General features: G+C 32.4%; 1 long non-coding RNA gene across 2 annotated transcripts; it reads right to left on the bottom strand.

Annotated features, from left to right (window-relative positions):
* Nucleotides 1–40,339: 40,339 nt before the first annotated feature.
* LOC129221527 (uncharacterized) lies at nt 40,340–61,088 on the bottom strand. 2 transcript variants are annotated; one of them, XR_008580524.1, is made up of 5 exons: nt 60,987–61,088; nt 57,525–57,732; nt 44,546–44,645; nt 44,193–44,208; nt 40,340–40,447 (listed from the first exon to the last, which is right to left on the bottom strand). It is a non-coding gene; the product is annotated as an uncharacterized LOC129221527 (long non-coding RNA). The 2 variants fall into 2 exon arrangements; XR_008580523.1 differs by having other exon boundaries at nt 44,546–44,642.
* Nucleotides 61,089–63,803: the final 2,715 nt, after the last annotated feature.

Below are 63,803 nucleotides of genomic sequence, written 5' to 3'. Positions count from 1 at the left end.
GTCGCTCAAATAGGAACAAAAGATGTGATTTATGAGATAAGTTCGAGGACCAGCACCACATACTAAAAGCAGTGTTATTCACAAGTCCTTCAAGTGCTTGAGGCCATGCTGTAGCTGAATCGATATTGAAGCACATAAGGAAATATACTGAAGATCAAACATCGATAGACTCAAGAAAGGGAATGGAATATAACATTAGACTAAATATATGCTTTTATATCAGTTTTATATGAACGGAATTATTTTAACTGTTTAACTTGTGGTCCAGGACTATGGAAAATAACGTTTTCCAGAATAGAATGCCAAAGGGCCGAGTTCGTGAAATAATGATATTTTTACACTTATGATATTTTACACGAAATCGACACTGGTTGATAGTATTTTGCTACTTGAGGACAATCAATGCGTGGGTTTTATGTAAAACTGCTACCAGAAAATCCGTAGGCAGCGGTTCGTTGAAGACTTGGTTTGAAGAATTGTGAGAAAAGTTTGCTCTCTCGGGACAAAGAAAGAAGTTCCCAAAGAATGTGTATCACAAAATATGAAAACGACGGTTAACCACAACTTGAACATAAATGTATTCGATACCACAGTTGCCGCAAATCATGGTTGTTACCTTGCTGAGACAACGTATCCCAGTTGGTGCTTTCTGAAAGCTATTTTTCGCAGTGCATTTCATCATTACAGCTTTAAGTACACACATACACGATGCCATTTCACTTTCCGCAATTATCGTCAATGCAATAAATTTAACACTTTCCTCTTGATTCAAATATTGCCCGATGAAGGAGAAATGAAATAATCAATTTCAACATATCCATTTCGTCGTGGTCCAACTGCACAGATTTCAGCTTCATAGCAGAAGTCCTGCTTAGTACTCGTTACTTTGAGACTGGGACTTCACCTGGTCGTCAAGCAAATTGAGGATTTTGTAAGGATTTTGTCAAAGTAGAGAAACGTAACTCCGCTTAAAGTTTGTGGATTGATATCTTTTATTTTGAATTAAAGTGAATTACATGCAATTTAAAATTATAACTAAAAAATTTTAGATTTTAGAAACAACTGTTGCAAAATGTTAAGAGTCAGAAGTCCAGAATTTTATTTTAAAACATCTCATAGATGGCAATCCGACGAATAATCACGAAAAAAAACCGTAAACATATGTCCTCGAAAGTTTTGTTCTTGTGACATAGTGCCCTTTACCTCCCAGTTAGAAAAATATTCATGGATGTAGAGTGAATAACTAAGTTTTAAAAACAAGGTTTCAATTGACTAAAGTATGGTTTTCTATGGCATTAGTGACAACTATGACAGTAATCCATGTGATATAAATGTTTTTGGTTTTCGCACGATGGAAGGTAAACACGGACGTAGCAATGTTTTTATCGTCTTCAGTATAGCAATGTTTACCTTCCACTTTTCGAGCATGGCTTTGACAGTGGACTATATCTGTTACTTACAGGTTAAATAAGACAGATCAGTTACCGTGGCTGCTTTCGGTTCCGTTTCTGATTCTACAGCCATGGAAGAAATGCAGATTAGATTGGTATTTTACAGCATTTGACTCCAGATTCCGACCCCTTTTTTTTTATCCAAGGTCAGTCTGACTATGCAGCCCTGGTTTTTACTGTGACATTATGATTTTTGCGATGATATATTTTCATTTTACTTCTGAAATTTTAATTAATTAGTTTTATTTTTGCTATGGAAAATAAAAAGAAATTCGGAGTACATCATTTTCTAACAGATAGAAAAAGCTGTGCAATTGATTTTATTGCAGAAAAGCAAATTATCTATTATAGAGGACATTTTGTTATTTATTTATTTTTTAATATGTTTATTCATTAATTTATTCTTCAATGTCGGCCACTGTGGAAAAATAAAAGCCTAGAGGGTTTTGTTTTTTTCCAAGTTTTAAGGGACCATACAGAACAAAAGATTGGAACTTATCGCCCTTGCTGAAGAATGACAGGTTGTTAAGGTAAAAAACCATAAGGTATTCATATTTTTCATTGCTATTCAAAAACTCATGCAAATGTAATGTCGTGATACACAAAAACACACTGCAAAACCTCGAACAATTTGAAAAACCACTCTATGCACACACATAATTTTAAACACTTGTTAACAGCTATATTTCCCCCCCCCCCCAAAAAAAGGTGTTATTGACGGAGAGTGTAAATTGGTGTAAGTCACAAAACGCTGCGTTTCATATCTCGGTGAATATTAGTTGTACTAATTTCAAACTTTTTGTGTTGGTATTGTTTTTTAATGGAGAATAATTTCCTAAATATGAATGGGGGACCTGAGGTCCGTATATAAAATTAACTTTTGTATTTTTTGACTCATTTTTATTTTTATTTCATATTTTCAATATCTTAACCCTGTATCTGATTTTGAACATTTTTGCAATTAGAAGTATGCATCTAGGACTAACGGCTGCGAAAATAGAGGCCTTGCAGATTAAAACAGAACACCCTGTACATACATTTATTTTTAGAATGTTTTGCATCCCATACGTCTTGGTCATTCTTTTCATTTTAATGAGCTAAAATAGTTAATTTTACTAACTGTTTCTAGTTTTATTGTTACTGTGAATTTAAAAATTAAAAAAAAATTGCATTTAACTGTAAAATAAAGTATATTTTCATTTAGTGTCTGCTGTGATTTTACGGTACATTGATCTTAAACGCACGTAGTTGATATCTCAAAAGAAATCGCCAGGGATTTAAAGCCACACGCCACCGATTAAACGCTTTATAAGAACCGAAAGGAAATGACTAATGATCTTAAAAGGCGATTTCTTTGATAGCAATCACTTTCATGTAATAAATGTGCCAATGGCATGTAAGACTTGCCTATTGTGTGTGGCTCACACCAAACATTTTTAAACTAGCGTTAAGGAAAATTTATTTTTTAAATGTAAAACTTATTATTTCTCACTAATAAAAGCTTTTTAAGCTGTAGAGTAAACCAAGTAGTGAATGAACATGTTTACGCGTAATTTTATCTTCAATAGTTGCAAATCTAATAGAAATGATCATATAGCACCGGACAGCAAAAACACTTTAATTAATGTAATATAATTATTTTAAAAGAATGGGGGAAATTTTACGATTCTACGATAATTTTTTAAAGCGGTAAAAGTTAAAAAAAAAAAAAGTACCAGGCAAGTGTTTGACTCTCCCCCTCCCAACCAGCAGACAATGACAGCATTTTTTATTGCTTCTTTACAATGTATAGCGGTAAGTTAGTATTGCCAGGTCATCTAAGAAAACATTTTCTTAAAACTTATTTAACTTATTTTAATTAAGAGCTCTTCAATCACTGGGGCGTGTTGATCAACTAGTTGGTTTACTCTAATTAGAATGTACGTAATTAAAAGACAAAATTAAAAATTAAAATTTTTGGATTTTTGATGCAAGTACATTTTGTTAACGCAAATGAAATCCAAGATCCTCAAATAGATATTGATTGCTATTTCATTCCAAACATAGCTAAGATAGATAAAATTTTAAAAGCAACAGCAGAAAAGTGCAAATCAATAGCTCCTATTTATTCTTGCATTCGCCTTGAAAATATAGGTGGGGTCAGTTTCTTTTTTTTTTTTTTTTTTTTTGATACTTTTTCGTTCAAAACACCCCTATGGGCTGTAGCTTTTATTCACCTGTCAGACTTGATGAATAACTAATTTGCAAGTAGAGGACGGCAAAGTTTTGTGTTTTTGAAGCCTTCCTTTCGTACGGAGAAGAACATCAAACATGCAAAAAGTATGTGCGGGTCTCTTGCTTATTTATGCTGTAGAATTTGAAAAACGCGAACCTCCATTGCAGTTAGTAATTGCAGTTGGATTTAGGTTAATGACATAGTTAAGCTGGTGGATCTTTTGCCTCCCTTTTTTAGCCCATTAGCTGTTAGCGTCTATACATCCTGTAAAGCTCTCATATTAGTTACGACGTTTAGTCATTGTTAAAATTGTATTGCAAAAGCACCGATTGGTTTTTAGTAGCGGAATGTGGGGCAAAGTGAAAAGTTAAGGTAACTCACCTTTCTCAAAATGAACAAATCGAAAATTTGTTTTGAAAATTATAGTTCACCGAAAAGAACATCGATTTTTACACTGAAACTTGCATCGAAATATTATTTCTTATTTTTGGCAGTAAATTTCTACCTTCAATGAAGAGTGGAAATTTTTACGTTTTTTCCCATGGGGCGAAGTTAAAAATAAAATATTTTTCAAATGAAATGTTCTCGATTTGTTTTTTTTTTTAATATAAATTAAATAGATGAGTAAATAAAATAATGAATGTATAAATGAGTAAATAACGAAACAATAAATGGATAAATAAGAAAGTTAATTAATTAGTATTATAACAAAAATAAATGAGGGAACAAAATAGCGAATGAATAAATAAATAAGTGAATAAATGAATGAAGGAATATAAATGAATAAATTAATAAATGAATACGAAATTGATTTAATAGATGACTGAATAAGTAAACGAAATGAACTATTTCACTGTGCACTTTGCACAAGATAATTTTACAAAACATTTAAAATTAAAATTAACTTAATATTAAATATGTAAATACAGAACCGAATATTAATAGGTCCACATTAATATTCAAAGTGTTAGTAAAATTTTTATCATTTGAAAATAAATTTCGACTTTAACAAAGTATTACAACATGAGGTTTTTTTTTTTTTTTTTTTTTTTTTTTTTTTTTTTTGAGATGGAGTATAGTTAGCAAATAGAAATTAAGACATTTTCATCACGGAACTGAAAACTGCACTCCCCCGTTCTTCAGAATTGACCGCTCATCCTACTTTCGCGGTCATCTTCCGGTTAGCCTCTCTGCGGGGAAAAACAGTGCCGAGCAAAACCTGCCTTCGAAAAAGAAAGAAAACCTGCACTTGCAAAAAGTGTGTGATGTCTGTTTTCGCCAGATTAACCTACATTCTTCCTCTGCATCTCGATCTTTGTAACCATAACTTCCCAAAACCTGCCATTCGAGATCGTAAGCAAATAAGGCGAAAGGAAAAGAAAAAAAGTAAAACGAAAATGCCCCCTAAAAGGGTGAACAATCTAAAATGCCTCGCAGTGCAGATGTTTTGCGCTGAAATCGTAAATCACAAACAGATCTGATTGACAGGTTGATTCCCTTCGAATTCATCTTCATTGGAATCTTTAATCGCTCATTTATATCTCGCAAGGGAGCCACTTTAACTATCCAGTCCATCTGTTGGCCAACATTCGAATTCAATTGGAAGTGGAATCGAAGTACAGTTACGTTTCCGGGACTTGCTGTTGATGTATGGAGCAATTTCCTTATTTTGTGAGAGGAAGAATGAAATTGGTGATAGATTTGCTGCAATTGCTTTTCAAAATACCTATTTATGTGGATTTATTTAAAAGATGACATAATAAGAGCTAAATCACAGCGATTTAAATGAAATCGGTAAAATACTATCAGCTATCGTTAGCTTATTTTTAAGGGCCAAAATCATTCCACTGAACCTACTGACCAACTAATCTGGGAGGTATGCTGGAGTAAACATAAATCCATCATTTTATTTTCAGTTAATTAGCTTTGATAATGTTTGAATAGCAGTTCTTATCCTGATAAATAAATTTTAGCTCCCAGTCCAGATTAATAGAAGTAACCTCGACGTTAATGAGAGGACTTGATCTGTTGGCTAACACTTGAGTTCCATAAGTAATTTCTTTATTTATAAGTGAAAAAAATGAAATGAGTGATAATTTAGCAGCAATTGCTTTTCAAAATACCCAGTTGTATTGATTTATTTCCAAGATTACAATCCACTTTTTAATTTTTAAGAGCCAAATTCATTCGTAAAATCTGATGGTTGACTGTTACGGGGATGCTGGAGTAAAATTTGCCCCTCATTTTGCATGACTAGTGACAACCATGAATTGTCATTAATCATTTATGTAATGAGCAGCTTCTATGCATCGAAACTCGGGACAGTTCTTGGCAACTATCATTTTGTCAACATAAAAGCAAGTTAAATAACTAGTTCAGTCTGATTTCATGCCAATGTCTATTCTAAATTAAACAATATGGAGGGATAAACAAAAGAATTGTGTCATTTTCATTTGCATACAGACAAGATTAATAGAGGAAAAAGTTTCTTTTAGCAATCTGTTTACTACAACTTAATAATTAGTTCAAAACTGCTGGATTGGTTGATATATTATAACGTTTTTACTATTGATTGATCATGTTCTATAAAGTGACTCTAATTTATAGTTCAAGGAAAGAAGCATTAATACTCTGCAACCAAAAATATGTGTCTGCATAAAATTGTCAAATTAAATCAATAAAAGTTATAAATTGTTGTTTCTACTGCAAAAGCTGTTTTCTAATGAATGAACAGAACAATTACTTTTCCTCTAAACTACAATATGCGAGTGCAATAATTACATATAATGACATGGTATATAAATAATTTTACTGCTAGATGACTGAATTTATGTGTAATTAGGCAAATCAGTAGTGATGCAGAAGCTATAGTTGTCTGCATTTTGGATTTCAAAAAATGCCTTATCGTTTTCGAGTAAAAGTGAAATAAATATATCAACCAAAAACTGATTGCTTGGTATTCTACTTAAGTTATTTAGTATGTGATTAACCCAGATATTTACTTGAGAGTTCAGTTTTGTCAGAGTTCTTCAGACATCTATTTTCGAAGAGAATCTAACGTCCAGTTTACAAAGTTTGAAAATTGACTGACGAAGTTCAAAGGGCGGAATTTCCTCGCTGTTATAAATCATCTCGGTTCGTTGCTCTTGAAAGGACTCATTGACCAATTTAAATATATTAGTCTCGAAGAAGATCCAGAAAAGATAGATGAAATTTTCGTTCAAATTTTCTTTGTTTGAGTGATTTGTTTGCAAACCTCAGGACTTCGCGAAAGTGACCTTATAAGCGGGGTGACCTTATAACCGATTCAAATGTTTTTGTAAATAAATAAACACGTGCAGTTGTATATTATTTGGGATATTTATTGCGTACACAAAAATGTCTGTTAAGTAGATTATAATGTTTTACATATTTATTTTAATCAATTAAAGTTAGTGTAATTACGAGAAGCTATAGAATTTTGTTGCTAAGGGCAGTGCGTGCTGTTATGCATGTTACTAGGATGTATACTGTCGTGGGAAGGTAAAGCGCAGTATCTGCAGAAATGAGTTTTTGAGATGTTTATTAAAAACTCGTTTTGGATTCCATACTAACAAATTTGACGTTTTTTTCTTTGTGTTTTATTTGCAGCGGACACCAAATAAGCAAGCTTGTACAATGAAACTAAAGTGACAAAAATGCAAGAAAGTGAAAAATAAACTGCTGTCACCGATGATTTTTTTTTTTTTTTAGTTAAAAAAAAACTGTTTATCAAATAACAGTAAAATTCTCCTCAATAATGTTAACACTCATCAATGTTATATACAGTGGTGACCAAAACTATAAGGACAAAAGAAAAATCCCTAAAGTCGGGACTGCGTTTGGTTGGAAAGTTATGCAAATTTTAAGACTGGAAACTAATGGTAAAAGAAACATTTTCAACTCATTTTATTGGAAATACATAAGAATTTCGTATTCAAAGAATGAATTTTGAATTTAGATAGCCCTGTAATATGGACAAAATTATAAGCACACTTAGATTTGTGTGTTCTAAAAAGAAAAATTTGCTTATTTTTTGTTCTGGACACTGCACTGTATAACGACATAAATGTTTAGTAAGCGATTGATGACGTCACGTTCTATTTTTACAGTCATGCCGCTAGGTACTAAACTTAAAGAATTTGAGAAAAGTAAAGTGGTTGATTGAAAAACTTCACGACGTTCGTCAAATAACAACAAATCTGAATAGACAGATATTGGTCGCATAGAGTTTTCTCAAAAATCTTGGCAAATAATGGCCACAAAGATGAACAGGTAGGAAATCTTCTGTTTCTGTACGTGTGAAACAGATGATAATAAGAGACGAACTTGCTCCAAACAACAAACATCATGAAATATTAGATGGCAGTTCAAGTAACGATACAGTGCTTGACTTGTTCAACATGCTTTACAAAAAGAGAAAAAGGTTTATAATGTGAAATTAATGTCATGAACGGCTCTTTAAATAATTCATACGAGACCAAGCGTTTAGCCTACCAAAAATGTGTTTTCATGGATAAAACGTGGCATAATGTAATAGTTTCGGATGAGAAAATGTTTAATTAGGATGGACTTGATGGTTTTTGCTGCTTCTGGTACAATCTCTGTGAAGGAAAAAACATATCTGAAAGGGTGCGTTCGGAGGTGGCTCAGTAATAGTCTGAGGCAGTTTCGCAACGGATGAAAACTATACCAATATTTTTCTTGCAAGACAGAATGAATTCAGAGAATTTTGCTGATGTTCTGAGCAATATTTTTATAAACAAAAACACCATTAATTACGAGTTTAAGCAGTTCGTTCCAGCAGGATAATGCCTAATTATGTGTTTCTCAAACCTCAAAATGAATGCTTTGTGCTGATTTCGTGAAATTACTGCGCTGTCCAGACAATGGAATTGATCTAAGTTTAATGGAAACTTTTTGAGAGATTTTGGCAGATGAAGTATGAAAAAAAAATAGTATTCAATATCTAACCAAGCAAGAACTCATTTCCTCCATCGAAAAAGCCAGGATAAAAATTTCCAAAAACTTTTTCAACTTCCATGAAAGCAAGACTGATAAAAGTGACTAAAAAAATTAGATATTATTGATTACTAGGGGTTTTCATGGCAAAAAACTTGTTGTCCTTATAGTTTTGTCCAGTTTTAACAATGACATTTTTTTATTAATCACGGTAAATCATTTATATTTTGTATTTTCAAATGGTCTGCTACCCACAATAATTTCTAGCATAAGAAAGGCATTTTGTGTAAAAATTTGACTCCATTATTTCAGAAATATCTTGTTTACTGTGCACAATGAACACTCTGTGTGTCCTTATAATTGACCACCACAGTATTTTCATGACATTCTAAAGGTCAAGTTCCAGGCGTGGTCGCTCACTCCAACTATCGAGTGCGTCTATATTTTCCTTGATGAGTGGCTGAAGTTGAAAAAGCTCTCTCCTACGTTAGATGGAGAAATTATTTCTCTCGTATAAAAGATTATAAAACGGTTAATTCTCGGAATAGGATCAGTGCGACCCTGAAATTAACCCAGGTGCTCTTTTATTTCACGATGAAGTCTTGAAACTTCAGAGACAATCAATTGCTCCGCCAAGACTACACCACACCGTCAAGTGTCTCGGAAGATAGATGACATGAGATTTCTTTTCTGAGTTATCACTGTTCACACACAAAGCTTTAAATCATGTTTTAATATCTACACTTTAATACCTATACATAGTATAAAATGAAGTCTCCAAAAAGCGTCTGTGTGTTTGAACTCGCAAAATTCGAGAACTACCCGGCGGATTTTGCTGAAAATTTCACAGTTTGTTCCTCTAAGTCCTGACAAGGGTTGCAGACCAGTTCGAAAACAATTCGATGAATAGTTCTTTTTTTTATTCCAATTCAGGCCCAATTTTCACATAAATTCCCGATTATGGGGGTGAAAAATTACTCGCAAAGAGTAATATTATGTATCGTTGGAAAGGGAAGAATTTTCTGCATTCTACGCAATTTGTTCCAATGCTCTAACTTAATTGCGGCGGGAGTTTTTTACGTTTTTAGCTCGAATTTCTTTAGGCTTAGCTGAAATTTAGGCACTACTTTCTTCATTAAATCTATCAATAAAAAGTGAAGGAATTGTCCCACAGTTTTCTTTTTGACAGCATTGGAAAGAACTGTTTTTTTTTTTTTTTTCACTCCAGATCTAACTCGACCTAAGGTCGAAAGTTCAACCCTCTATCTCCATTAGAAAAAAAGTTACAAGCGAATTAAATGAAGTTCAAAAATCTGTTCTCTATTCAAGTTTTTAACCATTTTATTTTGCGTTTCCACGGTAACGCTTTTTGAATCCATTGTTTATTTCCATCTTTCTCATTATCAATTCTTAAGCTTATTTTATTTTGTGTTTCCATGGTTACGCCTTTTAAATCAATCTTTCTCAAATTGTTTTATTTTTTTAAAAGTACTTTAGTATCTGTCTTCATTGTTTGGGAGAAAATTTTGCATGATGGTTTTTTTTCTTTCATTTACTCCTTGTACTTCATTTGACGCAATGGTTTTTTTTTTCAAGGTAGACCGGGCAAAGCCGGACAACGCAGCTAGTATACACATATAGGAAATCTAACCTGTCAGCATTGTGAAGGCTACGCAGATCCTAATCACAGCTTTACGACACTGCCAGGTTAGGGTCACCCCAACTACAGCTTAAGTACAACGAATCAAACTTGAAAACTGCGATATTGAATTTAACTTTAAAGCTTCATTTGGATTAATAAAATTATATAACATTATTTCTTGAAAATTAAAACAAACTAATATCACTAATGTTTATGATGCACAACAATAAAACAAAAAATAAAATAAACTTCTGCTCAAACAGCTTTCTAATTTAATTATTATTTTCTATGTAATTCCAAGTATTAACATAAAACTTTCATGTTCAAAAACTCACTCAAGCAATCGTGTCCTCTTCGAGGAAGTTCCTGTATTTTCAAAAATAACGCATATAAATTAGTGTTTTAAAAGTATCCTTATTTCTGTTTTATGTTAATTACTGCTGAACGTACATATGGGACTAGATATTATGTCATTTCTTTGTTTGCTGAATTTGGCAGTTAGCAAAAAAAAAAATCTGTGCAGGGGAAAGACACACGACTCAGAAGAGAAATCTGTTAATGATCGGAAAATATTTTCACTTTATGTTCCTACTTTTTTCAAAAACAACTATCAAGAGCAGAAAACCGTTTCTCCTGTTTTGTGTGTACTAGTGCATTTCTTTTCTTTTTCATGGCCTTTTATTTCGTTTCTTATTATGAAGTTTGTTCGCTACATTTTATAATTCCTAACATAACAGAAAAATCTTTATATTTTATTTAAAGCCAGGTACATTCAAATCCAGATCTAAATCCAAGTTCCTATACGAAATTAAACCAGTCAAGATTCGCTTCAACTATTGAATCATTTTGTGCCACTGGGCACTTCAACAAGGAAAATTTCCAATACCATGCAGATTTATCACAAATTACGAAATCAGTGAGCTCCACGCATTTTTATTTACTTATTTATTTATTTTAAATCTGAAGCTGTTTCAAAAGTGCTGAAGTTGAAGTTCAGTCCCATAAATCTGAGTAGTGACAATTTTTCCAACAACAGTTATGGAAAAAAAATCACTTTAATTCAACTTATATGTTACCGTTAAAGTATGAAATCCGTTATTTCATGGAATAACTGGTGATGTCCGTTTAAGTGTAAAACTCTCTTGTATTTCATGGTTTAGCTAGTTATTTCATAGAATAACGATCTGCAGCCCGTTAAAGTGTAAAATAATCTTTATCATGTATCTTGCACGGAAAATACATTTACCTTTCACCCCTGTGTTACCCCAAAAATATTCGTGTAAAATCCAGTGTGTCAACAAAAAATGTTTTTGCTTTAGAAATAAAGTTATTTGTAATTCCAAGTGTCATTTTAATAATCCTTGTTGTAACAAATGATTTTATGGTACGTTTCCATAAATATTATTAATACGCTGCATAAATTATATAAATTGCTTCTTTTTCATTTTAATTGTCTATCATTAGTTTATTTATAGAATACCAAGTTATTTCCTTTTAGATAAATCGTTTATTTTGCACTTAAACTGTCTCTTATTAGTTAAAATATAGAATACGTAGTTATTTCATGGAATAACTAGGTATTCTATAAAATAACTGCATTATATACTTTAACGGTAACATATAGTATAATAGATGAAGATGAATGACATTTAAGCAAAAACTACTTACATAAGATGGCTGCAGTCCTGGTTATCGAAGCTGTTTCTAATAATTAGTTCACTGTGAATATATTCACAAAATGTGATCATTAATGTAAAAAAATAAAAGTTTGAAAATTTTCACTCTCTTCCTTAATTTGCAATTGCTTTAACATTTCCCATCTAAATTCTTTCCCCTTGTAGGTCGTTTCCTCTCCTACCGTGAAACATTTGAGTTTGCTTTAAACAAAACCACTTTCCCTTAATGACACTCCTTTGTTTTTCAAGCATCAATTAGTTTCGGTAGCATGTGAAAAGTAAACAATAGAATCCAGATTCCTTCCTTCTAATGTAAACTAAAACCGGTAGTATGCAAACTAAAACCAGTAGATTTAATGATAACTGAAATGCATAAATATTAATGAACATTTCTCAAATTGCTATTACATAAAATTTACACGATAGGTACAACGCTTCATCGGTATTAGTCATTTTAAGTGTGTTAAATCCATGAATTTTGCCAAGTGTGTTTTCATTTAAAACTGGTTTTACTTTTGAATTGAAAAAAAAAAATTCTTTTTAATCCAGAAACACGCGTTCCTAGGTTACAAGGAACCCTTTTTTCAATGCTAAGTATGTAATCTTATGGATATCCTACTAAAGTTGTCTTTATAGTTATAAGCTCTCATCTTTTCGCATTGAAAAGGGGCTGTTTGCTTCATTTGTCTATTTTTTTTTTTTTTTCGAATATGTGCATCAAAAATGTTTTTCGTTTCACATTAACTTTTTAGCACAAAGTTATTTATTTATTTCTTACCATTATTGCAACTCGTTAGAAATGTAGTTATTGTTTTAGTCGATACAGCCCTGATACTAGTCATGATATTCCCGATAGTTACAGGGACATCCGTCACATTGGTCAGAGTTACAAAATAACAGCATAGAGAAGTCTAGTAGGAGTCACACTGAGACACATTTAAGACATGCTTGATTTGATTTCACTGAAATATCACTACAACAATTAATGAGACATCGCTGCAAATTTTTCTTGATCAGTCATTTTTTTACACTAGTCAATCAATCCTAATGTAGCATAGTTTTGATGTCTTTAACAGTTACAGGGACATCAGTCACAATAGTCAGAGTTACAAAGTAGCAGAATAGTGACGTCTCGCAGGAGTCACGCAGTGACACATTTGCGACATGTTTCATGTCATTTCACTGAGACATCGCTTCAACAACTAATGTGTGACTGGTCACTTTGTTACATTATTCAATACAATAGTGTTTACATAGTTGTGATGTCCTTGATAGTTACAAGGACATCAGTCACAATGGTCAGAATTGCAAAGTAACAGAATAGGTACGCCTCACAGGAGTCGCGCTGTGACTTCATGCTTCATATGATTTCACTGAGACATCGCTGAAACAATTAATGTGTGACCAGTCACTTAGTTACATTATGTAACAAAACCAGCACTTGGTGTTTTCGCCAAGGACTGACATTCGATAGTTGCTGCAAGTTGCTGAGGACGCTGCAGTGACGTTGTTTGACTGTCATGCGGTGAGGAACTTAAAGTGACAGAAAAACAATTTTAGTCACAGTGCTATTTGGGGAAACATAAGATTTCATTCATCATCGTTTCACTTTCTTTTTTCCAAAATATTCCAGTAAATTGATAACATTTTGAAAAGTTTGTTACAGAAGATACTTTCATTTTTGTCATTGAGTCTTACATTGATTATACATCCTTATTCAAACATCTACAGGGTGTTTATAAATCTTGCACTGATAAAGAAAATTCATTAAAAAAAACTATTTAAGTTTTATAAGTTTTTTTAATCCATATTCATATCAATTTTTCCCCATTAGCACCATATTCGCTAATGGTGTGTATGTGGCATTAAAATTGCGAGCGTCTATGAAAGAAAATGAAAAATTTGAGTTAAGGAACAAGATAAAAAAAGAATTATGTTTAAAACTGAGGTAGACTGTTTATTTGTTGTTTTTTTTTTTTTTTCAATTATTTTTTTAGCTACTGCAAGATTTTTAAACACTATGCGTGCCTTTTGATCACTTACAAAGTTTTAAGGATGCATCATAAATTTTTAAAAAACTGAAATATTTATCTACTGCTTAAAGCAGCCGCACTGCCCAACCAAGCATATGGAGTTGTTGTGTTTTCTTTGTCTTCTCAATTGTTCCGCATTGTTTTCTACCGAAAAATCAAGGAATCTGCATGCACGAAAACATTTCTAATTTCTCATTGATGACACATCACAATCTTTGAATTTTGCGTTTATTCTCATACTTTGGAGATCTTCTGTGATCGTTTTTTGTTCGCTTCTCTTCTTGCTATGTCAAGGATTAATTTTTTCCATTCTTATTGTTACTAGAATATTATTAATACTAGTATTGAAGAAGATACTTTTTGCTAGAAAGTTAATTTTTTTAATTTGTACTTCATAATTTATTTTGTTGGAGCACACAATTTTAAGTGCACTTTTTCAACTCAAGTGTTTCTATAAACATATTATTATGCTAATTTTTGTGTTTTTTCCACATAAATTCTAAAGAAAGTGTGACAATTTCTTTCAATTAGTTGTACCTACTTTGGAGGAAGAAACTTTACCTTTGAAAATTTTAATCCAATGTTTGAAGAAATTATCGAATTTCGAATGAACTTTGATATCCTAGAAATATGTTAATTGCATTCCAAATATCGAATATCGAGTAGCGCCCGAGAAAACATTTGTACAGCGCAAAAAAGACTAAAAAATATTTTTTTTAATAATAAAAACGCGAAAAATAAAACTAGCCTGTCTACCAAAAGCCGGTTTAAAGAAATTCAATTGTAATGCTAAAGTGAATTAATACTTCTAAATAGACAATGAAGTAATAATGCCATGAAACATATTAAAAACATTGGAAATTGCATATGGCCTTAAAAATGTCTTTTAATTTACCTAAGTTATTTTTATAACTCTAAAAAAATGTGTACTCTCAAAATAGGAAAACAAACTATTTCTTTTTATACGCTCTAAATATTGTACTTTAAAACAACAGTGAAAGAATCATAAAATATCAGTCTTGCCAAACGTGATCATTAAGTCTCTTACTCTTTTCTGGCTTTGTACCTAATTTTCACGCCGGAGTTCAAAAATTTTAAACGCTTTAATAGATTATTGTCTCATGCTACATAAGTATTGTACACATAGTTTCACACTAAATCCCGTTACAACGAACTTCAAGGGATCACAAATTTTGCTCGGTCTAACGGGAATTTCATTGTTGTTTAATTCCAGCAATGAAATGAAAATTAAATCGGAAATGAAAAATATATTTCATGGAAACACATCTTTAGTTGCATTGGTATTTATTGTAAGGATATGTCACTGTATTTTTATTATACAGTGAAATCCCGTTTTAACGAAAAATAATAGGTACAATAAAATATCCCTTTCAACGCAATGCGTTTTAGTCTCGATTTAATTTCCATTACATTATTGGAATTTAATTCGAACGACATTCCCGTTACAACGAGCAACCTTGGAATATTCAAATGCAACCAAAAGGAGAGTCGCACAACTAGATCCCACTCAGATTCTACGTACGAAATTTCAACATTATACGGCATACCATTTTTGAGTTATGCGAGATACGTATATACGCACATTCATACAGATATCACGGGAAAACTCGAAATTAACTCGGAGATTGTCAAAGTGGATTTACCGTTCGTCCATGCGTTCTTAGGTACATTGTACACTTGCAGTCGGAATCAGAACACCACTCAACATTCATTTGGGTATGAGAAAATGGTAATTTAGGTCGATATTTCAGTAAAAACATTTACCAATTACAATATCCCCTTACTATGTAATAGAAAGTAACACTGGTTACAGAATTTAGGTTAAAATGATTACTATAACTCAATGCAAGGACGCTAGATCATATTGGTTGTGTTGCGCTGAAAAGTTGACCGCTTCATGAACAGATTTCTGGCATACATTAAATTTTTCACAGAATAAGAACTAACTAGAACGAGCAGCATATATCACATTCCTTGTTGAATTGTTCTCATGCTGTCACTTCTCATTTGGTAACGTCATAAGAAAAGAATGTATTTTGCGTTCAGCATCGCATGATCGCCCAGTTTTATATGCCAGTGGAACCTTTATCCCCGAAAGAAGACTATTTCATAGAACAAAGGAAAAATATCTTGCGTGCAAACGATCTGATCAAATTTTGGGAATCCCTTGCAACCTTGAATGGATTCTCCTGAAAGCTACTGTCCCTTCAATTGTAGTCGCCAAATGAGATTGATAAGATTCCCCTCAGCTTTGATTTCCGTCTGCCCTAATCGGTCCACCTTCCTTTCAAGATGGACGTTCAACCCTACATAACTTGTTTGATTGTCTTTGCTTACTAAAATGTGCTAAGACAATGCCATAATCTAAGGTCATGCAGATAATGAAAATGACTCTTTCTTTCTTGAAGAAGATTTATTGCTTACTTTTCATAAATTGACTGTTGAAATATTCTTTGTGCCCAAAGTGCAGGTAGGGGCATGAGTCGAGCACAGGAGTTGTAAAAAATGTATCATGGGGGGAAACTAATTCAGTAGGCCGAAAGTTTAGTGGTTTTCGTGAGTTTTTTCAACATGAAAGAAATAATCAGAATTTGCATAAACTTGAAGGATATTTTATTTATTTTTTGAAATACACCTTGATTTTTTTTCAAGTCAGTTCCATCAGATATAGTGGAGTTAGAAGCTGATGTCCACACACATGGGCGGTCGCCATCAAAGCTTGTTGCTGAATTACATTACCGAAGCCAATTTTTGTCTGTAATCATTGTAGTTTTTCTTTCTCTTAAACAACATATTTCCTAAAAATATAAACCTAATTGAGATCAAAAAAGTTGAAAATTTCCTCTTTTTGAGTTGTTTGATTACAATGTCATGTTTTCTACCTTTTTTTCACGTTTCTTGCATTAAAAAAATATTTTATTAATAAAATTATCCCAGAGTTAGATTCATATAAAGTATAATTGAATAATGAATATTTGCACAAATTTTCAGAAAAATTGGTCGCTAACTCATTGAGCTAGAATACACAACAGTTAAAAAAAATTGTTTCGAGAAAAACACATTTGAAAAAAACCGCTGTGTGAACGTTCTCAAATCTCCACAGCCACTTTAGTGCTCATAGCATCGAAACTAATCGGAACTTTTCACTGAAATTTTATTAACTCAATTTCACTAAAGAAATTATTCATAATAATAAATTTGCCAACATTTTATGACAAAAATAAAAAAGAAAGTCAATTTTTTGACCAGTCTAACTGGTTTCTTCCCTTAACTGAGTTTTATTATTTTTGGAGTTTATTATCATATTACCCATGGGGGCTTTTAAGTTAATCAAAATTAATATAGGGTTTGAAAACGTGAGGTAACAAGAGCTCTGACGGGTGTCTGAATCAAAAATCACACTGAAGATTACGCAGATGTTTAGAGCTCTGAAACAGTACCGATGGATGGAGTCGGGTGTTCACCAGCAGGACAAAACGTCAGCTAGAAGATGGTTACGTTGCTGGAATAATGTCCGTGATAACATTTTTGATTGGGAGGTATTGGGCTACCCTCCTTATAGTCCCGACCTCTCACCAAATGATATCCATCGCTTTGGGCCATTAAAGAAACATTTGGAGGTCTGGCATGGAAGAAATTATCGTCAAGAATGAATCCCAAATCAAGATGGCTTGATAAATCGCAGCATCCATTAGAGTTGCTGAAAAATAATTTCAAAGAGGAAAATGATGTTTGCACAAAAACTATAACGAACAGAAAAAGAAAATGTAGTTTACCAAATGCGTTCAGACTGAAATATGTGTACTAAGCCAATTAAAGAAAAATGTATTTTATAATTTTAATGTTTAAAAAGAGGTGTGCATTTTCTTGGTAGTGTGGTATTAATAGTTAGTAGATTTGGGCAATGTCATTCATTGAAATGATCAATCATAGAATCGTTCATTGTTTTGATCCGTCGTACGCTGAACTTGTTCATTTCAACGACTTGGTTCATTTAATAGGGGATATCTAAGCATTACATAACAGTGAGGAAATATGCAAATATTTTTTTATGTGTATATATAGCAGAAGCTTAAGTAAAAAGCAATAAAAGTTCATTTTGTAAGCTATTTCTCGCTAATCGAATGGTAAGACATATTTTTGAATTCCAAAAGTCGATTCGTGCATGATACAAAAGAAAATGACTAAACTTGATTTAATAGAATTAAATAAATTGATGTGACGTCAAAAAAATTGCAAAATCAATCTTTAAAATAAATAAATTAATAAACGCCGAATACCGTCAAGAAACATTTTGAGGGTTTAAATAATAAAACAAAAAATTAATTTAAATATTTAAAGTGAATGCAATAATAAAAGGCAAAAAGAAAAAGGTTTTAGTTATGAAATTAAATGAGTCAGAGAGAACAATATAAAATGACAATCATCGTTCAAAAGAACCGTCTTTCATTGTTTAGGAGATCGTACTGCACCATTCATTTTAAGGCGTCGGTCTTTTTGACAAATTCGTTCATGAACGACACATAGTTGTCAGTAAACAAAAAAAAAAGTTTAATAAAAAAAAATATGTATTTCCGCAGTTCAGCAGACTATACATGTTTTACCACTCTAACTTCAAAACCTAATACTTTCTCCTGTGAAATAAATCCTTTTCAGTTTTCTTTATTCGAGTTATTCATTTTTTCTAGCATTTAAGAATTAAAAAGAGGAAAAGTTTTTGCTAGTCGATAGAATAAAAAATCATTCGTTTTGATCTATCGATACACCCTTGAGCACAGTGAAGATAATTTTCTACAGTCAGTGAATTTCGCAATCTCTATGCAAGAATGGATAGTGAAATGGAAATTCAAAAGCCAAATAGATGCCTTAGTATGACGTTTTGCTCTTTTAAAACGATTAAAAGAGATTCTAAAAGTTGATATTAAATATGATGAAAGAAAGATTACTGTGCTTAGTTCCTATTTTCTGTCTCTGTCAAAAGTTATCTTCATAATTTAAAAAGATCTATCAGATTCTAAGAGCTTTTATGCGCTGATTGAAAATTTAAAGCAGCGAAAAAATTTATTAATTTATTTATGAATTTTTGTTAAATATACCAGAAAAATACTTTAAGCACATATAATTGACGTAATTTGTCAAGTACATGCGGAGACAAAGTGAAATATTTTATTGCGTTTATTTAGTCATTCATTTTCATATTCATTGATTTAGCCATTCAGAAATGTATTTTTTTAAGCTTCTTATTTGCTTATCATTCACTTATTCATTCACATTGTAATTTATTCATTTGTTAATTCCTTGCTTTATTTGTTTATTTGTTATCTATTTCACTTATTCATTCATTTCTTTTTTACTTATTCAAGAAAAAACATATTTTATAATCTAATAGAAAATATTTAATTGGAAAAATATTTATTCATATATGTCTCCCATATGGGGCAAAGTGATCACTTTCGATTTTTAATTGAAGGTACAAGTTTACTACCAAAGATGAAAAACAACATTTCAGTGCAAAATCAACAAAAAAACACATTGTTCTGCAATTTCCGGACCACGAGTTTTAAGTCCTCCCTTTCATTCGGAATTTTCGATTTACCGATGGAGATCTGGTCTCGATCACTTCGGTTAGTGGCGTTTTTTCTGGAAATAAATATCAAACCTAAAAGTTGTGAGCTCCTACATTATATTCTAAACCGATTTCTTTCCACTCAAAATGGAAAAAGTTTTTATCGTTTGCAGTTGTTTGAAAACCAATTTAAATGTGTAGGCCTAAATTTGCTTTTCAAAAAGCACTAATTGAATGTTTCTAAAAAGCTGTCAGGATTGATGTCGTTTCTCAAGTGAAAACATGCAACCCTCATTTGTGTCCGAAGTCCTCCTCTTCAAGCCGAGTGGACTCTCTCTTGAGATCGGGTTCATAACCCTTGCCTTGTTAAGGATATGGTTGAGTAACCAACGAAATAGACACGGCTGCAAAAATAACCTCTTTGAGTTTTCAAATATTCTTTTCGGTTTCTTTGCCAGCGTCTGGAACCATAAATTGTTTTCGAAACATCTATTTCTGTTTTTTGTTTTGACAAATAAAAATACGTTAAATTTTAATACAGTGTTGACAAAAAGCAGTAAATTAGAAGTTGGTATTTAAAATAAGTCTTTTTATTTCCATTAGTAGCGTACCTGTTTTATTCAAAGCATCCTAGTATTATCTAGACACAGATAAATTTAATGGGTGGCTTTTTTAGGGTTCAAAACCTTTCCGAACATATTCAAAGCTACTCCAAAAAATGCTTTTTTTTTTGTTTTGCTGAAAAATTACCTTTGCTATTTATTTTTAATTTACTCTTTAAAATTTCTTTTGAAAAATTAAATTGCTATTAAATAATTATAAAAACTCAGCAATTTATCTACAGTATTTTCAATTGTAGTTATTGTGAAAATCATTTCTTACAAAACAATACAGCGTTTGCTTTCAAATTTTGAATATATCCAAGCAAAAAACATCGAAATTCTTTAAATTTGAAAGTGAAAAACTCCATAGCTAGCACATTTTGTGTCAAAAAATATAAATTTACGAAGTGTTACTTCCAATATGAGTAATGATAATACGCATCTAGTCTTTTGAGTTGTTAAAAAGGCGTCAAATAATTAACAGGGATGAAGTTATGAAATGTATCCATCAGATTTTTTTTCTTTTAATTAATATTTACGTTATGTTTTACATCATCTCGTGTTAATGTCCTTAAAGCAGCAACCCTCAATTATATAACCTATGAAAACAAAAACCAGTAAAGTATACAAATGAAACTAAATTTCATTGATCATATAGATTTTACAAGAAATGTGTTTAGTAAAACCCTCCCCGAAACACAAGTTTGGTTACGGACCGGTATACTAGTATATCTACACATAACAGTTTAAAAACATGAAATGCACTGAAATATAAAAAATATAGTGAAGAAAACCTTAAATATAAATAATCCTTTGACACCATGTTGTTTTGAAATATTTTATTTTCTCAAAAATTTTATAACCAACTACCACAACAATAGAAAAAAAAAAAACATTAAATGAAAAAAAAAATCTAGATAAAGGGGACTATTCAGAAAGAGCTTCGTATCAAGAATTCTCACTATTCTAAACTAACTTTTTAAAAAGATTCGTTTGCAGACGTCAAACGTGTTTCGTAGTCTGAAAGTGTTTCACTAAGACGATAATTACCCAAAAAATTCATTAATTCTTAACCGGCACTAAAAATTAATATTTGATGGAACAAAAAGAAGTAAGCATGAGCAATGAAATAAAAAAATCAAGTTTTTCTCAAGTACTATAGGGGAGACCGGGATACAGTGAGACACGAGGCACATTTAGAAAATGATGTTTTCCTACTGCATAAATTCTTACAAATCTAAAAAAATTCACAATTTAGTTAACTTATATGACAACACTGAGGAACCTGGCCATTTTGACATTTTATTTTTTAAAGAAGTTGCAGCCATCTATTTGCTTCTACTATCAGTGACGTGTAAATCAGGTAAGTTTTAATTTTCCAATTTCAACTGTAAATTATTGTTCAATGTTGAATATCAATGCATTAACTTAAAGCTAGAAGTTTCTCAATTTTATTACGTAATTTATTTTTTTCCCTAGAAATAAAATTTGTTCAGATTTTTAGACTTGTTTCAAAAATACCGCTTTGAGGGTACAGTGGGATATATAGATGGGGGTACAGTGGGACAGCGTTTCACTGCTTTCTTGTCAACATAATTCACTGTAAAGTAAACATGTTTTAAGAAAAGGCAAAGTAAATAAATTTTCAACATCTGACATTAAATAAATTAGGGTCCTTTAATGAGATATTACAAAAACAATAGCTTTAATGTCATTTAAACATCCTTTCGAAAATTGTTTCAACAGCCTATATTTTGATGGTACTACTATATTGATATTGTTAAGTGTTCCACATAAATTTTGATCTTAATTCATTTTTTTCATGTTCAAACATGTAGTGAAATTTTATCTTTAATTAAACAATAAGCGAATTCTAAAATTTTTAAAGAACAAAATTATGTAGTTCGAATTATAAGAGTTATACTAACCTTCCAATATTGTTTTCCTTTATTTTATTTTATTTATTTATTTATTTTTTTGAGCAATCACGATTGCTTATTATTCTCATTCGACGCTTTTGAATTCCTATCATTTTATTTTCCCACCAGCACCCTCTGCCAGCACCACCGTCGCGTCGACCGGCCTCACGATGCTGCTCCTCTTGCGAAAACCGTCTCCAAGTTGCGTCCATATCCTACACACACACGCCTACACACACATACACACACACACGCCTACACACATACACACACACGCCTACACACACATACACACACTCACCACTGCGCACAGACACAAACACACACTCTTACATATACACATACCCACACTCATGTCTGCACACAGACACAAACACATATGCCTTTATACACACACACACACGAACGCCTACACACACACACGCGTACACGCACAGTACAGCATACACAACACGCACACACATGCATACATACACACATACACGCGCACCCACACACATGCGCCTACACAAACACACACGTGCATTCATACACACAAACACGCTCGTGATTGCGAAAAACATAATTTGAATTCAAGATGCCAAAAATTCAAATTAATATTTTTTTGTGTGTCTGTTTGTTCCTTCGGTATTTTCATCGACTCAAACATTATTTTGGAAAAATATTTCAAATTTCAAACGTGGTTTATAATTATAACTTGTTTAAAAATTCTGTCGCTTGAAAACTCTTAATATCGTTGCCTCAGAGCAACACTAAGATATTTGATCCTAGGAATAACACTAAAATACCCTACTGTTGCTCTGAGGCGACGATATCTTCTGTGTACTGCAATATCAATCTGACTTTAGTAATAATAAATATTGTCAGGAAAAAAAATGATTCTAATTGTGCATTTCTCGAGGGTCCCACTGTACCAACTTTGTCCCACTGCGTCCTCACATTGAGCACAGTGGGACACGTTGACAGCCTTTCGAAATTTGATTTTTTCAAATAGAAACGAATGAGGACAAACTATGAAAAAAATACACAGTGATAGCTAAAGAGCTGCAATCATGTCCTACAGTAAAAGTTTATTTGAAACTGTTAAATAGTGTATCATGATTTTATTACCAACAATTCTGATCAGTACAATTTTAAAATTAATCTTTTCCAATATCAAGTTACGTGGTTTGTTTTCTCGATGTTGCCAATCTGCTAAAACTTAAAACATAAATACATGACATGCCTTTTTTAAGGGAAATAAAAAGGATTAAAATATTTTCTACAGTAATAAATAAATAAATAAATTCAGTTCAAATGTATCCATATCGCTGAGGCTTGACAATAGTTCTTGACGATCTTCTTACTGGGTTTTCCGCGGATGCTTGCTGGACATTTGTTTTGTGAACTATTTGTTCTGGCATGCTTGAATGTTCTTTATTTATTTCTTGATTTGATCGCTTAGTCAAAGTCGAAGGATAAAAATCTTCCACTGATCTTGCTTGTGAAGGACTATATTAAACTGATTTGTCTGGACGAATGTAAAATATATTTCTGCGATCAACTCCATTTTAAAATTAATCTTTTCCAATATCAAATTACGTGGTTTGTTTTCTCGATGTTGCCAATCTGCTAAAACTTAAAACATAAATACATGAGTGAAACTATAATTAAATAAATTACAACAAATCAAACGAAAACAATCCCACTATGCCACGCTCTTCTCTACTCTTTGAAAATGTTCTGAATTGGTCAAAAAAAACTGTTACTACCTGGTCAATTAATCTTTTGCAACTTCTTTCTACAGATTGTAGAACTGCTGTGGACGTGAAAAAAGGGCACTAATGTTCATTTGTTTAACATATAGCGATTGCATGTTAAACAGCATGCAATCGCTTTAGTAGGAGATTTCTACTGAAATTTAGTCGGGAAGTTAAGCTCATGGTTCCCCAGAAACCTGTTATACCATAACATGCACAGCAAAATTTTTCACATTTATCAGTTGCAAATTTTTGCTGCGAAAAGCGACCAATCATGGTTTAAGATCTGAGATAAAGATGTACTTACCTTATTGAGAATGCTACTAAGAATTTCATTTAGTGATATTCAATTCAGAAACCAGTTTTGTCAGTTGCAGCCTCATTGATAATCTTACAGAAATGCCTTATCTCGACTCTTAGAAGCAATAATTCTGCTCTAAACTTTTTTTTTTTTTTTTTTTGTGCTCAAAAGCAGTTTCTGTCACCGAAACCATGACTCAGAAATTAAAAATTACAAGTAGAGGTGGAAGAGTATATGCATTTATGCCTGTTTCAATTTACAGATTTTTACTGTAGCAATCAGTTTTGCTGAATAAAAGTCCTTTAAATAAATTCTAATTTTTCAAAGATATTTTAAATAAGATAAAACTGCTGATATGACGATGTCGCAATTTTATTTTCTAGCAGGTGTACTTGACATTGCAATATTTTTAAATATACGAAAAAAATATAGGCTAGTAGAAATGCAATTGTTTTTTTTTTTTCTTTTACTTTTCTTTTCTTTTTTTTTTTTTTTTTCTATACAGATCTCGCCAAATTTTTCTTTTAGAGGATGTTTTTTATTCTGCACTACACTTCAAAAAATACATTACACTTTAATAAATACCATGTGACTGAAATGTTACGTCTAATGTAATGTGTACCTAAAATTAGAAAATTCAGGTAAGGTGAGAAAATAGCTTTTTTCCTTATTCTTCTAATTTGAAATTAAATAAATTTGACGAATAAAATCCATTCAAAGACAAGCAGTTTCAAGATTTCACGCATTAGATTTTGTTGTGTTACTTAAATAAATGTGCAACCCAAAAATATCTTTAAAAAAGATGAGCTAAAGAGAAAACTGACAAGCTGTTGCTCGTATTACTTTGTCTAAAAAAAGATGACCAACATCATGATTAATGGACTTTCAGTAGCAATATTTTCTTTGCTAGTTTTCGGTTAGACTATTCCTAATAGGTATGCTAATGTATATTCAATGTTTTTGCATTTTTTTCCACCCTCTAACGAATATTCAGTATCATTTGCTTTTCCAGATGAAAACTCTTTTCAGTGTTGACAGATCCGGACCATTGTCTGTGTGCCTTATCTGTGCATTGTCTGTGTGTCAAAATGCCTTATATGTATCTGAATTAGTTAAAAGTTGGCACTTTAGTTAAACGTTTATAGATTGCCAATGAATAACATCGGCGTCTTCTAGGAAGTTTTGATTTTAGCTTCAATGAAATCAAATGAAAAGGAACCAAAATTGTTGTTTTCTGCATTCCTTTTATGCAGGTTTTCGTTCTAGCATTCACTGATGAAATCTGCATTTAGGAGTAAACGGAGTGATTTCATTGAAGATACATTACTATCGTGACGTAACATTTTATATAATAGACTGCTGTCGGTCATTAATGGAATTCTTTACCATTAATGTTGTTATGACATTTTTCAACTGCGAATTTAATTGCTAATTATTTTCCATTTAAATAATTGCAGCGTATATAGTTTTGTCCTACTATTGTTTATGGATGTGACTGTAACAGGCATATTGATGTCTCTAACTGTGCGTAATAAAACTACAGCTTTGGTTGTCGGACTTGCAACGAATACGACGAACAACTTCGGTTAAATGCCATCGAAATTGTCATTAGAAATCTCCGTTTCTCAATTTGATGAACGCTACTTTACAATTTGCGGATCAACGGAACATCACGTTTTTCTTCAAGAAAAATCTTTAGTGCTGGTGCACTAAAGAGAAATTTAGAATAATATAATACTACTCCTAAAAATCGTTTATGCCGCAGAATTTGCATAGGTCTAGTTGCATGGATAATTGCGTCAGTTTTCATTGGACATTTTGAGACATTGTATGGTTAATTTGTAGGAGCAGTCAATTAAATAACGTGTCATTGGCAATTTCCGTAACATAAAAACATAAAAATATTGTCCATAGGTATTTAGGCATTTATCCCTATGTGACACAAATCGTATAATGCCGTGCTCGTAGAAATTCTTCGGTTGCTGTTAGAACCAATTGCTCATCCACTCCTTGACTTCATCGTCCTTTTGAAATTGGTGTTCCCGCAGTGCTCTTTTAAGTAAACCGAAGGTGTGTAAGTCACATGGGGTTGTTCTGGACTTGAGGGGGGGGGGTTACTTAGTTCTTCCCACTTAAACTTCTGCCTAAATTCCTGTGTTGAGTTGGCCGTGTGTGGTGTTGCATTGTCGTGCAAAAGGATGATGCCACGAGAACGCTTACCGGAATGCTTCCATTTGATTGCATTCCTAAATTTAAATAATCTTCCACAGAATCACACTGTGCATTGGACGTGCTTATTTTGGCCCTTTTATATCCAGATCTGTCCCCATGTGACTTCCACATCATCGGTGAACTAAAAAAAAAAGAAAACACTGCCTGGACACCAATTTCAAACAGACGGTTAAGATCCAGACCAGAAGCCGATCAATCCATGGTTCAGTATTCCCCCCCCCCTCAGAGATTGATTCATTTGGAAGACTTTGTGACCACTGGACACAAACTCTTGGTCCCGACATATTTCGCATGCCCCAATCGCCGTTAACAAACATTGAGGATCTTCTATGGCTCGGGAATTTTAACGAGACATGAATGCAATTAAACGGCATTTTTTAGGATCGATATGGACATTAAATACAAGCATAAATATTACACGTCTCCTCATCAAGGTTAAGTTTTAGTTTTACTTATAGTAAGATCATCGGTAGTAACCTTCCACACACATTGAACCAATAGATTCTCTACACTTTCACAGACGATTTTTTTCTCGTGCTGCCATCTAGTGTTGAAACAACACTAGTTAATCAATTTTAAACTAAATCAAAGTAAGCGTATTATTGAAATAAATATGAATCGTTTCAAAAAATTAATGGATAGAGTCTATAAAATTCAAATGTAATAATTTGATATTGGTAGGAGTACACCAAACGAAAGTTTCGCAATTTTCTGCTATGAATGTTGCATAGTAAATCATAGAAAAATACGTGTGTTTCAATAATTGTAGTTTGCATGAAAGATACATCTTTGGTAAAAAATTTGCACTTTTGAGTCTCGTTTGTATTTTATTTCATCTAATTTATTCATTTATTTGATTTTATGTTCAATTTTCCAATTTTCAGTGCAGAAGATTAAAAATAAACGAGAGGGTTTTCGTCATTTCATGGTTTCACTGTGTCATATTTGTTGTGATATCATCTGAGTAGTTTTGTTTTGTTTTTTTTCCTTTACTAGCATTCACATCAACGAGGTTGGAAATAATTTAACTCCGGAAAAGTTAATAACTGAATAAAACTGCATTTTCTGACAGATAGTAAAATACGTGCGGATTTTCAAAAAATTCTTAAGTTTTCAACAAAATATTGCTCTTAAAAACATATTTCTGTCTTAAACAAAAACCGTGACAATAAAAAAGGAAGGAAAAAAAACATGAGGGCTTAAAAATGCTCCGAATTTCAAAAATTAAAGTATTTCAAGTGGCAGTTGGCATTTATTATACCGTTACATGAATCGATAATCATAGTATACCAATTAAAACTTGTATTATAATTCTGAATATCCTTTGTTTTCAATTGGAAAAACTCTAACCGCTTTTAGAGGACACCTTGGAAAATTAATAAATAAAAGAGTAAAAGTTACTATAGCTTTTTTTTTTTTTAAATAAAAGTATAAGTCTCCTGATTTTTCATAGATTAATTTTCTTTCTCAATAAATAAATGCAACTAATCATTTAATATTAAGGGTTTAATATTTAATAATTTTGTATTTAAAAATAATTTTGTAATTTAACGATTTTCAAAAACCTTTGAACATACTCTCCATCAACAAAACGGTTTTGACGATTTTTTTTTTTAAATTATTTTTTTAGAAATTATTTGAAGACTTTTGTAGCATTAAAACCGAGTCGAATTTTTCCAAAGGATATTCTGAAGAAATATATTAGAGTCGAACATTAAGTTTACATGAACGTAACCTTTTTTCTTTTTTTCGCCTTTGTAATATATTTCTTAATTTTCAATGATGTAATATGAACTAAATTTAGAAATTGCAAAAATTCAAAAAAGAGACTGCGTCCGGATATCTTGACTGGGCTGACAACAACCGCCTATTCACAGGCGCTATCCCACTACTGCACCGTGCGGGAGCTTTTGCCTGCTGCGTTTCCGCCCTGGGCCGGTCCGCTCCTCCTTAGGGCGACCTGGTGAGCCCGGGCTCCCCCGGACCAACCATATCGACACCGTGCTTAGTGCGGACGCCTGATCGACATAGAGCGACTGAGGCCAGAACTCCCAACCTCACGCCGTCCGACAGCCTCGCCCTCCAAGCAGCTGGATTACAGGAGCACGCCAGGACTCCCGGGCGGCTGAGGAGAATCTTATTGGGTTTATAAACTTAACATCGAGATTGCGTCATCATAATTCGGTAATGTGAAGACGAATTTTGGTACCAGAGAATAATAGTTGGGCAGTAAAAATCAAAGAAATTATACTAGTTTGTATGCAAGGAGATTTTAATTTAACTGTTTTCAAAATAAAATTTGGGGAAACATTAACATCTGGCGCCATCTATATTTAAACAAAACATCCATTTCGAAGTTGAGGAATGAGGGAAAAAGTTAAATCAGGGACGTCCCGAAAATTTTCCAAAAAAAAGCATGGAGTTCCATTCGTCAAGTTGAGAACTTCCAACCTCCATAGGGGCGCTCCTGGGGGAAAATGGAATTGGTGGTTTATTTACTTTGTTTCTAGCTATGCGATTATCTCTGGTGATATTTTAACTGTGTTCTGTCGTTGTTGTAACATGAAGTCTAAGAATTGACACTGCTCATATTTATGAGTCAAAAGTTATATCTCAACATAGTGTAAAATGAAGTCTCCAAAAAGCGTCTGTTTGTTTGAACGTGCAAAACTCAAGAACTACTCATTTCGCTGAAATTTTCACAGTATATTTCTTTTAGCACCGGAAACGGAAAGGTTTGGAGACCGGTTCGAAAAAAAATTCGACGAGTAGTTCTTTTTTTATTCCGATTTAGGCCCAATTTTCACATAAATTCCCAAATTTGGGGGTGAAAAATTACTTGCACATATTAATATTACATATCGTTGGGAAGCGTAGAATTTTCTGCGTTCTACGCAATTGGTTTCAATGTTCTAACTTAATTATGGCGACAGTTATTTGCGTTTTTAGCTCGCTTTTTTTTTTTTTTTTAAAGGCTTAGCTGAAATTTAGGTACTACTTTCTTCATTAAATAAATCAATAAAAAGTGAAGGAATTTCCCCACAGTTTTCTTTTTGACATCATTGGAAAAAGCGACATTTTTAACTCCAAATCTATTTCGACCTATGGTTGAAAAATAAGCTTCTATCTCGAAAGGAAAAAAGGTTACAAGCCTTTTTAAATCAAGTTCAAAAAATCTTATGTCCATTCAAATTGTTAACCACTTTCTTTCGCATTTTAATTCCTTAAACTTACTTTCTTTTGTGTTTTCGTGATTACGCGTTTCAAATCCATCTTTCTGGATTTAATTTCTTAAAAGTATTTTAATATCGGTCGTTATTGTTAGGAAGGGAAATTTTGCATGATGATTTTTATCTATTTATTTAAGCCTGATTGTTGAATATACGTCACTTGACACAATTTTTATTTTCAAGGTGGACCGGGTAAAGCGGACAATGCAGCTAGTTTGTTATCTTTATCTTTACTAACAATAAAGCTAAAAGTCTCTCTGTCTGGAACTCTGTCCGGATCTCTGTCTGTCTGTCAGGATCACTGTGACGCGCATAGCGCCTAGACCGTTCAACCAATTTGCATGAAATTTGGCACAAAGTTTGTTTGTAGCCTGGGGTGTGCAACTCAAAGCGATTTTTTGAAAATTCGATTTTGTTCTTTTTCTTTTTCAATTTTGAGAAAATTTTTCCGAGCATTATCACAACGTGGAATAGTGAATTACGAAATCATCATAACGTGGAACCGTAACATGGGTGAGCAATTTAACATAGCAAATTGGCGAGAAATTCATCATCCATTATTTGTTAATATACAAGGGAACCAAATGACCTTTTAATTTTCTACTACGGGCAACTTCCGTGCGGGTACCACTAGTAAAATGATTAAACTCTTGTCATTAACATTTAATATTTATAGAGAACTAGTGGTACCCGCACAGCTTTGCCCGTAATAGAAAAATTAAAAGATCTTTTGGTTCGCCAGTATATTTACAAATAATGTATGGTGAATTTTCTAGCCAATTGGCTTGTACTCATGTTACGGTTCCACGTTATGATAATTTCGTAATTTTCTCGTCCTTCTTATGATAATTTTGTTCTTAAAATTGGAATAGTAAAAGAATCACATCGAATTTTTGAAAAATCGCTTCGAGGTGCACACCCCATGCTACAAACTGACTTTGTGCCAAATTTTATAAAAATCGGCTGAACGGTCTAGGCGCTAGGCGCGTCACAGAGATCCTAACAGACAGAGATCCGGACAGAGAGACTTTCAGCTTTATTATTAGTAAAGATTACTTATTTTCGACGCATTGTTTATCTGTTTAATATTAACTTATTTTTATCAGCAACGTTTTGTGCAATTACTTAAGTAACACGGGTAAAAGTGAAGTAGTTCTTTTGTTTACATATTCAATCCTTTATTAAATCACTAACGTATTCATTTATTGATTAATTCATTTGCATTTCTTCAATTCATAATTCAATTATTCATTCAATCATTCCCTCATTTTCTTATTCATTCACTATTTCATTCGCTCATTTAATATTTCTCGTACGTAATTTATTTATATGTTTATGTATTCGTTTTTTGTTCCAATACCTATTTATTACTTTATTTACCCATTTATTGGATTAAAAACATTTCAACAGTCGAATGTCTTTCAAGTAGAAAAATTCATTTTTCAAATTGCCTCATGAAAAAAAGGGACATTAACCACTTGAACACCTGAAAAAAAACCTGAATGAAACTATAATGGAAAGTAAATCATTTTTGAGTTTCTTTTTTTTTGGGGGGGGGGGGTTATCCCATGTCACTTTTCTATTTATTATATACATAATTACAGACACTAAAATAACTTTACTTGGGACAGTTTTTTTTTGGCGCTGTCTGCTGTCTTCAGGCACCAGTAAAATGAAAAGTTACAAAGTGTCTGCCGCCCGATTTTTTTTAATACAACAAATTTAATCGACGATAGTTATAATAAAACCAGGGCTGTGGATTTGGAATCGGAGACGAAGTCGGGCTGATTTTGGGGTAAGGTAAGGGAGTCGAAGTCGAAGTCGTTAGAAAACAGGCCGATTCCGACTCCTGGCTTCTTTTTTTACTTAATATTCACTGACTCTCCTTGCATTTCTTAAAAAACTGAATACCAATTGGTTTGATTACATGTACGAAGACCTACTAATAAATAAATAACTATCATTGGCAGCCAGCTAGCTTGATTGTTTTTCGAACTTTCTGTAATACGCTGTCCCCTACTTTGCTTGTTTTTTTTTTAACTTTCTTTAACTAATAGCAACTGTCAATAAACGGTTTTGTTGCTTAACATTTTCTAAATAGTCACTTTCAAATAAAAATAACGATATATTTTTTACTTCGATCTCAGTTATAAAATATTAAAATGAATGTATCTGTAGAGCAAGTTGGGGCCCGTATCTCGGGAGTAAACTTCTGAAGGTGTTCGGTAGATTCAAATAAGTGTTAGCGCGAATCCAAAAGATCCGATAATATATGTCTAATGTTTTTTTAAATCTAAAGACTATTTCTAAAAGCTTAGTTCTCACTAAAAAGTATGAAATAAAATAAGTATATGGATTCTTGGTTAGAACGCTCAATAATTGCAGTTAATCTTAAAATCTTCATATTAAGGTTAATTCTAAAGCAGGCAAAAAAAAAAAAAAAATTAAAAATTGAGCAAGAAAGAAAGATACTCGTACGTATAGTAAAAACTATTCGTACAAAGCTTTTATATCGCCGCATTTTGCATAAAATTTGCGCCAGACGTACCCGGATAGATATATGATATGATGTATGATTATGATAGATGTACCCGGCCTCTCTCCTCAAGATAGTGCCCTATTATCGTTGAAATTTTATAGAGGAGATATAATTTATGGTTTATTGGGGATTTTTTCCAGAATTAAAATATTTAGATTTTTTTTATGAACTCCGAAATTAACTTGGTGTGTCATCTACCAGATGGGCGTCATCCAAGGCGGAACGCTCCCTCTCAGGGAAGTTTTTTTTACTTAGCAAAAATGCTTTTTTTCTCTAAAATTACAGCTTTCAAAAATTAAAAACACACTATTTGATAAACCTCAATTTGTTAAAGATAAAACAGGAGCAAATTAATCCTTTTCATTTTTTAAAAATGTAGTTTTTAAGTTGTTTTACTTTTAAAATCGCAACTATTGGAAGATTAGATTTTCAAATTGAATTTCTATCGTTGTATGCATTTTATGTTTACAATAAAATACAGCACGAAAATTTCATAGTCGGAGTTGGTCGTTTAAAAATATCGGAGTCGGAGTTGGCTATTGTCCTTCCAACTCCGCAGCCCCAGTTTAATTATTTCGGAAAAATCTATTTCCAGAACTGCAGGCATCGCTTCAATTGATAAAAAATTGAGTTTGTAAATATTTTTTATGTGAATCTCTGTAGATTAGTATTCCTTTGCATTGTGATTTTTAGGCAGTTTCGGTTTTGTTCGTGTTGAGTTAATTTCTGAATAGTTTATTTGTTTTGAATCGGTGTTTTGGATTTTGTGTCCTGCTAGAAACGAAAAATTTAGCTTCGTGTTAGCGCGAAACCTCATTTTTTGAATGCTCCTGTAAATTAGTCTATTCAACGGAATCTGCTGAAAAAACCACGTTTCGCTAGAAAAATAATATCTATGACAAAACATTGTTGTCTTATTTTACAAAGTTAAAAATAAATAAATAAATAAATAAATAAATAGAAAAACTGATCAACCCAAATTCGATGGAAACATATCCCGAGTTTCTGTATCAGCCTGAGAGGCTTTCACGTCTTCATCCACCTCCGATTTTTCTACAACTAAAAAGAATCAGTCGATGAGTATTTATCAATGTCCGAATTATATTCATAAAATATTTAACTTTAATTGAATTTTCGCCGTATTTTTTAGTGAAATTATAATAGTGTATTTCTGTATGCAAGATGGATGTGTCATAATCTGATATATGAATGCAATGTACGCTCTTTATGGAGATATCAGTACATAAAATATAAAAAAGAGCAGTGACCATCGTAAGAAGCAATTATCTTAATGTTTATTTTAATATAATTAATATGCAATAACTTTTTAATTAGCCCATTTAGTTAAGGTATAATCACAACTTTTATATGTTAAACAATCCTTTACTTCAGTCTCACGTCTATAAATTTTGGGTTCCATTACAAATTTCTACAAGCCTTATCCGCTCACCAAAAAGCTAGAAAACAGACCGTTTTTAATTAGGGTTTTATTAACTCGTATCTGAGATGCCCATCGTGTTCAAAGTCACTATGTAAATTAGAACAGGATTTAAAAAATAACTTCAGCACAAATTCAAAGTTCACCGTTAGAATCACTATTCCTTCACGGCTTTTACAAGATGAATCCCAGAGATCAAGCCAAGTGATTTATTTTAACTAAATTTAACCTAAGTTTAAGAAATTGCTGTACGTAAGACTACATTCTTAAGCATTACCCAGGGGTGTTCGCCATCCGAAATTTCCGAAAATTTTGAGTTGCCGTTTCCTAAAATTTTCGACTGTCAGCACATTTTAAAACTGAAAAATTATCTAAAAAAAACTTTAAATTAGTTTTTTTCAATAAATTTCAATTACTTTTGTATGTAAATTTGAAGAGTTTTTTCGGGGGGAGGAGGGATCGAGCTTCCTCATAGTTTCCTATTTTATATCCAAATTTTAAGCTGTCTGCAGAAAAATTTGCTTAAGTCCACTATCACACTTGGCATTGCCAAATAAAATGAACTCCTGAATCCGCCCCTGGTTACAACTACGACAGAACATAATTAAAATTGTTACCAGTAAGTGGAGCTAAAACAAAGTAAAAATTTTGCTATTTCACTCATGGGGCTCAAACTTAAATTTTTGGGAGGGTGGAAATTTTCAGTTTGCCGGGAGAAATTCCAAATTTTGCCGAATGGATCTCCATACTTCGCCGAATAATGATAATTTTTCCAACTGGAACTTGACCGAATTATGATAATTTTGCCGAGTGGTGCTCCAAATTTTTCTTGAATTTTCTCCAAATTTTGCCGAATGATGATGATTTTGCCACATGGAACTCCATCCATCGCAGAATCGTTAGACAGAATTTGCCGAATATTCAAATTTTTGGAAGGTCACTGAGACCCAGGGCCGTCGACAGGATTTATGGGCCCCTATGCAATTTTCTTCAGGGGCCCTAACTTTTTACTTCATCTTTAACCTCCTCTTTCTAGGCTCCGTTTTCACATAATATTTAAAATTGATTTGCGATTTCAGGTATGGGGGACCCTTTTTGTAGCTCGGACAACTTTATGTCGATAGCAAAACAGGCCATTTCATATTTTTTTTCCTCACGATGTGTCTTTTCCTTCGCGCGAGCGTGTGTGTGTGTATTTAACAGAAATGAATAAATAAATAAATAAATAACATTTCTCTGTCTTTTTTTACTTCCTTGGAGGAGGAGGGATATCAGAAGAGTGGTGCAGGGATCTCCTTTGGGTTGAGGATAGAATATCTCGAACTTTAGGGGGTCCGGGGCTTTCTCCCCGGGAAAAATACGCTAAAAAATTCTGTATTTTGAGGTCTTATACGGGATAATAGGAACTACAAAAACACGAGGAAAAAAAGGAAAACAAAAAATTTCTTAAACTTTACACTCTTTTGCAAACTAAGACAATACAAAATACAAACTGCTCGTGGTTCGACAAATCGTTAATATTAATCGTCAGAGAGGAAGAGCGACGAGGGAGAAACGATGACGCATTGTCACTTGCTCACATCGACTCTCGGTATAATTAGTTTTCTATCATCCCTTATCAACTCACCAACAAACGAACCACTGAATTAACGGAAAAACAATCAAGATTAAAATATGCTTTAAAAGAAATGGTGAAAATATTTAGAAATTAGGTAATGTGAAAATAACAGCCTAACCATTCGGACAAATCATACTTTATACAACTGATAGGAAATAAAATTGATGCACTTTTCAAGCAGTATCAGAAACTTTTAAAATTATTTTCAAGGCCTCTAGAACAATTAAAATTATTCAAAGCAGTTTATTTGTACTTTCCAATCTCTGAGATTTTAATACTTGATCGTATAGTTTTACATTCTAACTTAGTAAGAAACCCCTGTTATTCTGCACTTACTTGTATTTTTAAATAACAAGTAGTGCAGAAAACGAAAAGGAATAGAGGTAGTGTAGTAATTTTTCTCATGCGAAACAGATTGACAGTATGCAGTAGAAGTAATATAAAAGCAGGCAATAACAAAATAACTTTCAAAATACCGAATTCAGGTTTAAATAAATAGCAAAATGTGAATATGCTAGTCACGAAAATGTATCTCAAGCAAGCAATATGTTTCAAAAGTGTCATAACCATACTTTTTTACATTTTTGATGAAGAATGTAGCAAGGAGCTGAATTTGGCAATTTTAGCATCCCTTCCCCCCTCCTCGCATTTGAAGAAGTTTAAAATGTCCCAAGTTCGTTAGGTTTTTAAGCACGTGAAAATGAAATTAATTTTTTAAAGTATTTTTCCTTTTTTTTCAGGATTGAATCATGCAATTTTTTCGGGAGTTGGGGCCCCCAAAGAAGCGGGGGACCTAAGTTATTATAGCTTGTTTAGCTTATAGGTCGATCCAGCACTGATTCTAATTAATGGTGATATAACTGTGCCCTTTTTAGATATGTAAGGGCGTTCTATGCACTTTGATGATTAAACATCATCCAAAGTGCCCCCTAATCACCCCCTCCCCGTATTTACTCTAGAAACAACACTAGATCTAGTTTCAATTTGTATTACTGTACTCAAAACTAAATCAACTCATATTTTAAATCTTTTCATCGAACTGCGTCGCTTGCCTATGTTTTGAGTTTCGAACGCTGAAAATGGAAGCGCCTACATTTATGTCTTTTTTTATTATTATTTTTATTTTTTATTTTTTGCTCCTTTTTCATTTCACTAAAATTCTGTTTAGCTTTCAAAAAGAAGCAATTTTTTTTAGCATTGGAATTCATACAAAAAAAAAAAAAAAAAAAAAATCACATTTATTTTTGGTTCAAGGCGTCGATAGTGGGCTATGAAGATAAGGACAAGTAGAATTTCTCACTTAAAGCCTGATCACTTTCACTGAATTCACTTCAATTGAAAACTAATAATCTAAACTATTAATCTTAACTCTAGAAGAAAGACTTCCTTCAAACTAAAAAGTTTTTTAAGGGGGGGGGGGGGGATATCTTTATCTTAGGCCCGCTTCGTGGGCCCCTCAATCTCTCACGGGCCCCTGTGCAATGCATAGGCTTGCCCCCCTCTCTCGACGGCCCTGCAGAGACCTCTCATTGGGACGTTCTGATTTCACGTTGCCCCTCATTTATTTACTTAACACGTCCCTTGGAAATTGTTGTATTATTTAAATATCGATAGATGGCGCCAGATGTTACTTCAAATTTTGTTTTGAAATCAGTTAAATTAAAATCTCCTTGTATACAAACCAGTATAATTTCTTTGATTTTTACTGCCCAATTATTATTCTCTTGTACCGAAATCCGTCTGCACATTTTCGATTTAAGGTGCTACAATCTCGAAGTTAGGTTTATAAACCCAATGAGATGCTCCTCAGCCGCCCGGGAGTTGTGGCGCGCTCCTGTAATCCAGCTGCTTGGAGGGCGAGGCTGTCGGACGGCGTGAGGTTGGGAGTTCTGGCCTCAGTCGCTCTATGTCGATCAGGCGTCCGCACTAAGCACGGTGTCGATATGGTTGGCCCAGGGGAGCCCGGGCTCACCAGGTCGCCCTAAGGAGGAGCGGACCGGCCCAGGGCGGAAACGCAGCAGGCAAAAGCTCCCGCACGGTGCAGTAGTGGGATAGCGCCTGTGAATAGGTGGTTGTGGTCAGCCCAGTCAAGATATCCGGACGCAGTCTCCTTTTTGAATTTTTGCAATTTCTAAATTTAGTTCATATTACATCATTGAAAATTGAGAAATATATTACAAAGGTGAAAAATAATAGTTATGTTAAGGGCCTCGTCGCATATGAACCTAATGTTTGCCACTAATATCTTTCCTCAGAATTGACTTTGGTAAATAATTCGACTCGGTTTAATGCGTAGTACAAAAGTCTTCAATTTAAAAAATAAAATAATATATACGTATCATCAAAAAAACTTTTGTTCGTTTTGCTGATGGAGAAGACGCTTAACAGTTCTCGTAAATGTCAACTTCGACAATTTTACTGTAAAATATAAATAATTATTAATTATTTTTTAGTATGAATAAAAAATTTGCAAAGATTAATTTATCACTCTAACGTTGCTAACAGAATATACCTTCGGGAGGGTGGATACTAGTTTTTGCATGTAATAAACTATAAACTTTTATTGAATAAAAAAAGTATGTAGTAAAATTAACACGCCCTCCCAAGGGCAAATTCAGATTCTTCTCATTTTGAAGGAGGTCATTATCGGGGAAGGGGGGGGGGCGTCACAGTCAGCCATTTAGACACAAATGAGGGTTTTGGAACAACTTTTTCAACATATGAGCCCCCAAAATGCAGTTTTTAGCTACATTTAACCGCTTAAAGGGGGAGGAGGTATGGACCCTCTGGATCCGTGCCTGTGCTCCTCTTCTCTTTGAGCCTAGCGGCAATTCTTGCGCAAACAGTAATTTGTCACAAATGAATTCAAGTTATTTTTTTCCTTTCTTTTTTTAAATGAATTTAGTTTTAATACGAAGCTCGCAGAGAATAAGAAAAATGCTAACAGTATGAAATTGGAATTGCTCCTTGTATTGTGGATTACAGAGACCCTAGAAGAGGGGTATTACTATAGATAGAAACGTTATAAAAGTTAATGCGAAGCAACTGTATTTAATAATGTATAGGAATAACGATCTGATTGCGCAGCATAAATCATCAGCTTAAATTTTTAAGTTTTAAATAAAACTATTTTATCTGCCGTACAGTACAGTACTGTTATAGTGCACCACTTTGTTATTTCTACATACCATAAGATTTTTAAAAAATACAATAAAAATTCATCTCTTCACGTAAGAAGAAATTATTTAAAACAGTTTGAGGGGTGTTTAAAAATGTCTAAGATAATTGGGTATGTTAATAAAAAATTCTAACGCATATCCTTTTCCACAAAGCGAGATTTCGGCTTACATGAGGGGCCTAGGAATGTATTGCTCGCGTAAGTCGAGACTCGACTGTACTAGGTTATATTTTCCCATAAATTTTTTTTTCAATAAGTAAATGAAGCTGAAATGACTGAAAAAAGAATTGTCTCTATAATGGGCTATTTTTTCTTTTGATATTTGTGTGTGAGAGGAAGTGGAGTTGGGGACACTATGCTTTTCACTCGGTAATTGAGCTACATAAAAATGTAGTGGCGGTGCTAGCAAGGATGGATACAGGATTCCTTTTTTGGGGTTAGGGAGGAGGTTAAGGGACCGAATGTAGCTTAAAATTGCATTTTTGGTGGCTCAAAAGGGGCTTTTCGACCCAGAAGCGTCATTTGTGCCCGAATATTGCACTCTGAATCCTCCTCCTTTTTCCGATAATGACCCCCTCCAAAACCATAAGCTGAATTCGCCCTTAGGAAATTCATTTGTGGTTCATTTGTAGTTCATTACATGCAAAAACTATTGTCACCCACTCAATCCTCTCGAATGTAAATTCTAAGCGCTAGTGCAATAAAATCACCTTATTTTATTTTATTTTTTTTACGTTAAATAAAATGGAGAACTTGTGAAAAATCCAAATTATTTTAATAACTGCAGAACAAACAGATATTTTCTTAAAACTTACGTATTGATAAATCGAAGTTTTGCAAATTTGTTGAGCTACTATTTATTTTTGGTTTGACCTTTACTTAAATTGGCCTGACGTGTTTTCTTTGGCCAACATTTGAAATTCCTTAGTAGAATATCGATGTTTTTATGCCAAAAATTGAGCTGAATTTGCAATGAGTTAAAACACAAATATCAAGGTTGTGAATATTCTTTCAGAAGTCATTCGTTGAAATTAAAAAGAATCACGTGACTCGTATCTACTAATTGAAAGATATAAGCTCTGAGCGTATTCGGATAAGCACGTCAGGCTTTGGGCACAGGATAATAGTAATCTTGATCGCTCAAAACAGTGGGGACGAAACATCTTCTGTAAGGATTACATCATTAAGCTTAAGCATAACACTTTCACTGCTGCAACTATAAATACTAGCTAGTGATTAAAATCACAAATAACATAACAACTTCGTATCAAGTATATCTATATTTTTTTTTTTAAATTAAGAAATAGTAATCTTATTTTTACGACATAACTTGAGAGATAAAGCATAACTATAGCATTATGCTAAAAAAATGAAGGTTTTTCGGAACAAATATTTGAAAAAATGAAAGATGTTACCAGTGGCACACTCGGAATTTTTTTTTTTTTTTTTTTTTTTTTTTTTTTTTTTTTTTTTTTCAGGACAAGCGGGGGGATTTGTCTTGAAAGTCAGGAATTTCCTTAAAGAAAGCTTGAAATTTTTGTAATATTCCGTTGCGAGCAGCGCTGTTGTTGAAAGGAACGCGCACCGTCCCCCAAAATATTTTAGTTTTTGTTGTAAGAATAATGCAAATGTATTGTAAATTATTTTCAAATTACCTTTTCTTTTGGTGAATCTCATCCATCCCCATGGTGCAGTGGTGCAGCGAAGGAGAGTAGGAGAGGGGGATAAAAATACCCCTAGTGACCTTAGTTCCAGCAATATTGTCCATCCAAATACAGTAGTTTATGCACATGTTAGGACTTTTTGATGAAAAAAACTCTAACAGATATCAGTTCTTGCTGCGCTAGTGAAAAAGTGAGATCCCCATAAAATAAAAAAATACGTATAAAAAAATTCCAACTACTGTGCTGTTTGTAAAAACTGTAGTTTACCAAAAAAAGAGGAAGAAATTAAACCTTCTTTCACCAAAGTCCTTTATTTTCGGCATTAAAAATAACATACATTATATTTTTGTTTCTATTCTTGAGTGACGATTTCAAGCATAATTCTTCAGGTCATTACTTGATGCTATGAAAACAAACAAAAGTGATTTAATAAGCCATAAGTACATGGTGATGAATAAAAAATGACTGATATTTTTAAATAGTTAACTACAATTAAACATTTATTATTTTTTTGCATTATTATTATTCTTTGCATTATTCTTATTTTTTAAATAAGTACTAAGATTTAAGTGCAATATTCACTAGCAATTTTTTTCCAATTAAAACAGCTTATTACACTAATACGATCACAATCAACACACAATCACTGAAATATTGCTTACAGTCATTTCATGTTATTCTTCAGAAATTTTGAAATGCATTTTCCATTGAAAGATTAACAGAAAACAACATTACAAATTTTTTAGCCGGGTTAACACTGAAAGTGTTTTTTTGCATTAGAAGAAATTTTAAGTTATACAACTGATTGATTTAAGGGTAAAAGTTGACAATTTTTGAAGTACAGTTGGAGCTGTGAAAACTTTGTTGTAACTTTGTACAACAAAAAAAAGTTGTAACTTTGAAAACAGCAAATGGTAGTTTAAGCGACTTAATGTAAAACTGTCCCAACACACGAAGAATAACTTCTTGATGGCTGGAAGTATGGATACACTCTACGAGCATTTTGCAAATTTATCGTCTGCCATGTATTACATTTAATTTTTCTATTTATTCGCAACTCCAATAAACTATAGGGGGCGCTGCAGTCAGTCTAATGGCGGATGAAAAAGGTGAAACAAACTAATGCCTTAACCCACAACTTGCTTTGAAGCTTAAGGACTGACAGTAATTTGTCATCTTGTTTGTGGGAAACTTTCTTTTCTATTCCTCTGAAATTACATTCCTCCATAAACTGTCTAAAGCCTGTAATTTATCCCAAAGAAAACACGCGGAACGGAATGTTTTACCTTTATCGGTAGTGTCGTTAATCACCGCAAGGCAGCATACTCGAGCTCTGGAGTTGCGAATTATCGGGTGTAATGTAAATAGTTCTTGGTGTTATTTTATCTATTTATCATCTGGGCAATCTTTTTTTTTTTTTAAATAATGGCAACGACAAAAGAAACGAGAAATAACAGTGTAATTTTTATGATGGAATGTGAATGTTTAGTTTTCATGTTAATAAACTGGATGCACTTTGTTGCAATTCCAATGAGAGGAAATTATCATAGAAAATAATGAGCAACATTAGGCATGCGTAATTCAAAAACAATGTCCTACATAGACCTCTGGAGAAAATTGTATTATCGTTGCAGTGCTGTGATAGATAATAAAGAATCTCTGAAAGACTCATAAAAATAATGTTATAAAAATTGGTTGGTTTAAAACAGAGATTCTCAACTTTAAGAACTAATGATTTGCTCAACTTTGTAACCATACGTAGGTAATTATTTTCTACATTATTGCCTTTTTTGATGTTGGTAGTGCAATTTTCATCCACATACCTCTGTGAATCTGGATTTTCAGCATCAGCATACATAAAGTCAAAATCGAGGAAAGTATTCGCAACTCCAACGAATTATAGGGGCACTGTAGCCACTTTCTAATGGCGGACGAAAAAGGTAAAACAAACGCACGTGGTAACGAAGAAAATGCTAATAAGCCTAGTAAATTTTGTTCGTATGCATGATTTTTTCGCTTCATTCTTTTTAAATTAATTTTCAAAGTCTTGTTGATATTCTGACCCACGTAGAAAGAAATGAGAATTCAAGAAGCATTACTAAACGTCAAAGATTAATGCAAACTACGTAGTTCGTAGTTCTAAGCAGCTATTTCCACGATGTTGAATTCGATATTTATGAATTCTTGATAAAACTAAATAATAATTGTGGCTTGACAAGAACAACAATTAATGCTATAAAATTGAATATGACATTACGAATTATTATCAAAAGATGATACTTCTTTGGATTGCTTGGCTAGCATTTATTGTTTTGCATTTGTAGCTGAGTTATTTTTCTCAAATTCCCGAATCCGTTAATTTAAAATTTTTCTCTTTCGAAAATTTTTCTAATTTCAGAGTTATGATTTAATTATGTCATGCTATGCAATCAAAAAAATTCTCACGGATATATGGTGGTAGTTTTCTTTTCAAATGATCTACCCTTATTTCTTTTTACTTATCGAATTCTGTAATCTTTCTACCATTTTGTTCCACTCATGATAAAAATTAAAATGGTTTAACTAACATGCGGAATCTCGCCAAAGATACTTTGCTCGCATAATACTAAAACTATAACCCTAAACAAATTTGGCGAAACCTTTCAGCTGAGAATAAAAGCAATAAATTCTTTCTCGGTTAAACATTTTTCATTCATTTTGTTCTACAATAATATATTCAAGAAAATATTTTGCGTACTGTCTATTCCAACTAAATGCTGCTGTAAAATATGGTTAGTTAAATTAAGATGAGATTTTTTAAAAAAAACCGTTATTTTTACAAATTCACACGAAACAATAAAACTTTTTACCTGGTATAACGTTATCTAAATTCGTTAATCGAGAGATTTCTTGTGTTCACCAATCAACTCACTTTTTAGAAGGAAATTTTTTAGAAGGAAATAAGGAAAACTAACATTATTTTGAGAAGCTCGAGAATACTATTAAGAGATGAAACAATATCTGTAGCTGAAAGCAATCTAAGACACATCGATTAAGTTAATAAATACTCAGATGGCAATGTTTTAGTTTTTCCGGCAGTTTTGTAAATCACCGCAAGGTAGCGTATTCGAGCGCTGGAGTTGCGAATTGAAAGTAACCTAAGTGATGCGTTGGCTGAGTTACAAAGTACTTATTCAAAAATTTATCAAACAGAAATAGTGGCAGCCCTCCCATCAATGTGGCTGGCGATATAGATTTTCACAAAATAATGTTCAGGATCATGGTCCCACTAAATACGCTTACGGGCCTTGACAATTTTTGACTTTTCTGTGTTAAACCGATGCAGCTCATGCATTCGCCAATCAATGTCAACGTTTCAATGCAGCTCATGCATCCACCAATCATAATCAATGTCCCAAAATTTATTTATATTTTTGATTGGACGTATCCCGTTCTGACCGCAAGAGGCGCCATCGCCACTGGGAACCAATGCATCCACCAATCAATGTGAAAGTAATGGAAACATTGGTGCCCTGTAGCGTCCGCTTTGTTGCCATGGGTTTCAGCGATTGCCACGGCCTATAAGAATTAAGTGGAGCCATGGTAGGATATAGTTTTTTGATTCTTTAATTTCATGTGTTCTATTATTAATACACTCAAGTTAAAATTATGTGGAGAAATATTAAATTCTGTGTACAATCATATCTATATGTTCATTTAATAACCAGATTTAGTTTCCAAATCCAGTTTTCCGTTTGTACTACTTGCATTGACTACATATGGTAGTGGGAGGAGGGGTGAACGTGGGAGTCATATCAATGTTCAAAGGGATGCGCAGAACCTGAAAGGTTGAGAATCTCTGATTTAGTGGATGATTGATAAATTGGAGTATTGTAAATAAATACTATAATATAGCCAGATCGGTTCCAGAGGGGGAAGGGGTTATGAGTTCCAACCCCCTTTATCTCTTTTTTTTTGGGGGGGGAGGGGGATACTCCGTTGCATTTGAAGAGAGGAGGGGCGCCATTGCTCTTAGTGGGCACCCCTCCAATTAAAGACACTTTTGCCCCAAATGTTCGTTCTTTTCTTCATCAAAAATAAATTTATTAAATAGATTATATATTTTCAGCTATTGTAAAGAAATAGTTTATAAAATTGTTTCTACTTACCGATAGCATTATTTATCTGAAAAATAAAGAGAGAAAATGATTATACACATGTCTACAAAACATAGATACACTATTTAAAAAAATAGTTCTCGTATCTTAATGAATAAAAAATGCATATGTGATCAAAAATATATTTTTAAAGGCATTAGTCTATATTTTAGACTTGATTAAATAATGACTTCCGAATATATTTATGCCTATTAACCTATTTACAGGCATTTTAATTAAAATCTCTTTAGCTGTCTGCGAATCAAAAGTTTTATTTGCTGCCCAGATTTTTTTCCCAAAATTGTCTCCTTCCATTTAACGGTTTTCAGTCGGTGAGAGAAGAAGTGTTGTGGAACTTTGCCTACCTCCTTCCGCTGAGCTGCATCCTCTCCCGGAAAGTGCCGAGATCCGGAGATTTTCCCCTGTAGTGGAGGATGTAGTCTGGTAAGTCCACCCCCATTGCTGCTGAAACAGAGATCAAATGCATGTTAGCGGATGTTTATGAATTGCAATTCTTGTCCTGAAAAAATCTCTCTTTTTTTTTCCTCTTTAGAAGAACCAAATATTGCATAAAATATAATTACATTCAAAAAAGAAAAAAATATAAAATGACTATTTCAGACCAGAGAAAAAAATTACAGTTCAGTTCAGAAATACTTTTTGCTGTATGTTATTGTTTTGTACTTCCAATAACGGTTGGGGTAGTAAATATTTGTTTTCTTGATTGAAAAAAAAAAAATGATGTGCCGTTACTTGAACTTGAAGCATAACACACAAAAATCAAAGATGTACACGCATTTTCCTTAGCTAAATTTTAAGTTTGAGTCTTGCTTAACAAAATGAAGCAAATTAAAAATTCAAAGTTAAACAAGAAAATAATGTTATACATATACACCGCAAAGGATGAACCAGCTTTCAGCAAGTCATTATGTGTTATGTTTGACTGCGAAAACCTTTTAAAAAGTGTAGCGTTTGCCATTTACAAGATGATAATAAAATTAGATCATTTTAATCGAGTTCAATAGTTTTATATGATTTTTGAACAAAAGAATAATTATTAATTTTTCATTGATGCGCCAAATCAAAAAGGAATGAGAGTATTATTAAACAAAACAAAGAAATTATAAGCTGTAAAGCAAATGAATGAAGAAAATCTTTAATCCCTTTGACTAGAGAACATTCGAACCGAAAAATCATTTCAGTTAAATGTTCCACGGTGATTCCACCATCACGTGTGGGACAATTTGGACAAATTTTTTTCCTTATATTTTTTAACTAGTGGTACCCGCACGGCTCTGCCCGTAATAGAAAAAGTAAAAGGTCTTTTGGTTCGCCTGTATATTTACAAATAATGTGTAGTGAATTTTCTCGCCAATTGGCTTGTACCCATGTTACGGTTCTACTTTATGATAATTTCGTATCTTTTTGGCTTCCGCCCATGTTATGGTTCCACGTTATGATAATTTCGTAATTTACTCGTCCATCTTATGGTATTTTTGTTCTTAAAATTGGAATAGAAAAAGAACCACATCGAATTTTCGAAAAATCGCTTCGAGATGCACACCCTCATGCTACAAACCAACTTTGTGCCAAATTTCATGAAAATATCGGCCGAACGGTCTAGGCGCTATGCGCGTCACAGACATCCAGACATCCTCCGGACAGACTTTCAGCTTTATTATTAGAAAAGATAAAGACTAATATAATTTGTTAAGGGGTGAAAGTTAAAACTTTGTTCACCTAATAAAAGTACTTTATTTGTGTGATTTGTTTTATGCAAAGAAAAATTATATTATATCTTCTTTTAATTGTTATCATTTGAACAAAGTTTACCTGTCACGTGTAGGACACTTTTGGACATAAATTTTAAAGTGCTCAATTCTAAGCGAAATGTACTCCGAATCTATTGCTGCTTTTTTTAAAGAACACATACTTTGATTTCCCTCTAGTTATTTTTTAATGTTAGTTTCAAAAAGTTTAAAATTTGATATGAACAAAAGTGTTGTACATAAGAAATCACATACACATGTACGATTTCATACCTGAAAGACATGTTCATAACACGTTTTTAATAAAATGTAGAGTTGTCATGTGCGGGAAAAAATATGTTTTTCCGTTGAATAGTCCTCTAGAACTTCTGAGAGGGGTAGGGTACATGATGAGGATTTGGAATCACGTAGCGTTTCAAGGCCGGAAATTACTCTTTTATGCAATAGAGGGCGTTGCGCGATAGTTCGAAATTGAAAACGTTTTCCCATGCGACACTAAATGCTTTGAAACAGTTTATTTTGAAAAAAATCAAATCAACGTTGCTAAAGTACAAAAATTGTAAAATTGCTGCATACATATGTTTTTTTATCAATAAGGAACTTTTTTTTTTCAATGTAGAGAAAATCTCGAGACTCAGAGGTAAGCAGAGGTCAGCAGAAAAGCATGCTTGTTTTATCACTACAAAAGCTTTTTTTATTACATTCACAGAATTTTGCAGAAAGACTACGAACGCTTTAAATCCTGTTTTATCTTTTCACTGAGTCACCAAAGGGAAAGTTTTGTGCTTTCGAACTTTTTCACACATTTTTTTTTTTTTTCAGAAACGTAACATTCGTTTCTAATTTTGTGCTGTAACAACTATTTCTCCCATCGCGTTTAACTCACTTTATATATTTGCCACCATATTTTGAAAACATACATATTTCATCAAAAAGAAACAATACTGTATTTAGAACTAAACTATATATCGCACTGGGAACAGTGATTTGCCTGACTGGGAACAGTCACATGATTTTCACATTTTGGTCCAAGAGTTCAAACATGATCTCAAGTCCATCCAGTCAAATTTTTAAGCTGCATGGAGCTCGCCGTGATCACTTCTTAAAATGTAACTAAAAATATTGTACAAGAGAAAATATTTCTTTGGATAGTAATAATTACACTGCATACACAATACAAAATACATTATCTTTTTGTATTTCTAATGAACGGAATTATTATACACTCCATACTGAAAATGTTTGCCACGATAAATTAAAATTTCTCCCAAATAAAGATAACAGCATTTTGGAAAAGAAACACTGTACTTCAATTCAAAAAGGTTTACATTGGCCTGTAGGATAGTTGAAGGACTTCCTGTGATATGCGCTCTTCAGCCGAAAGGGGTCATATAAGGTCACATTCGCATATAAAGAAAACCTGGCGTGGTAGAAAAACATTAACCGCGGTTCTGAAATCAACAAACCTATCGAACTCGACAGTAATTGTGTAACAAGTTGTTCTCCGGTGTTATTTAACGAAGAAAAAAAAAGATGATTAAAATTTCTCTTGTACAAGTCATTTAGTTAAATATATATATATATATATATATATATATATATATATATATATATATATATATATATATATATATATATATATATATATATATATGCGTTGGTTGTATGTAACTGATCAAGGAATTTGAGCCCTATTAATTGCAATCTAATCAGGGGCAGATACAATAGGGAAGAGTCGCTGGGGTCATGACCCCTCTCAAACCGTCGACTGTATTTTGTCAAGTGCAAGATATTCTGCCACAACTAGAGCTTAAGAAAAGAAACGACTTTTTCTTAAGCCAACGGAGCGGTCAAGATTAAGAAAAGACTTAAATATATTATTTTTTAATCGAAATGAATCAATTAATTTGAAAATTAATTTATTAATTAGCTAATTTTCAAACTTCTTTAGTTTGATGGCAAATTGATTAAATTTACGTGTTATTTCTTGCTGATATGAGATTTTTCCTTTACACTCGAAAAGTCCTAAGAAATGTTCGTACCTTAATATAAAATCCTGAACATGACTCCCCCCTACCCCACCTTAAAATGTTGGTCTGCATCCACCCCAGAATTTATTCAACTGCTTGCATTTTCTTTTGACGACCTTAGCGTAGACACCTCAAAATGGTGAAAAGTTCATATTTGCATAAAACTTTACTGCGTTGATCATTCTCATTATAAAAGCAGACATAACTCTGCTTGAGTTTTTATACAAAGTGCATTCTGCACTTTGGTAATTACTGTTTCACAATGAAAAAATACTACTTTCAAATAGGTAATTGCAGTTTCCAATAGATGGAGTAGAAAAATCTGATTGAAGTTCGGCTCATTTAGTGGGGAGAAAAAAATAGCTATGATTCAAACTCGAAAATGGATTCTTTCAGTTTAATATTCGGTCCGTTTGATGATATTCCGTAAAGTTATGCAGTTTGCGTCTCTATTAATGATCAAAGCATCAAAGGAAATTTCGAATTGTTTAGCATATTTTACGTTTTGTAGTTCTGTATTCACTATGAAACTGGATACTTCAAAAGTTCGTCTGAAACTAAACAGACCAATTTTTTTTTTTTTGAGTGGACAGAAATTGATTTTCTAACACCTGTTAAATGTCTCTCTCAGCTGGGATGAGGTACACATTATTTCAAATACGTACAGATTTTCAAGATTCGAAACGTTTATGTAAACGAAAGTGTGAAAGTGTGAAACGAAATTGCTATAAACTTACTCGAAAATAAAAATCAACTAGAAAAGCTCCTACGCAAAACGAAAAGAAGGCTTTGACTAAGATATACCGACATTTCTACTATCGAATAATTATTTTTGAATGTTGATGATATAAAATTGAAATAAAAAAAAACAAATGTTCATCAAATTAATCAGTGCACACCATTTCAGTGAGCAATGTACTACATAACGCTATTTAAACAAAGATATTGAATTAATTCTTATCAATACTCAAAATATATAGTTAAAAATATTTTTCGTGTTTTAAAAATAGTTTAAGAAGACAATGTGATAAAAAATGTAATTGTTGAGTTATTTTAAAGAAAAAGTTATTTGAAGCGTATTAGCAATTTAATTTGATAAGATTGATATTTTTTAAAATTCTTTTTCAACATATTCCTTATCATAAAATATTAATTTGTCCTTTGAGAAACACTGAAATTCTTTTGAATATAAAATTTAAGTTTAAATAATCAAAGGAATTTTTCTTCATGAAAGTAATTAATCTTCTTTATTTGCAATTTTTAGTTAGTTTTGATTTGGTAACCTATTCTTTATAATATATACACATAAAAAGATTATAGCGATGTGCATAAAACGACTTCAGCAAATTTTACATGTAGTTTACATCAATGTACGAGTTGCATATTTTTAATCCTAAAGAAATTATTTCAGCATTAGTTGTAAACCATAAAAAAAATTACTTCACTGACAAAGGAGCATTTTTCGTTACATAATCCATATATACATTAAAAGATTTATTTTTTATTCACGGATAGGTTTTATCACTTATAACAAGGTTGTAATAGAAAATAAATTCAAAAATTTCCAACTTGTGACCATTTTTATATAAATAGTTACATAATATATTAAACAAAACGGCTCAGTGCATGGTATTCAGACAAAAATTAATTTTTGATCAATGGATTAAAATAAAATCTGTTCTTATGTACAGTGTGTTTACTTTGCTTTGATTTGAATTCTTTTTATAAATCAATGGCTGCATGTGGATACGTTAGTTGAGTTACATTCCAGAAAATTGTCAACAATTGATAATCAATACTCATACTTCTTGCATTGTCCGGTTGCAACCATACCCGTGACAAAAAAGCATGTCTTGATCACTTGACAAAAAGCAGGTTTTCGACATTCTAAAGGCTTCTGAATACAGAACTACGCTCGCTTTCATTGTTGAAGAAGCTTATATGGATGCAATATATATCTTGGACAGATGTTTTTCATCGTTGTTTCTTATAAACTAACGTGGATGCATTATGTACCCAGTTTCTCCTTGTATGTTATCTTTTTCGAGAAATTATGTTCGAGCACAGAGATTTTTCCTAGCAAAAGTTTCATGATTAAAATTACTGATATTTTATGAAACGAACTGATGTGTGCATCATATGACTTTCTTTTACTCTAATTTAATGCCATTTCCCCATTACTGGCAGTTTTATTGTGATTCAATAGTTTACTCTCTAAATATGCCAACAGTGGCCAAATTGAATCCAGATTTTAAAAAAAAGAAAAAAAAATAGCCACATTTGTCGCTAAGTTGGCGACAAAACTTGGCGACCAAAATGGCGATATATCGCCAAGTGTCAGCCGAATTGTAACACCACTTGGGTTTACATCGAAATTAACAATGATTACCCCCAAGAAGGAGCAAAAGATCCCCTTAGAAACACCCGAATGCAACCAAAAGAAGACGTGCACAACTAGACTCCACTAGGAGTCTACGTGCCAAATTTCAACATTCTAGGACATACCGTTCTTGAGTTATGCGACATATATACGCACATACATACATACGTACATACAGACGTCACGAGAAAACTCGTTGTAACTAACTCGGGAATCGTCAAAATGGATATTTCGCGTGTCTATACGTTCTTAGGCCCTTATCCACGTGTGGTCGAGTCGAAAAAAAAAAACTCAACATTCATTGGGGGGGGGGGAGCAAAATGGAAATTAAGGTCGATTTTTGAGTGAAATTTTTTTCGCGAATACAATACTTCCTTTTTTGTAAAAGGAAGTCAAAAGAAAGACATTTTTTGTTTCGAGTTTATGAAAAAAATATTTATAACAGTGGTTCCATTGTACAGAAGTCTAAAAAGATCAATATTAACATACGCTCGAAAATGTGCTTTATGAACGGGGGAATTACTTATCTGTTTCGAACAGATAAGTAATTCCCCCGTAACAGACGTAGTCTGCCCACGGATGATCTGGAATTGGCAAACGTATAGTTAAGACTAGTCTATCTGAATGAAGGAAAACAAAAATGTAAAGCTAGTGCTCGTTAATTTCAATGTGCCTTTGCTTAATTTAGAGGCTAACATACATCTGCAAAAGCTGGCAACCTGAAAACTAATAGAAGCGTCTATTTCCGCCTGTAAACTGGATGTTTGTTTTTTCACCTCATCGGTGGTCAACAGAATATCATTTTTTGCACAAAACACCCTACAGCTAACTAAAAGTATGTATGTTATATTCTTGTTGCAACTTATTGAAATTTAATGAAAAACTTTACTTCTGTGTAATGCAAAAAAAATTAAATATTTCCATAAACAACACTTAAATAATTTCCTTGCTCACTAACGGACGAATATCATTAAAAGAGTTCATTACTGAGCCAAAAACATTTTTTTAATTAATGTTTCAGGAAATGTTCAAAAATTAGCTGAATTACTTAGAAGTAGTCTATATTCTTCATTAAGTTCATGACATGAAGCAAGAATCTAACATATTAGGAGTCTTTGCAGTGAATTTTGTGAAAGACATGCAAAATTTGTTAGAATGGAATTACCCATAAATGAAATTGCTTGAATTTTAACTCAAGTTCATTCTACTAACAAATAAGCAATTTAGCATTTTAAACGCTTTTAATCCACATTTGTTTATGATTTGGAAGAATATTTCATGTGCATAAAAACTAAAAGGCATAAAATTTGTCTTTTTACTTCCAATGTTTAAATTCCTTTGTAGTTAGCATTCACTTTTTAGTGACAATCCAGTTTATGCTGATCAAGGACAAAATTTTTAGTCTCCGGCCTGATTTTGTCATTCTCAATAACTTTGAACCAGGTCGGTTAATTTGTGGCACTTTAAATGTTTTGGTATGTATTTGACTTGACAAAAAGGTTTAATCTCCAGTGATGTACCCTCTTGACAAAATTATGAAACAAGTTTTCAGCTTGAAAAAAAAAAAAAAAAAAAAAAAAAAAAATGGCGTCATTTACTAATACTGAAGTTACTTAACTGGTTGGAAGCTAATTTTGAAATAGTTGAAAGTGCTTTTCTTGCATTGTAATATTGTATGCAATATTACAAATGATAGTTCAAAAGGTACGTTTTAAACATTTAGAAATTTAAATTTTTCGGCCAGTTTCACTACTTTATTTAAAATAATTTATTTTCCATACTATTTTTGCGTGGTTCAAAGTGACTTTAAACAGTGGGTTGAATTTAAGCAGAGCTAGAAATTCATTTTAAATGGATTTAATAGTTGTTTCTTAATTTTGGATAACTACACATTCTTAAAGAGTTTTTCTTCCTTTTTATACTAACGAATACAATAAATTATTAAAATATCAGTCGGTCAGCTTAAGTAAAGGAAACTGTCTCAAAGCACTGCCCTGAATGACTGCATTTGTACAGGTTGCCCAGGGTTGCTATGGAGTTGGCAAACGCCAGTTAGGACGAGTCTAATATGAATGAGGGTGCAAAGTAAAAATTTGATACGTGTTATTCGCTCATTTCAATGTGACTTTAAGTAACTAAGAGGCTTGCACACATCTGCAAAAGGTGGTATACCTGAAAACTAATAGGTGCGCCCGTTTTCGTCTGTAAACCGGATGTTTGCCTTTCCATCTCATTGGTGATCAGACAATACTTTATCCCAATGGCTCATCATAATACTTTTTCGCTTTCAAATTTTTCTGGAATCATAAGCATTGGACAATTGAGCAACCGATTGACTGAAGAGCTTCTGTTCTTAAGGTGGAGAAACTTGTATCCTTATTTTTGACAGCTAATAAGCAAAATTTGCTTAAAATGAGGTAAAATGCCCTGAATTTATAAACTCTAAAAAATCGTTACCCATTGGCTTGTAAATCAATAATACTCGTTTCTAGAATATGTATATGATAACAATGCGTGTAACTGCATTGCGTGCGCTTGTGTTGAACATTTAATTAATGTACAGATTCAAAAACAATGAGCAAAACCATTTTGTTTGAATGGGACATTTGTTCTCATTTTAGATTAGCCTAACATTAGTTTTGTAGTATTTTGACCTATAGTGCAACGTGAAATCGTTTTACTTTTTACAAAAAAAAGTTACAAAATGAAAGAAATCCTTAATCAGCTATTTGCGTACCAAAAACGCTTAGTGTTTTTAAATCCGTATTATGTTTCTTCAATAACAAAGCCAAAAGTTTAAATTCGTTACAGTTACAAAAATACCATTGTCATTACGTTAATGGAATGGCACATCAGTGAAACAATCATACTTTTTCAAAGGGCAAAGTGTAAGTTTATCCCTGACTTTAAAACCCCGTTAAGACAAACGTCTTATTTGTTCAAAATAGCTTTGAAGGTTTTAAATTGAAGGTGCTACTATTGTTGGTGGTTTAATGGATCGATTTTTTTCTAGAACTCCCGAAGGTTTTTTTTTTTTTTTTTAAATGTCAGCATGCAAATCTTTTCAGTTATCCGTTTTATCTTCTCCAGTCAAAAGCTCGTTTATAAAATAATTTTTTGAATTTAATTGATAGTTTGTTCGGAATGAAAATATCTTATTTAGAAGTTCAGTGAAAACATAGGGGAGGGTGGCCCAAAGCGAGTAGGCCTTCGTATGCCCCCTTCCCTCATGGTGTGTTAGCGGCGATGAATACGTATGTCTTGTTTACCCGAACACCCCCGAGTTATTGTCAGTCCCAGCGAAGCAGCAGTAAAACAGCATGGCGCAACCAGGCTTAAAATGAAAAAAAAATGATGCATTTCTTTAAAAAAAATGAAATTTTATAGCTTGTGATTAGTCGAAGATTAGCTTTTTATTATTATTATTATTATTATTATTATTATTATTATTATTATTATTATTATTTTATTGTCAATAATATTAACTTATTTTGACACTATCCACCTATAAACTACGATGGTCATTCCGTATTTTTTTAATCATTAATTTAACGTTAAAATTATTGAAATAAAAAGCCTGCCTTTCGGCAAAGCGGGTCGGGCAAAGCGGGTATAAGATTTAATCATATATTTATTTAAAATTTCTTGACTCGTGTGCTAACTTACATTTTCTCTTTCAATAGGATAAGTATAAATTTAAAAGGTTATGTTTTAGGATGGCACAATTAATTAGTCTATTAATTAACTAAGTTATTTCTTTACGTTTTATAAACAAATGCACTGACTTTAAATTGGATAAGTACAATTATTTTATATTTTTTATATAATGGCAGGTAGCTAGTCAACTATTTTAATCATTTAGAACTTCATATTTGATTGGCAAATGTACCAAACCACAATTAGTTAAGCTTACCCGCTTTGGGATACCTGGTAGGGCAAAGTGGGTTTTACACATGTTTGTTAAGTTTGATAATAAATAATTATTGGGTTTGAAATAATACAAAAATCACTTTTTATTTTGAAGTTCAAGAACTCTGCTAGGAAATAAAACCGAAATAGTTGCGCTTAAAATCCAAAAAACTACAATTTTCGAGCGTTCTTCGAAAACTTACCCGATTTGGGCCATCCTCCACTAGTTTTGGAAAATAATACAAATTTGTATAACAGTAATCAATTTTGGTAAATCTTACCTTGGTAAATCTTTAATTTAATGTTATCAGTAATCGCTGTGCAACATTTCATGCCACATAACTCAAATTTTTAAAATGTAGCATGTGCCTTTTTTTTAGGTTGTCTCAAGTCAAGATCCTTTTTTTTTTTCCTTGTTCTTTTCAATTTATAATGTTCAGTACAATAAATTTCGCGCTTAATATTCAGCCAACCAGAACCAAAATAATGGATAAAATACCAAATTACTGTTACATTTTTTCCTAAACCTTGAAATTTCGCATCGGTGATACAATGTCAGAGATATGCAACTATCCCATCATTAAGGCATGCAATGGAATGGCGATTTTAAAGTGCTTTAACATACTAAGCACTTAATAAAAGTTCAGTAACAAAATGTTCGAAATGAAGGAAAATTATTGTCAGTGGTTGAAAACAAAGTAAAAACTAAACGAAAAGCAATATATATGTTACTGTGAAAGAATTTAATTTGAGATTGTCAACAATCACCGGTGGTTCATCAGAAATATTCAGTCCTTCGCCGATGTCTTTGCAATGTGAATTAGGCCTTCACCCGCGAACGTCGGCAGTTACCAGTTTTCGGTATTTCATAACCCAGTATATACTGGCTTCAGAAATATATATACATTTAAATTTTTCCGAATTAAGTATTATTTGTACATATGAAAGGTTAATTTAACTGCTGATATATTCGGTATCATCTTATCTTAATCTAGATAATTTTTGGAATAATCATTTGATCGAAAATTTATATTAAGCGTAATAATACTTGCAAGACGACAGAACTTGGAAATAGAATTTCAGCTACAGACCTCTAATGTTGGAAAACAGCAAGGAGTTGCAATACGTGCTCCTGTCAGATCCAGCAAAAAAGGTACTTAAAAAGGAAGAAAATTCCCTAATTCTAAAATTTTTGGAGGTGTGTAATTTGTATTTTTAAGAGCTTGTGTGTTAGCTTATATGGCATTATCTTCACTAATTAAAAAATTGCTTATGAAGCAGCCATGACATTATTGAATTTTGAATCACTACTTTGCAATGCATGATTCATTATGTATTATTTGCATAACATTTTATTCATATAACGAGTCTAAACATATAGATTTTTAGTACAGCTAGAATTCTTAGAATGTTCTAAAACAAAATTACAGCCTTAAAAAAAATATTATACCTGTAATCAGGTACATACTTTTTTACAATCTACGTCATGATAAATATTCTTAGAGAATTATGAAAATTTTTGTACACCAAAAGAACCTCGAAAGAAAGGAAACTAATTACAATGTTCTTTATAACGAGATCACTAATTCATTTTCGAGGGGGTTTGGTTCGAGCGTTTGTGATCTTGGCGTATATAATTACCACATGGAATACTAGTATACTACTACGATTCAAGCCGGTGTTACATGTTAATATTTTTCGTTTGATAGTCTACATCTGATGAACTTTATTATGTGTAAATTAGAAAAATTAAAGGTATGCCATCACAACAAATCAGCTGCAGAATAATAAAAAACCAATTAACTGTTTCTGTCAAACGAAACTTTATAATATACTCAAAGGAATTATTTGTAATTTCTGACATTTAACTAAAATTAAACCAGTAGTTAAAATTAATAAGTACTATAAAACTATTATATTATTTAGTTCAACTCAAAGTTATGAAGACACCAACACACAAGAAAAGCTGAATTTGCATGGGAACTCACAGGAGAGCAGCTCCTGCACTTCTCTTCCATTATTGTTGTTGTCGTGTGCCAGCCAGGCTGGCAACTAGTGGTGCGCTGCTTCACTTTTCCAACTCTACCGTAATTTGGTGTGAAATCCGGCTTCCACAGTATACACATGCCATAAAGACCCGTTTATAGGGTAGACAACCGTTCACAGCATAACAACACATTCACACAAAGAAAGGACAAGGACAGGAGAGAAAAAGCACATCCATGCCTAAGCCGAGATTTAAACCCAGAACCTCCACTTTGCAGTCAGGCTGCTCTGACGACTAGACAAGGAGGCCGGCCTCTCTTCCGTTTTATATGAATTTTTACTTATCATACAGAATTAAGACTGCTAGTAAAGCAAGTTTCCCAAACTATAGGACTGTGACACCCCTTTTGTTAGTAATTATGCCAATGCAAGTAAACTATGCTCAACGCAAGTTATTAAAAATACTCAGCACATGATAATGCAAATGTTTAAAATGCTTAAATAAATCTCCGTGCTCTAGATCTAAGAGCTCAACTGAGGAGATACCAATCAAAGCCACATATGGAGGGGGGAAGGGTCCAGTTTCAACAAAAATTCAGCTAGCAGTTGATTCAAATATTACAGGATAGTTCCTACTACACTATATTGTTAGTTTCAGTAAAAGAAAATCATATCATATTTAAATTATGTTTTAAAACTTAGTTTCTTTAATTACACAAGAAACTGTCCATAGCCTTGTTTCAACCAAAAAACAACGTTTCCATTCGGGCCAATAGGAGGTTCTCATTTCGGTCAAGTGACCTGGAGCTGATCTACATTTTTTAGCTTTATGCTAATATCTGTTGAGGTTATGGTGGACGTCTATGAATGTTTTTAGGCTCTTAATTCGTTCAAAAACAAATAGGTTCATTACGATTTTAATCAAAGAAAAACATGTCCAACAGACATAACCGAATAAAGACATTTCCAAATTAAAAAAATTAATGACTGGTCTTCCTACATTTGAAAGCTCTCTTAGGAAGAAAAGTGAGACTAAATCAATTCATAAAAATATACAAATGCATTCGTCCATTAAAGGTTATTTAGAAGCACGTTTTTCGTGAATTTCCAAAAAAAATCGTTTAGAATGAACCCGCGTGGTTTGTATCAGTACTTCCTCAACTCATCCCCTTCATATCACACATGGGCAGTGGCGTTTTCCATTCAGTGTCACAGCTTTAAATTATATTTTTAATTTCAAAAAATAAATACAAAAACATATTTTTCTCACCAACTCGTTTTTTAAGTCCCGAGATTGCAAATGGGGCTGACTTTGGGCTGCCATACTCAGATGATGAATCTAGGGAAGAAGCTTCCAGTAAGTAAGGTTTTACAAGATCTTTTGGTAGTGGCTGTCCGCTCCAGAGATCTTCTAGGCCATTCGCTAGGGTGTTGTGGATACAAAAAATGGCCATCCATGCTGCCAAAAGAATCTGCATCTGAAATAAACAAAATGCATGCTTGTGAAAAGTCTTGTGCTGTAAGGATACAATATTTAAAAAAAAATATTTAAATAAATATCGTCTAGTAACACTGAAAAACAAGTCATAACGAATTTTCTGTTCCTCAGTGTACTTTGAGGGTTTCTTGTAGATTTCAAGGTGCTGAAAAAGAATATGCTTTCAAAAAATTTCTATCACCCTCCAATTTTAAGAAGTTTTATTAATACGTTTTGAATTACATAGGTTATCTTACAGCAGTTATAAGTTTTTTACATTCTTTTTTAAAAATGCATTTGATCCATAGGCACACATGGTTTTACTTATTACAGAGATTTGTTTGGCCTCTAACATAAATTTTTCCTTTGAAAATGTGGGAGCTGTAAGCGACGAACACGGGGAGGCTTCCACCAGCATATTTCTTCTATGGTAGCACGATATCAAAGAGTTGGACTCCTAATATGTTCGGTAATTACTGTTTTAATCGTTTTATAGAAGTTTGTGATAGTGCCTATAATAGAGTATCCACAGTTAAATTTAAGGCATTTGCAGCTAAATATAGTATTAATTTAATGAAATATTTTACGAGTATATTTTTTTTCATCCAAAATCGTTCATTCTTATACAACGTTTTAAACAATCTTTTTTCTTTTTTTTGGTGTTTTATATTCGTTTTAGGTTTTGCAATTGTTTATATAAAATGGCAAATGACAAAAATACTGCACATGTGTTGAATAAATGTCATTAAATTCATATTTTAAAGATTTTGGATTATTCGAAAATCTGAGGGTAATGAAAGATTTTTATTTCCATATTGTTTTTCAACACCTCCTAAAATATAAAAATTATTTCTTACTCAATGAGGAACAGAAATCTTGTTTATCAGTGTAATTTGTCCCGAGTAATAGATGTTTTGTAAAATGAAATTAGATGATACGTACATTGAAAAGGAAAATGAATAGCAGAAAATTTCTTCTAGTGGTCAAAAAAATACACCGTGCTTCATTTAAACTCGAAACCTAATATTTAATAACTGTATCAAAAACTATTGTCATTAAATGCATTTGGATCAATGTTTTAAATCATTCGAAAGGAGATGTTTCGTTTTACTGGAAGTTGCGTTATTTTTGAGTTAGTCGACATAATTTATGGTAATTTTCACATCAGTGAAATGGGAAGTCAGGTTGTGTAACATGAGCAATTTTTAAACCTTCTTTTTGCTTCAGACAAGGGTTTAAGGCGGCATAAGCTGCTCATGCAATTGTGCTGGTGATATAGATGAAAAAACCGCTCTTGATTGGTTAGGCAAGTTTAAAAACAGAAATGTTGAAAACACATAATAAAAGTGCTGTCACAGACTTCAGAAAAGTTGGAATGATCTGACAAAACTTGCGTCGCATAGTTCTATTTTCATACCTCCATAGCCCCAAAAAAGATTCGTTATAAACTCGAGTGCTAAAATTTAACTGCAAATTAGGTCCTACGTTCATCATTTTCTGTGTACGTCAGTAAGCCTACTTAAAACAGTTAAAATACTGCGGCAGAAAATAAAGTGCATGAAAGTAAGGTCATTCAAGTAGAAATTGAAAAATATGAGAAATATTAAAGAAAAGCAATTTACAAAATAACCAAACATTACGTTAACGCGTAGTAAAAAAATATTAATAATAGTGCATTTTGTATTCCACAATTTTTTACTATTTTCCATGTATTTGAATCTATATTTGAGGCTTTTATGTCTCTAAATAATGTTTCTATATTATTTTAGTGAGTTAGTCTATCTTCGTAGCACGACCTATTACTGTTTAAAAGACCTTTCTTTCTTTCGTCTTTTTTTTTTTTTTTTTGACTTGATCAAATAAATTTCTTACAAAGCAGATTTTAATGAAGATCACTGTCTCAATTAAACCACATAAATAGTGATTCCTGTTAGAAATTACGAGCAGATGCATATGTGAAAATCAATTGCACACAATTTACTTCTTTTAAAGATAATTCATATTACAGCATAAAAGTGGAAAATTTGTGATATATATGTACGCAACTGTACATTTCACTTACTTTTGGGTTAATTTTTCTTTTAAAATATAAAATAACAATTTTGTTCTTCATAGAAAACGAAAAATTGAGCGAACCAAGGATAACCATTTTGTAGAAATGAATATCTCTTTCGGTAGCCAGTAAGATTTCAGTGGGTTTGAGCAACAGAGATTTTCAAAACTAGAATGCTATTTTCTAGAACAATTAATTATTTAAATTTCCACGTGTAACCAACCTACAGCAGTAAAAGTATACTCATTAAGAGCGAATTTTCGAATCAATCATAGAAACGTTTTGACTACTGATGAAAAAGTAATTTATTTGTAAAAAAAAAGAGGGAGAGAGAAAAAAATCAAAGAAAGTATGTTTTGAAAAAAAAAAAGAAACTATCCTTATTTAAAGAGATCAAAGAATAAGGAGATTAGCCTTTACACTCGTATTTTATTGCAAGAACAATGTGAGCATTTGGTAAAAGGTAAAATATCAAAATACTGTCCAATAATATCTATACATTTTGAAAAGATATCTTCATCTCTAAAAATTATATTGTATAATAAAAGATATATCTAAATGGAGAGTAGTTTAATAATTTATTTCAACAAAAGTAATTTGTTTTGTGAACTATTTTATGTGTATTTAATATTAAATAATACACAGTAATATAATTTTAAAATATTATAATATTAAAACAATAATTAATATAATTTGAAAAAAATTTAAACATATTTATCGTCTTAATGATAAAATAAAAATCAGATTTTAAATCAAATAGGACACCTTTTCTTAGGTTATTAACACAATTTAATTTCATATTTTAAAATTTTAATGCATATTTGAAGCATTTTAGTGCATATTCGCATGCATATTTTATGATTTTTTGTGTATTTTTCTACTTGTACTTTTAAGTCATGACATGCATATTTTTATAACAGTTAAAGTCTTTAGTTTACTACTTCCTTTACTGCAGGCAGTTCATGTAAGAATCATTCATATTAAAAATTAAAGTTAGCACACGAAAGTATTGAAAAATGATATTTTTATCACTCTTTCAATAAAGCTGTTGAAGAAATTTTAAATATGTAAAAAAAAATCGCTTGTTTTGTTATTTTTTTTACTTAAATCGTTTTGCTTAAATTTAAAAAATTAAAATTGCTGCTATGAAACTCATATAAGTTTAATCCTCGGAAATAAGAACTTCAGAAGTTGTAACTTACTTTTTTTGTACTGTTAGAAAACTTCAACCTTTTTCGTCCCTGGAAAGGAGGATTGAGGATTTAATGCTGAATCCCACCAAATATATAAGCGCTCATCAAATCATCGAGTATCGCAAGTTTTTGTTGGTTTCGGTGTCGAGTGACGTAGGAGTGGTAAGAACCAATGAGGTGAAAGCATGTAATATCCAATCAGAGCGCATAGAGGGTAAGAACATTTTCTTGGATGTTTTGATTTTGGGAAAGATAAGTGATAAAAATTTATAGGAGTTTTCTTTTCACATAGAGTGCAAGGGTAAAAGCATAGATTTTTTATTTTTTCAATATTACCCATTGATAGAAATAATTTAATATCAACTAAATATTTTAAGTTTTGCAAAGCTATATTTTTATTTCTTTTGATTAATGATATGAACATTTTTCTCGTGGTGACATGATTTCTTAAATTAATTTTAATATATAATTGTTTTGTTACTTACAAATAATTGTATCTTTACTTTCTTATTGCTTTCCAATTCAAACTGACATAAAATCGTGTAACTGACCAAGATAAAATCAATACTGCAATTTATCCTATTAACTTGTCTTAAAATTTTCATACATTTTTAACGCATAAAATACGGCATTATAGTCTCTATATTTCTTAAATAAATTAGAACTTCAAAAAATTATAACTCTATACTCTTTGTTTAAAACATTCCCCCAAATCTTATATTTTCTGTGTTACCAAAAGAAATTAACTCGAGGTTAACGGCTCTTACTTTTCGTAAAATTATGTTCGGCAGATTTATCCTATTAACTTTTCATGAGTTTTTCTTACATTTTTAAAGCATAAAATACTGCTTTGTATTCTCTATAATTCTTATATAAATTAGAACTTCAAAAAATTATAACTCTGTATTGTGTGTATAAAACATTCCCCCAAATCTTATATTTTCTGTGTTACCAAAAGAAATTGACTCGAGGTTAACGGCTGTTACTTTTCTTAAAATTGTGTTCGGCAGATTTATCCTATTAAATTTTCATGAGCTTTTCTTACATTTTTAAAGCATAAAATATTGCTTTATATTCTCCATATTTCTGAAATAAATTAGAACTTCGAAAATAATAACTATATTCTGTGTGTTCAAGCTTTGTAACTTTAATTTTAACTGTAGGTGGCGCAGTTGGGAAACTGATATATATATTTGCATGTCTGTTTAATTTGTCCTACTGTTGTTTTGTTTCTTCTGAGTTCTTGCACTTATTTCATTTAGCCTTGTTTTGAACGTTATTGATATACTTTCAGACATTGAAGTTACAGGAGGCGTATCATATATTTTTAACAGTACCACCGACCTGTGTGAATTCAGAAAGAGTAGTTTCAACTGTATGAAAGTTGAGCACTAAAATGAGTTCCAGGCTTGGAGAAAATTCAATAGATACATTATGTTTTTTTACTAGTATTGATTTTTTGTTATGAAATTTGTTGTTTTTATATTTGTTCACAATACGTTTTCATAATAATACAATTTTTGTACAGAATTATAAAATGTGGCAACGAAAAAAATATGTTTTCAAGCAATTTTTGAGAAATTTCAAATACCGGTATTAATACCGGTATACCGGGATCACGTTTTAAAAATACCGAATAACGGTATTCAATTTTTGGTCCGGTATTGCAACCCCTACTTTTGACTGAAGAAAACACCCACATTGTATGCTCACAATAAAAATATGTTTTTTACAATACCTTTCTTCGAAATATCTGATATTACCTTAATGGAGTGATAATCATTCAAAATTTAGATCAGAATATCCTCATGATTGGGCCAAAAGCGGATGCAAGAGGAGGGATGGGGGTCATGGCCCTACCTAATGTGTCGACAATATTATCCGTTTCCATATTATTGAAACACTTTATGAACAAAATGCAAAAAAATTCAGTAACATTTTCAACTCATTAATTATTTTTAAAAGTAAATATTTGAAATACTACTTCCTTTTATTGCTTATGAAATTAATTAATAACGTTTATGCTCAAAAAAGTGCCTTATTCCTTGCCGATTTGGTGTTTATTACGGGCGCCCAAGCAGTTTCAGAAATATTTCATGCCCAAAACGGTAGTAGTTTCCTTCTTAGGGAGCGGGGGTGGGGGGGGGGGGGGGTAGTCTTCAGCATGACACCGTCTAAAATGGTAGTCTGTATTTGTCCCTGCATTTGGCGCCTGCACTAATTTCAAATGCATTTGTTAAACAAATGCCAAAGTATTGTGCAATAAACAGTGTAACCTCAGTCTTATTTTTAATCTAATGAAAACTAGTGTTAGATCTCTTAGCTTTGTTTGAAATTTTAAACGTCGATTATGAAATTCAGTCCATTTTTTCACGTCATACCATTTTAACGATTGCATTGGCAGCAGCAATACTGTTATTAGATTTTTGCACTAGAGTTAAATATGTACATATAACTGCAGTAGTGATTAACAATTCAATGCATGCTTTGTAACAGACATCCGATTTTACAAGATATCAGAATGCATAAATAAGTTAAAAATTTAATAGCTCTGCATCTAAGCAAAAAAAAAACTATATCTTAATCAAATGTCACTCTCCGCCATTTTTTAAATGAAAAAATAACGCGTCAGAAACAGAAAACATCGTATTCGTAGAATACATATAAAGACCCGATGTTTCAGAAACAGCTGAGCCACCGAGAGCCAAGACGGATCCCTTGTCAGTTTGGTCACCGCCCCCCCCCCTCACCCCGTAAAACTTGTAAGATCTATATTGCTCTGATTCCGAGCCGGGCCCCCCAAACGGGGGCCTTGTTTCCGACTTG

Source organism: Uloborus diversus, chromosome 4 (genome assembly GCF_026930045.1).
Source record: "Uloborus diversus isolate 005 chromosome 4, Udiv.v.3.1, whole genome shotgun sequence".
NCBI lineage: Eukaryota > Metazoa > Arthropoda > Arachnida > Araneae > Uloboridae > Uloborus > Uloborus diversus.
Note: the sequence above shows the minus strand (reverse complement) of the source record. Positions and strands in the feature narration are given on the sequence as shown.